The 57,785-nt window shown below is 51.0% G+C and overlaps 4 protein-coding genes across 13 annotated transcripts in view; 2 read left to right on the forward strand and 2 right to left on the reverse strand.

Annotated features, from left to right (window-relative positions):
• The window catches only part of TMEM161A (transmembrane protein 161A), a 7,617-nt gene extending 5,254 nt beyond the window's left edge, over positions 1 to 2,363 (forward strand). Inside the window, exons 10-12 of the mRNA XM_030966701.1 lie at positions 443 to 617; positions 1,398 to 1,494; positions 2,068 to 2,363. Coding sequence (XP_030822561.1) covers positions 443 to 617; positions 1,398 to 1,494; positions 2,068 to 2,321 — 526 coding nt within the window. The 3' untranslated portion in view covers positions 2,322 to 2,363. The remainder of the gene's footprint in view (positions 1 to 442; positions 618 to 1,397; positions 1,495 to 2,067) is intronic.
• Positions 2,364 to 8,573: 6,210 nt separating this feature from the next.
• Positions 8,574 to 27,179, reverse strand: SLC25A42 (solute carrier family 25 member 42). The gene is made up of 8 exons (XM_030966680.1): positions 27,132 to 27,179; positions 19,223 to 19,339; positions 17,222 to 17,333; positions 15,481 to 15,506; positions 13,658 to 13,824; positions 12,285 to 12,401; positions 11,811 to 11,962; positions 8,574 to 10,870 (listed from the first exon to the last, which is right to left on the reverse strand). Exons 2-8 carry the CDS (start codon positions 19,298 to 19,300, stop codon positions 10,545 to 10,547), a joined length of 978 nt encoding a protein of 325 aa, XP_030822540.1. The 5' UTR covers positions 19,301 to 19,339; positions 27,132 to 27,179; the 3' UTR covers positions 8,574 to 10,544.
• Positions 27,180 to 28,478: 1,299 nt separating this feature from the next.
• On the reverse strand, positions 28,479 to 35,683 carry ARMC6 (armadillo repeat containing 6). Of its 7 annotated transcripts, none has more exons than XM_030966877.1 (8): positions 35,583 to 35,683; positions 34,645 to 34,801; positions 34,136 to 34,218; positions 32,736 to 33,306; positions 32,064 to 32,209; positions 31,161 to 31,292; positions 30,362 to 30,499; positions 28,479 to 29,619 (listed from the first exon to the last, which is right to left on the reverse strand). In XM_030966877.1, exons 2-8 carry the CDS (start codon positions 34,763 to 34,765, stop codon positions 29,407 to 29,409), a joined length of 1,404 nt encoding a protein of 467 aa, XP_030822737.1. In that variant the 5' UTR covers positions 34,766 to 34,801; positions 35,583 to 35,683; the 3' UTR covers positions 28,479 to 29,406. The 7 variants fall into 7 exon arrangements, with proteins under 7 accessions (XP_030822737.1, XP_030822738.1, XP_030822732.1 ...); XM_030966878.1 differs by having other exon boundaries at positions 34,645 to 34,798; positions 35,583 to 35,619; XM_030966872.1 differs by lacking the exon at positions 35,583 to 35,683 and adding an exon at positions 35,308 to 35,440.
• Positions 35,684 to 35,907: 224 nt separating this feature from the next.
• On the forward strand, positions 35,908 to 56,548 carry SUGP2 (SURP and G-patch domain containing 2). 4 transcript variants are annotated; one of them, XM_030966869.1, is made up of 10 exons: positions 35,908 to 36,182; positions 37,201 to 38,847; positions 40,565 to 40,682; positions 42,627 to 43,852; positions 44,966 to 45,077; positions 46,310 to 46,800; positions 48,852 to 48,916; positions 49,875 to 50,011; positions 52,332 to 52,452; positions 56,454 to 56,548. In XM_030966869.1, exons 1-9 carry the CDS (start codon positions 36,077 to 36,079, stop codon positions 52,450 to 52,452), a joined length of 4,023 nt encoding a protein of 1,340 aa, XP_030822729.1. In that variant the 5' UTR covers positions 35,908 to 36,076; the 3' UTR covers positions 56,454 to 56,548. The 4 variants fall into 4 exon arrangements, 3 of the variants coding, with proteins under 3 accessions (XP_030822729.1, XP_030822727.1, XP_030822728.1); XM_030966867.1 differs by lacking the exon at positions 56,454 to 56,548 and adding an exon at positions 53,287 to 53,472; XR_004061422.1 differs by lacking the exons at positions 52,332 to 52,452; positions 56,454 to 56,548 and having other exon boundaries at positions 46,310 to 46,563; positions 46,683 to 46,800; positions 49,875 to 49,952.
• The last annotated feature ends 1,237 nt before the right edge of the window (positions 56,549 to 57,785 follow it).

Genomic DNA, 57,785 nt, shown 5'->3' on the forward strand with positions numbered 1-57,785 from the left:
ATCAGGGGTCGCTGTCCCCGTCCCGGTGCCATCCCTGGTGTCCCCTGTCCCCAGCCCGGTGCCATCCCCCGTGTCCCCTGTCCCTGTCCCCTGTGGATCAGGGGTCGCTGTCCCCGTCCCGGTGTCATCCCCGGTGTCCCCTGTCCCCATCCCGGTGCCGTGCCCCGTGTCCCTCTGTCCCGTGTCCCCTGTGGATCAGGGGTCGCTGTCCCCGTCCCGGTGCCATCCCTGGTGTCCCCTGTCCCCAGCCCGGTGCCATCCCCCGTGTGCCGGTGTCCCTGTCCCCTGTGGATCAGGGGTCGCTGTCCCCATCCCGGTGCCATGCCCGGTGCCATCCCCCGTGTGCCGGTGTCCCTGTCCCCTGTGGATCAGGGGTCGCTGTCCCCATCCCGGTGCCATGCCCGGTGCCATCCCTGGTGTCCCGGTGTCCCTGTCCCCGCAGCCTGTCGGACGCGTCCTTTGACACGCTGCGGCTCTGGGCCGTGGTGGCGCTGTCGCTGCTGCGGCTGCTGGGGACGCGCCACCACCTGCAGGCGTACCTGGCGCTGGCCGAGCGCTGGGTGCGCCGCATGCGGCGCCAGGCGGGGCGGATCCCGGCCCGCGACATCCAGCGGCAGGTCCGGGACGGGAGCGGGAGCGGAGCGGGAATGGGAGCGGGGATGGGAGTGGGGATGGGAACGGGAACGGGAACGGGGACTGGGACGGGGATGGGAACGGGAGCGGGAGCGGGGATGGGGACGGAACGGGGATGGGAATGGGATCAGGAATGGGATCGGGAACGGGGACTGGGACGGGGATGGGAACGGGAGCGGAGCGGGGATGGGGACGGGAGTGGGAATGGGAATGGGGATGGGATCGGAAATGGGAATGGGAATGGGAATGGGAATGGGGATGGGGATGGGGATGGGGATGGGGATGGGGATGGGGATGGGGATGCAAACGGGGATGGGAATAGGATTGGAGACGGGAACGGGAATGGGGATGGGAATGGGAACGGGAATGGGAGTGGGGATGCGAACAGCAATGGGAATGGGATTGGGGACAGGAACGGGAATGGGGATGGAAATGGGAATGGGAAAGGGAATGGGAACTGGAATGGGAATGGGAATGGGAGTGGGGACGGGAATGGGAACGGGGACAGGATTGGGAACGGGATCGGGACCGAGAATGGGACCGGGAACGGAATGGGGATTGGAGTCAGGGTTGGGATCAGAATTGGGATTGGTCAGGGTTGGGATGGCAATAGGGATGGGGACCAGGAGCAGGATTTGAGATTGGGATCAGCATCGGGATCAGGATTGGGATTGGGGCATGGCTCCCAGGATTCCCACTGGGGATTCCTGGAATTCCTGCTGAGCATTCCCAAATTCCCACTGGGGATTCCCGGGTTCCCGCAGATCTCGAGGATTTACTGCTACGTGTCCGTGGTGAGCCTGCAGTACCTGGGCCCCGTGATCCTCACGCTGCACTGCGCCCTGCTGCTCAAGACGCTGGGTGAGGAGGGGCTCGGGGCTCGGGGGCTCGGGGGTCGGCAGGAGGCCACCAGGACCCAAACTGTCCCCAGCTGTCACAGCCCCAGCTCAGGATGTCCCCGGTTGTGTCCCCTGGTTCTGTCTCCTGGTTTGCAGTGGGGACAAACTCAGTGCTGGGGCTGTGCCGCCAGCAGGACTGGGGCATGGGGACACGCCAGAGCTGTCCCCTGTGTCCCCCAGACCCCCAGAGCCGTCCCCTGTGTCCCTCAGACCCCCAGAGCCGTCCCCTGTGTCCCCCGACCCCAGAACTGTCCCCTGTGTCCCCAGAGCTGTCCCCTGTGTCCCCCGACCCCAGAGCTGTCCCCTGTGTCCCCAGAGCTGTCCCCTGTGTCCCCCGACCCCAGACCTGTCCCCTGTGTCCCCCAGACCCCAGACCTGTCCCCTGTGTCCCCAGAGCTGTCCCCTGTGTCCCTCAGACCCCCAGACCTGTCCCCTGTGTCCCCAGAGCTGTCCCCTGTGTCCCCCGACCCCAGAGCTGTCCCCTGTGTCCCCAGAGCTGTCCCCTGTGTCCCCAGAGCTGTCCCCTGTCCCGCAGGTCACCACTCCTGGGGGCTGTACCCCGCCGTGTCCCCAGCAGCGCCGGTGGCCCCGCCACGCCCCGAGGGTGGCGCTGGGGACCCTGGGGACGTGCAGGTGGCGGTGCAGGAGATCTCGGGGCTCCTGGGCTGCATCTTCACCCCCCCCTTGTTCCGAGGACTCTTCTCCTTCCTCACCTGGTGGGTGGCCGCCTGCCAGGTGATCACCAGCCTCTTCGGCCTCTACTTCCACCAGTACCTGGCAGCGTCCTGACTGGGGGGGACTGGGAGAGACTGGGAGAGACTGGGAGGGAACTGGGGGAGACTGGGAGGGGATTGGGAGGGAACTGGGGGAGACTGGGATGGACTGGGATGGACTGGGATGGACTGGGGGGACTGGGAGGGACTGGGAGGGACTGGGACGGACTGGGACGGACTGGGACGGACTGGGAGGAACTGGGTGCTGCCGGTCCTTTGCTGCTGCCCTGCCTGCTTGTGCCACTTTGAAGACACCTTTGGGGACATTGGTGCCACTTTGAGGACACCTTTGGGGACATCGGTGCCACCAGGACGGGTTTAGTGTCACCGCTGTGCCTGCCCCTCGTGGGGACACTCCAGTGCTGCCTTTTCCTGGAGGGCAGCGGCTCCTGGCACGCTGGGGACACGCTGGGGACATCCAGGAGTGGCACCTGGAGTGGCCAGCAGAGATTTTGGGGTTTTTTGGTGGGGTCTCTGCACCCCCGTGCTCCGTGTGACCCCAGCGGCCTGGGGGGTGGCTGCTCCGCACTAAACGAGTGACACCAGTGTCGTTGTCACCCAAAAGCTGCTCTCGGTGTCCCCCACCCCCCCAGCAGGTCCCACTGTGCTGCTTTAGGCACCACCCGGGAGGAGCAGACCTGTCCCTGTCCCTGGGGTCACCCGGGGCTGGTGGCACTGGGGTGGGGACAGGGCTGGGGTCCCTTCCCTGGGGTCACCCGGGGCTGGTGGCACTGGGAGGGGTGACAGGGTCCCTGCGAGCTGAGCTGTCCCTGGGGTCACCCAGGCTGGTGGCACTGGGGTGGGGACAGGGCTGGGGTCCTTTCCCTGTCCCTGGGGTCACCCGGGGCTGGTGACACTGTGGGGTGGGGACAGGGCTGGGGTCCCCTCCCTGTCCCTGGGGTCACCCGGGGCTGGTGGCACTGGGGTGGGGACAGGGCCCTGCGAGCCGAGCTGTCCCTGGGGCGGAGGTGCTGCAGCTGCGTGTAACGGGATTAGCAGGTCCGGGCTGCCGGGAGAAAGGGCCGGGGCTCTGATCCTGTTTGATGGCCTTGTAATGGTCTTAATTCCCTCTGCAGCGCTGGGCCGGGGTTAACTGGGCTAATCCAGCTCCTCCTCCTGCTGCTGCTGCTCTGCTCCCCGGGAATCCTCACCGCGGATGTTTGAGGGGAAAAAATAAGAAAAAAAAGAGGGAAATTCCTCGTTTTGCAAGCGAGGAATCCAAAACCCAGCCTAGTGAGAAATGGGGAGCCCAAAGCCCAGCCCAGCGGGAAATGGGGAGCCCAAAGCCCAGCCCAGAGGGAAATGGGAAGCCCAAAGCCCAGCCCCATAAGAGATGGGGAGCCCAAAGCTCAGCCCAGAGGGAAATGGGGAACCCAAAGCCCAGCCCCATAAGAGATGGGGAGCCCAAAGCTCAGCCCAGAGGGAAATGGGGAGCCCAAAGCTCAGCCCAGAGGGAAATGGGGAACCCAAAGCTCAGCCCCATAAGAGATGGGGAGCCCAAAGCCCAGCCCAGAGGGAAATGGGGAGCCCAAAGCCCAGCTCAGCCCAGTTCAGCGGGAAATGGGGAACACAAAGCCCAGCTCAGCAGGAGATTGAGAGCCCAAAGGGAAATGGGGAATCCAAAGCCCAGCTCAGTCCAGCCTAGCGGGAAATGGGGAGCCCAAAACCCGGCCCAGTGAGAGATGGGGACCCAAAACCCAGCCCAGTGGGAGATGGAGAATCCAAAGCTCAGCCCAGCCCAGCTCAGAGGGAAATGGGGAACACAAAGCCCTGCCTAGCAGGAACTGGGGAGGCCAAAGCCCAGCCCAGCCCGGCAGGTGGGGAAGGCGCCGTGCGGGGGGATTCGCGCAGGGTTTGGGGTTCCGGGGCTGTCCCCGCGGTGTCCCCGCGGTGTCCCCGCTCTGGTGGCGGTGCCGCTGCCCCGTTGTGTCCCCGCTCTGGTGCCGCTGTCCCGCCTGTCGCCTGTCGCGTTGCTAGGGCCGGTTGCGGCGGAGGCAGACACGCAGACGGAGCGTCCCGGGGGAGCTGCCCAGACGGGTGACCCTGCCCGGCGGCGACAGTGACAGATCGAGCAGCCGGCGGCGCGGACACGGCCGCGGGCACCGAGGGGCCGCTCCCGCCCCGCGGGCTCGGGGGCTGCGGCCCGGTGGGGCCGGGACGGGGTTGTGGGTTCGGGGGAGCCGGGTCGGGCCCGGGAGAGCCGGGGGGGATCCCACAGCTCGGGGGGGGCTCGATCTGTCAGGGAGGGATGTGGGGAATCCTTTTCCATCCCATTTTATCCCAAATGGGATCCCTGGCAGGGAGGGATGTGGGGAATCCATTTCCATCCCATTTTATCCCAAATGGGATCCCTGGCAGGGAGGGATGTGGGGAATCCTTTTCCATCCCATTTTATCCCAAATGGGATCCCTGGCAGGGAGGGATGTGGGGAATCCTTTTCCATCCCATTTTATCCCAAATGGGATCCCTGGCAGGGGAGGGATGTGGGGAATCCATTTCCACCCCAAATGGGATCCCTGGCAGGGAGGGATGAGAGGAGTCCATTTCCATCCCAAATGGAATCACTGGAAGGGGAGGATGGTGGGAGTCCTTTTCCGCCCCATTTCCACCCCAAATGGGATCCCTGACTGGGGGGGATGTGGTGAATCCATTTCCATTCCATTTTATCCCAAATGAGATCCCTGATAGGGAATTCTTTTCCCACCCCGTTTCCACCCCAAATGGGATCCCTGACAGGGGAGGGATGTGGGGAATCCATTTCCATCCCATTTTATCCCAAATGGGATCCCTGACAGGGAATTCTTTTCCACCCCATTTCCACCCCAAATGGGATCCCCAGCAGGGAATCCTTTCCCACCCCACTTTATCCCAAATGAGATCCCTGGCAGGGTTTGTGATGGGATTTTTGAGGGGTTTTGAGGGGTTTTTTTGGGAGGATTATGAAGGAGTTTTAAAGGGTTTTTTGGGGGGGTTATGAGGGTTCTTTTTTGAGAGTTTTTGGGGAGGTTGTGAGGAGATTTTGGGGAGAGGATGTGAGGGGTTTTTTTGGGGAGGTTATAAAGGTTTTCTTGGGGGGTTATAAAGGGTTTTGGGGGATTATAAAGGGGTTTTGGGGGGATTATAAAGGGTTTTTTGGGAGGGTTATAAAGGGTTTTTTGGGGGGGCTATAAAGGGTTATTTGGGGGGTTATAAAGGTTTTTTGGGGGGGTTATAGAGGGTTTTTTTGGGGGGTTGTGAGGGGTTTTTTGGGGGCGGTTATGAGGTTTCTTTGGGGGGGTTATAAAGGTTTTTTTGGGGGGAGGTTATAAAGGGTTATTTGAGGGGGTTATAAAGGCTTTTTTGGGGGGTTATAAAGGGTTTTCTTGGGGGGGTTATAAAGGGTTTTTTGGGTGTTTATAAAGGGTTTTTGGGGGGGGTTATAAAGGGTTTTTTGGGGGTTTATAAAGGTTTTTTTGGGGGTTATAAAGGTTTTTTGGGGGTTGTAAAGGTTTTTTGGGGGGGTTATAAAGGGTTTTTTGGGTGTTTATAAAGGGTTTTGGGGGGTTATAAAGGGGTTTTGGGGGGTTATAAAGGGTTTTTTGGGTGTTTATAAAGGGGTTTTTGGGGGGGTGTTTTGGGAGGGTTATAAAGGGTTTTTGGGGGGCTATAAAGGGTTTTTTTGGGGGGGTTATAAAGGGTTTTTTGGGTGTTTATAAAGGGTTTTTGGGGGTTATAAAGGGTTTTTGTGGGAGCGGTTATGAGGTTTTTTGGGGGGGTTGTAAAGGTTTTTTTGGAGGGGTTATAAAGGTTTTTTGGAGGGGTTATAAAGGGTTATTTGGGTGTTTATAAAGGGTTTTTGGGGGTTATAAAGGGTTTTTTTGGGGGCGGTTATGAGGTTTTTTTGGAGGGGTTGTAAAGGTTCTTTGGGGGGGTTATAAAGGGTTTTTGGGTGTTTATAAAGGGTTTTTTGGGGGTTATAAAGGGTTTTTGGGGGGGTTATAAAGGGTTTTTTGGGTGTTTATAAAGGGTTTTTTGGGTGTTTATAAAGGGTTTTTGGGGGGGTTATAAAGGGTTTTTGGGGGGGTTATAAAGGGTTTTGGGAGGGGTTATAAAGGGTTTTTTGGGTGTTTATAAAGGGTTTTTGGGGGGGTTATGAAGGTTTTTTGGGGAGTTCGGAGCGGTTTTTAGGCCGGGAGCCCCGAGCTGGGGAGGGCTCCAGGCCGTGCCTGAGCCGACAGTGCCACCTGCTGCCGCCGGGCTGGGGACGGCGACAGCGACAGCACCGGAGCTCCTTCGCTTCCTTTGGATGCTCCCGAACTCCCAGCAAAGCCCCGGCCCAAAGCAGGCAGGAGATCGGTGCGGTCAGGGGGGCAAAACCCTCAAAAACACCATAAAAAACCCCAAAAAATCCTCACAAAAACACCCCAAAAATCCTCACAAAAAACACCCCAAAAATCCTCACCAAAAACACCCCAAAAATCCTCACAAAAAAAAAAAAACAAACTCAAAAATCCTCACCAAAAAAAACCCTCAAAAATCCTCACAACCCCTTAAAAAAACTCTTTAAAAACTCCTCATAACCACCCAAAAATCCCTTAAAAACCATTCATAATCCCCCCCAAAAACTCCCTTCACAAACCCTCATAAGGCTGAAAAAACCCTCAGAAAAACCCTCACAACCCCCTGCCCCAAAAAATCTCCTCACAAACGCACATAATGCCCAAAAAACCCTCAAAAATAACTCTCAAAAAAAACCCCCCATCACAACCCCCTCAAAAATCTCCTCACAAACCCACAAAAATCGCCCAAAATCTCCTCACAACCACCAAAAAAACCCTGGAAATCCCCCCAAAACCCCTCAAAAATGCCCCAGAACGTTCCCAGCCTGAGAAGCAGAGAGAGCCCCGAAGTCAATCGTATTTTTTATTAAATATACATCCTCTCTTGGCACAAATCTTAAAATATATAAACATTATATAACAAAGTGTCTTCACTGCAATAAAATAGAATCCAGATCCAAGAAAAGCCGTCAAAATCCACACGCACACATGGATGGCGAGGGCACGGGAAAAGGCAATTAACAGTGTTTGTGCTAATTAGTTAATTAATAGATGCATAGACCACAACAGGCAGTGACCGGTGCTGGGACACCCTGCGGCTCGTGGTGATTTTGGGGGGAAATGGGGGGAAAAAATGAGGGAAAGAAAGGGGGGAAAAGGGTAAGGAAGGGGAGAGGGGGAAAGGGGGGGAAAGGAAAAAGGGCAAAAATGGGAGAAAGGGGGGGAAAATGGGGGAAAAAGGGGGAAAAGGGGGAAAGGGGGAAAGGGGAAAAGGGGGGAAAAGGGGGAAAAGGGGGAAAAGGGGAAAAAGGGGGAAAAAGGGAAAAAGGAAAAGGGGAAAAAGGGGAAAAAAGGGGGAAAAGGGGGGAAAAAGGGGAAAAAGGGGGGGAAAAGGGGGAAAAGGGGGAAAAGGGGGGGAAAGGGGAAAATGGGAGAAAAGGGGGGAAAAAGGGGAAAAAAGGGGGGAAAGGAGGGAAAAGGGGGGAAAAGGGGGAAAAGGGGAAAAGGAAAGGGGGAAAAAGAAAGGGGGGAAAGGGGAAAAGGGGAAAAAGAAAGGGGGGAAAAGAAAGGGGGGAAAGGGAAAAGAAGTGGGGAAAAAAGCAGAAAAAAAGGGGGGAAAAGGGGTGAACAAAAGGGGTGAACCAAAGGGGACAATCAGCCCCTAGAAGGTGTGAAGTGAAGATCCCAAACCAGCCCAGGAGCTCAGGAAGTTCCCCCAAACCATCCCATGGTGCCTGAAATTCCTGGAGCATCCAGGCTGTGAGGGGAAACACGTGCTTGGGCTGTTGGAAAAACGCTAAAAAGCTGCAATTTTGACGTTTTGGGTGCATTTTTTTTTTTTTTTTTTGGACCTGGTTTTCTCGAAGTGCCAGTGCGGGGCTCAAGGTGCAGGAAGAAGCAGGAGGAGGGAGAGGAAAAGGAAAAACACACACACAAAAAAAAAAAGCACAAATTTGGTGGTGACGCTTTAAGGATGCGCGAGAAAGGGGAGTGGGAAATTGAATTTGAGAGGAATAAAATGAAAAAATGGGGAATTGCAAGAAAGGAGAAAAGGAAAAAAAAAAAAAAAAAGGAAAAACTCCTGTTTTGTTTCCTTTCTCAGAGCTCTCCCTGGCCAGCACACCTCAGAAAAAATCTGGAACGTGTGTGAATCCATGCAGGGAAGAAGAGAAGGGAAGGGAACACTCTGTTTTCCCTTTTCTACATTCAAAAAAAAAAAAAAAGGAAAAAAAAAAAAGGGAAAAAAAAAGCTTTTTAAACCAACCCAAAGCAGCAACAGGCTCTGAGAAACAAAAGCACCAAAACCATCAGAGGCTGAACTCAAGGATCTGCCCCTGGACAAACACCCAGCCTGCAAAACTCGTGAGGAAATTGGCTGAAATTCCGAATTTCAATCAGGTGCAGCTGCTAATTAAAGGAGGACTTGTCAGCAGCCCCAGGCTCCCGGAATTCCTGCTTTTCCCAGCTGGGAGGGGACGAGAAGGGACAGGACATAAACACTGCTGGGAATTCCTCCCTCTGGATCAGGACTAGAGCAGGGTAAATTGGCTTCTCCATTGGAGAAAAGAAATGGGGGGTGCTGAGCAGAGCAAAGCAGAGCTGGGAGTTTTCCACCCCCAAAAACATGACACAGAATTGGTGGCCACCACCTCCCAAAAGCCCAGGGATCTTTAATTCCCGGGGAAATCGGAATTGCTGAGGATAAATCCCAGTTCCAGTCTGCCCCTTGCAGCGCTGGGAACACTCTGTGTGCCCACACTCCAGTGCCACTGCCACATCCCCTGATTCCTAAGGAAATATTTGGCATCAGGAGCAGCTCCGTGCTCCCAAGAAGTGCAAAGACAAAAAAAAGAAAGGAGAAGGCTGCTCCTGCCCCCTTGTGCAATTCCTTCCACTCCCACCCATCCCATCCAGCTACAACAGCTAAAGTACAGAACCACCCGGAAAGGACAGGTTTGAAGGTAAATCTTATCTTTTTCTTACATTATGGACTCTCTGGAAAGGGATTTTTCCCACCTTGGTTTGTGTAATCTTCCAGCAGAGGAGCCTGAAGTCTGCTCTGACCTCTGAATTTAACAGAGGGATGGATCACCCCACCAAAACAAAACAAAACAAAAAAATCTGCATTTCCCTGAAAACTGATTGGAAAGAGGAACACCGAGAGATTCTGGAACCCCAGCTGGAAGCGGTTGGCACTGCAGGGCCAACGCCGTGGCGCCCACAAGGGTTGAACTCCAAGGGGGATTTATTTTAGGGCTGAAGCAGCTGAGGGGACGAGTCAGTGAGCAGAGGGGCCAGGACCTACACAGCAGGTACCAGAAGGGACAACCAGGAGGCCCTGAGCGGGCCCAGCTTTGTTTGGGGACAGCCCAGGCTGCAGCAGGGTTTGTTCGATCACAAACATCCGGGGGGGTTTGGAGGATGGGACACCTCCTCCCTCGGTGCCTCTCTCCAGGGCAGGGCGGCACAGAAGGAAAACACAAATCAGCTGGAGCGCATCCAGTCTGGGAATGCAGGCACGGCGCTTGCTCGGCGACACCGACAGCACACAGAGGAAGACTTCCTTTGTGCAAGGGCTCAGAACTCCCCTCCTCTGCTGCCTCCAGTCTTTGGTAATCTCAGAGGGACACCACAAACGACGCAGCTCGACCCAAAAGCAAGGAAATCCACGGGGAAAGGGCAGCACTCCCAGCCAGAGGAAACATTCAGCTTTCAGAACAAGTGTAGCGTCCTGGGCCTGCTCTGCCCTGCTCTCACAGCTCGGGGAATCTGGAATTCCCTACGGACTACAGCGGGATATTGCACTTGGCAGAATGCAGGGAGCTACAAAACTGCCCCTTCCCAGATCCAGGGGTTCCTTCCCAACAGCTCCGAGCCCCCTGTGCCATCATCCACCGCCTCCATCTGCCCACGCAGAGCCAGGTGAGGAGCCAGGAGCAGCACAGGTGAGGGGGAGGCTCCACTCCTGGGGGCAGAGTCCATCAGAAGGCTGAGGCAGCTGCTTTGGAGCACTCAGCTCTGCAGGATGGGGAATTTTTCACTTAGGGAACGGTTAGGCTTCCAAATTAAAAAGGGAAAAAAAAACCAAAACAATCTGGGAACAACAGGAAGAAAAAAAACCCAACAAACGGGCGAGTTCCCAGCTGCAGGAGCACGTGGGAGGCCAGGGAAGAAAGAACTGCTCTCTCTACAGGAAGCCACTACCTCTCGAGGCCGGGGCCGTGCTGCAGCTTGCGGAGCAGGATCTGCGTCAGGTCGAAGGTGGTGAAGCTGATGCCCACGGCGATGGGGCCCTTCACCCAGTTCATGCTGAGCCCTTTGTACAGGCCCCTGACGAGTCCCTCCTCGCGGACGATGTCCTGCATGGTGAGCAGGATGGAGCTGTAGGTGTGGCCCAGCACGCCGGCCGTCTGCATGCGGCGCCGCACCACGTCCAGCGGGTACGAGGCCGACTGCCCGATGAGGCCGGCGCACGCCCCGAACAGCAGCCGCTCCGGGGGCGAGGGCTGCGCCTTCCCGCTGTGCTCTGGGGGGAAACACAGTCGGGGGTCCTTGGGATTCACTCACAATCAAAGGTTGTGCTCGTGACGGCTCGTTACCCAGGTCTGGTTTTCCCCAGGTTGCTCTCCCAAAGTTTTGCTCCCAAGGTTTTGCTCCCAAAGTTTTGCTCCCCAAGGTTTCGTTCCCCAGGTTTTGCTCCCAAAGTTTTGCTCCCCCAAGTTTTGTTCCCCAGGTTGCTTTCCTGAGGTTTTGTTCCCCAGGTTGCTCTCCCAAAGTTTTGCTCCCCAGGTTTTGTTCCCCAGGTTTTGTTCCCCAGGCTGCTCTCCCGAGGTTTTGCTCCCCATGTTTTGTTCCCAAAGTTTTGCTCCCAAAATTTTGTTCCCAAAGTTTTGCTCCCCAGGTTTTATTGCCCAAAGTTTTGCTCATCATGGTTTTGTTCCCCAGGGTGAGCTCCCAAAGTTTTGCTCCCAAAATTTTGTTCCCAAAGTTTTGTTCCCCAGGTTGCTCTCCCAAGGTTTTGTTCCCGAGGTTTTGCTCCCAAAGTTTTGCTTCCCAGGTTTTGTTCCCCAAGTTTTGTTCCCCAGCTTGAGCTCCCAAAGTTTTGTTGCCCAATTTTGCTCCCCAGGTTTTCTTCCCTAGGTTGCTCTCCCAAGCTTTTGTTCCCAAGCTTTTGTACCCCAAAAATTGAGCTCTCAAGCAAAATCTTTAGAAAGGGTCCCCAGATCACTAGAAAAGGACCCCAAAATATTAGAAATGGTCCCAAAACCAAAACCCCAAGTGATTTACTGACAGTCACAGGTACAACTCCCCAGGTTTTGCTCCCAACTTAGCGCACAACCAAGTCCTTCCCCACCTGGAAATTCCCTTTTTTCCCTGCACAATTCAGGCCCAGCTTTCCTTGTTCTCACCTGGAGCTGCTCAGACCCCTGCAGCACCCCAAACCCCGCAGCATTTCCCGGCTTTACCTGCGTGCACTTTCTTCAGCGTCTCGTAGGTGAAGAAGCTGAGGCCAGCGTAGGGGATGACGCCCAGGATGGTGGGTGTGAAGCCCCTGTACAAGGTTTTCAGCCCCTCCTCGCGGGATATCCGGATGAAGACGTGGACAATGCTGCTGTACCTGCCGTGGGGACACGGGGAGAGCAGACCTGCGCTGGTCAGGGCTCCCTGATGGATTAATTGGTAATTAATTTGGCTGCGAGCTCATTGGGCAGCTCGGAGGGGGTTTCAGCTCTCTTGGGTCTTCCTGGGTCCAGCTGGCCTCCTGAACTGGTGTCCCAGTACCCATCTCCTCCCACACCCACACCTCTGGACATTGAATTGCTGCTCAGACCCTGGGACTTTATCCCACCAAAGGCTCCCAGCAAGAATTGACCCAAAAAAGGGCAACAAAACCACGTGACCTTTAAAAAACCCCCAAAATATGTGTATGAGGCACTTACATCTCCTTGGGTGTGACAGCCATGCGGGCACGGACCATGTCCAGGGGGTAGGTGAGCATGGCGGCCGTGGTGCCAGCCAGGGAGCCGGCAATGAAGCGAGGGAAAGGCGTCAGTGCCCTGGAGTGGGGTGAGAGAGGAGAGCAAACGTCACCTGCAGATCCCACCTGGCTGCTGGGAACGGCCCTGCTCTGCCTGCTGGGCATTCCCAGCCACGCCACAGGGAAAATCCGCGGGGAGAGGAGGCTCAGGGCTTGGCCGGAGCATCCCCTCACAGCTTCCACCCCGGAGCTTCCTCCTCAAATGTTCCACCTTGGAGCATCCCCTCACAGCTTCTCTCTCGGAGCTTCCATCTTGGCGCTTCCTCCTCACAGTTTCCTTCCCCCTGGAGCTTCTCCCTCCAAGGTCCCACCTCACAGCTTCCCCTCAGGGCATCCTCTCGGAACTTCCCCCTCAGAGCTTCCTCCTCAGTTTCCTCTCAGAATTTCCACTCACAGCTTCCCCTCAGAACATCCCCCTCGGAATTTCCCCTCACAGCTTTTCCCCCGGAGCTTCCATCTCAAAGCTTCCTCACCAGAGCTTTCCCCTCAGAGCTTCCACCTTGGAACCTCCACCTCAGAGCTTCCCCCTCAGAACTTCCATCTTGGAGCTCCCCCCTCACAGCTTCGCTCTTGGAACCTTCCACCTCAGAGCTTCCATCTTGGAGCTCCCCCCTCACAGCTTCTCCCTTGGAACCTTCCACCTCAGAGCTTCCATCTTGGGAGTTTCCCCTCACAGCTTCCCCCTTGGAGTTTCCCCTCACAGCTTCCCCCTTGGAGTTTCCCCTCACAGCTTCCCCCTTGGAGTTTCCCCTCACAGCTTCCCCCTTGAAGCTTCTCCTCAGAGCTTCCTCCCTAGAACTTCCCCTCACAGCTTCCCCCTCAGAGGTTCCATCTTGGAGCTTTCCCTCACAGCTTCTCCCTTGGAACCTCCACCTCACAGCTTCCATCTTGGAGCTTCCCCTCACAGCTTCCCCCTCAGAGCTTTCCCCTCAGAACCTCCACCTCACAGCTTCCCCCTCAGAGGTTCCATCTTGGAGCTTCCCCTCACAGCTTCTCCCTTGGAACCTCCACCTCACAGCTTCCACCTTGGAGCTTCCCCTCATAGCTTCCCCCTTGGAATTTCCCCTCACAGCTTCCCCTCAGAATTTCCCCTCACAGCTTCCCCTTTGAAGCTTCTCCTCAGAGCTTTCCCCTCACAGCTTCCCCCTCAGACCTTCCATCTTGAAGCTTCCCCTCAGAGCTTTCCCCTCAGAACCTCCACCTCAGAGCCTTCCCCCTCAGAACTTCCATCTTGGAGCTCCCCCCCTCAGGACGCCGAGCCCTCCTGCCTCTTACTTTCCCTGGAATCCGTAGTAGTTGCCCAGGATCTGCTTGTACTCCTCGTGGGCGCAGAACTGGATGGCGGCGTAGGGGATCACCCGCACCATGGTGGCCGAGTTCCCTCTCCAGAGGCTCCAGAAGCCCTCGTTGAGGTAGGTGCGATAGATCAGCCTGTACGCTTCCTGAGGGGAAAAATCACCCGTGGGGAGCAGGCCGAGGGGATACGAGTGGATAAATCACCCGTGGGGAGCAGGGAGAGTGGATAAGAGTGGATAAATCACCCGTGGGGAGCAGGGAGAGTGGATAAGAGTGGATAAATCACCCGTGGGGAGCAGGGAGAGTGGATAAGAGTGGATAAATCACCCATGGGGAGCAGGCCGAGGGGATAAGAGTGGATAAATCACCTGTGGGGAGGAGAATGAGGGGATAAGAGTGGATAAATCACACGTGGGGAGCAGAATGAGGGATAAGAGTGGATAAATCACACGTGGGGAGGAGGCCGGGGGATAAGAGTGGATAAATCACCTGTGGGGAGGAGAATGAGGGGATAAGAGTGGATAAATCACACGTGGGGAGCAGCATGAGGGGATAAGAGTGGATAAATCACCCGTGGGGAGCAGAATGAGGGATAAGAGTGGATAAATCACCCATGGGGAGCAGCATGAGGGGATAAGAGTGGATAAATCACCCGTGGGGAGCAGAATGAGGGGATAAGAGTGGATAAATCACCCGTGGGGAGCAGCATGAGGGGATAAGAGTGGATAAATCATGCATGGGGAGCAGAACGAGGGGATAAGAGTGGATAAATCACCCATGGGGAGCAGCATGAGGGGATAAGAGTGGATAAATCACCCGTGGGGAGCAGAATGAGGGGATAAGAGTGGATAAATCACCCGTGGGGAGCAGAATGAGGGGCAGGGGCAGCAGGAATGCAGGCAGGGATTAATTAACCCACAGATTAACCCCTCCAATCCCCTGCCCACAGAGCTGCCATGGCCTCCCCGGCACATCCACGTGCTCTAAAACGCAGTTTGTGTGGAATAAATGGATAAATAAATAGAAATTAATCAAAGGAAAATATCAAAATTGCACTGCGCACTTGTTTTTCAGAGCATTTCCATGGCCAGATCTCGGAATCCAGCGAGGAGAGAGTGAAGCTCCATGCAAGAGCAAGGAAGGATTTTTAGATCCCAGCCTGACTCGTTTTCCCTCTCAGGGAAGGCACAATTTGCACAAAACCCCTTCCCAAACCCAAATTCATCTCCCTGGGGCCAGGCAGGAACATTTGGATCACACACAGCGCACATGGAAAAGCTGGAATGCACAGGGAAAAAGCACTCAGGAAGCCAGGAGAGGGATCAGATCCTGGATTTAATTCCCTAAAAATGCTGGAACAACTCCTGTGTGGTTGGGGAAGGGAATGAGCACTAGAAACAGTCCCAAAATCACCAGGAAAGGTCCCAAAATCACTACAAAATATCCCAAATCCCTACAAAATATCCCAAATCCCTACAAAATATCCCAAATCACTACAAAATATCCCATAAGCACAAGAAAAGGTCCTATAAACACAAAAAAAAAGGTCCCAAATCACCAGGAAAGGTCCCAAAAGCCAAAGGCCTGAGTGATGTCACATTTATTGTCACATCACAGGTACAACCCAGAGTTTGAATCCCCCAGCAATCACTGTCCTAATTAATCCTTAATTAAAAACACCATTCCCAGTCTTTCCCTTGATGTTTTCATGGAATGCTGCTGATAAATCCCCAAAAAAAGTGAAATATCAACAAAAGATTAATTAAACACTTCAGAGCAACAGCAGGCAGACGTCGCCTTACCTTGGCAGAAAATCTTTTTGAAGACACTAAAAATAAAAACAACAACAACAACAAAAAAAAAAGAAGATTAGGGCTTGCAAGACATAAAAATAAATATTGATCCATGAATCCCTAAATAAGGGATAAATAATCAGGTGCTTTGGCTAAAGGGATAAAAATAGAAGGAAAAGAATGAATGCAAGAGGAAACAGAGATTCTTTGTCTCGTAAATGCTCCCATAATTTAGCACAAAAGCCCATTTTTTTCCCCCTGCTGCATGTTAGGAAAATTCAGTTTGTGCAGAATAAATGAAAACAATTAATGGAAGAAAAAACCCATCAAAACTGCACTGCTCACTTATTTTTCAGAGCATTTCCAGCCTAATTGCAGAACCCAGTGAGGGCAGAGCGAAGCTCCACGCAAGAGCAGCTCCATCCCAGCCGAACTCAAATGAACTCCCTGATTTTTCTATTTTTTTCCCCCCCCTTTCCCTTGCACCCATCCAAAGTGACAGCACCTCCTCATCTGTGGCAGGGTTTGGGAGGCAGGATTTGTTTGGCAGGAAGGGAAAAGCCCTGGCTGGAAAGCTTTAATGAAACGTGGCTCCAATTAAGGGGCTGCCTGGCTCATCTGAGGCTCTGGGAGCCTCTCGAGTGCATCCAACAATTCCATGCAAATCCATTTTTCCCCACCGCTGCTCCTCCGTGCAATTCAATGTTTTATTTGGATTTTTTCTTTTTTATTTTTTTATTTTTTTTTAAGGAATAAAAACGACCTCGATGAACAGTGATGGTTGTCAAGGGGGTTTTGTTCCTTTAAAAAAATTATTCGAAATAATAAAATGATTGAGTTGTGGGAAATTTTTGAGTTTGGGATGGGAAAGCTCATCCACCCCTCTGCCACGGACACTCTCCCCTATCCCAAGCCCCAATCTTAACTCAAGGCATCACTTTGATGATCCAAAGATATTTTCCTTCCTCACAGACAGGGAACAAAACCCTTTAGGGCAGCAAGAACCTAAAAAAAACCCCCATGAGATCCCAAAAAATTGCTCCAATTGGAAGATTTTAATGCCATCCTGGGATGGGCTGAAGCACACAGGGATTTTTAGGAATGCCCAAATTCCAGGTGATCCCCTGGCTCAGCCCAGCTCTGTGCTCCTGATGTTTCCACCCTAAAATGACCCTGGGTGTGTGGTTTGGGTGGGAAAACCCCAAAATTCAGGTGCCAATCCCAGCCCCCCCTGATGCACATCCCAGCCATTCCAGAGCTCCTTGCTCTGCCCAGAATGAAAATCATGTGAGTAGAAATCAATTCGAAATTAAACGTCAGCCAGGGATTAGGCTGAGCCCAACTCACTTAATCCGGGACGTCACCAGGCTTAAAATTCTTGGCTTTCCCAAATGCCCACTGAATTAAAGGCCTGTGCTGTTCCCTTGGGGATAATTGGAGGAGTTGCACTGCAACAGATCCCACAATCCCCAAATCCTGCTAAACGCAGGGAAATTCTCTGTTCCACTCACAGGAATGTCATTTTCTGTGACAATTCAGGGGTGCCAGAGCACACAGACCCAGGCGTGCAGCACCCCCAGTGCCTGCTGCCTCTCATTTTGGGGAGAGCTGACACGATTTGGGCAGCCAGCCCTCAGCAGGGAACTCCCACAGCCCAATTCCTCCTTCCACACCTCCAGGGGAAGGAGCTGGGTGAGCACAAAGGGCTCAAAATTAAAAACAATTTGGGAAAAAAGCCCAGAGGAGTCACCTTGGAACATGATTTTTGTCCTGTCCAGAGGAGCCACTGCAGTTTTAGCCACAGCCCCAGCCAGAGCCCCGGACATCAGCGAGTTCAGCACTTTCTTCTTCTCCTGGTTATCCTGGCAAAAAAAAAAACCAAAAAATTGGATAGAGGGAAAAAAAAAATAAAATCAATGCCACAAGGAATAATATTTCACCTTTTGTGCAGCATTCACCCCAGGGCCAGGATTTGGGTCAGAATGTTTCACTGAGCTTCCAGCACAGTGAATTGCTGGTTGGACTGGCAGGCAGAATTCCAAGCATTCCTCCTGCATGTGTTGTTTGCTCCTTGTTATTTCTCTTTTTTTTTCCCCTCCCCACGATTTTTAGGCACGGGCAGAGGGGAAGTTTCTGGAACAGAAGCACCCCAGCCCTGTTCTCACACCATTCCCAAGCTCCTGAGGGTCAATCCAGGCAGTTTTCCCCCTCTGATGGGTGGAATGAGAGGGATTTTGCTGCTGGAATTCCTGCCACAGCTCACAGTTATAAAATCAGCATTTTTCTCCCACAGAGAACAACAACAACAACAAAAAAAAAAAGCCACAAAATCCAACCCAGTGGAGGTTGTGGAGTGAGAACAAGCCCAGGCTTGATGTGTGAACTTTTGACACTTTGTGGAGGAGAGGAGTTAACATTTTCCTTGTGTTTCCCAACCCCAAAGTTAATGTTTATGACCCAAAACCCCTGGGTCAGCTCAATTCCCCCTCCCCGGCCGTGCAAAGGTGAACTTCAGCCCCAGATCTGAGTTAAAGCCAGCAAGGCCGGGAGGAACCTCCCTTCTCCTGAGCTTCCAGGAGCAGGGAAAGCACAGAGTGGTGCAGCCTGGACTGGGAACGGTCCTGTGTGTCACTGGGAATGGTCCTGTGTGTCACTGGGAATGGTCCTGTGTGTCACTGGGAACTGTGTCCTGTCACTGGGAATGGTCCTGTGTGTCACTGGGAATGGTGTCCTGTCACTGGGAATGGTCCTGTGTGTCACTGGGAATGGTGTCCTGTGTGTCACTGGGAATGGTCCTGTGTGTCACTGGGAATGGTCCTGTGTGTCACTGGGAACTGTGTCCTGTGTGTCACTGGGAATGGTCCTGTGTGTCACTGGGAATGGTCCTGTGTGTCACTGGGAATGGTGTCCTGTGTGTCACTGGGAATGGTCCTGTGTGTCACTGGGACCTGTCCTGTGTGTCACTGGGAATGGTCCTGTGTGTCACTGGGAACGGTCCTGTGTGTCACTGGGAATGGTCCTGTGTGTCACTGGGAATGGTCCTGTGTGTCACTGGGAACTGTGTCCTGTCACTGGGAATGGTCCTGTGTGTCACTGGGAACTGTGTCCTGTGTGTCACTGGGAATGGTGTCCTGTCACTGGGAACGGTCCTGTGTGTCACTGGGAACTGTCCTGTGTGTCACTGGGAACTGTGTCCTGTCACTGGGAATGGTCCTGTGTGTCACTGGGAATGGTGTCCTGTGTGTCACTGGGAATGGTGTCCTGTCACTGGGAACTGTGTCCTGTGTCCTGTGTGTCACTGGGAATGGTCCTGTGTGTCACTGGGACCTGTCCTGTGTGTCACTGGGACCTGTCCTGTGTGTCACTGGGAATGGTCCTGTGTGTCACTGGGACCTGTCCTGTGTGTCACTGGGAACTGTGTCCTGTCACTGGGAATGGTCCCGTGTGTCACTGGGAATGGTCCAGTCTGTCACTGGGAATCGACCTGTTACTGGAAATTGTCCTGTGTGTTACTGGGAATTGTCCCGTGTGTCACTGGGACCTGTCCTGTGTGTCACAGGAGCTGGGATCTCACCTGAGATGGGCAATTCCCTCCTGGAGCTGGGATCTCACCTGAGATGGGCAATTCCCTCCTGGAGCTGGGATCTCACCTGAGATGGGGGAATTCCCTCCCTGGAGCTGGGATCTCACCTGAGAGGGGGAATTCCCTCCCTGCAGCTCCCAGCACGCCCAGCCCAGCCCCTGCTCTCACCTCTGCAGGAATTCGGGCTGGGACGGGCTCCACATCCCTCTGGAATTCCACTGGACCTTCTCTCACACCATTACCCATACCAGGCACACTGCCACGGGGCCAGCAGAGCTCCAGCTCCTAAATGCAACCCAAAAAACCAAAGGAAAAACGTCAAAAATGGGAAACACCCCGGTGATACGGCACAGGGATGGGCAGTGGCCCGCCCCCAGCTGAAATTTCCATTTCCAGCAGGAAATTCCTCTCCCATTTCCCACAAAAAGGGCATTTCCAGGATCCTTTTCCTGGTGTAAATGGATTTTTAGGGGGTGCCAGATAAAACCTGTGCCATTCATATCAACCCTTCTCACCCCGCAAAGAACTCAGCTGCAATAAAACACCAAAATATCCACAATTTCCAGGGAAAAGGGGCAGATCCTGCCCTCTCCCAACGAGCATTTTTGGCTCCTTGGGACTGCTGAACAAGGAGACACCGGAGAAGGAAAATGGAAATTTAAAACCCTCTGGAAAAACGGGAAAAAAATAGTCCCAGGAATGATTTCTGCCAGGAGCAAGGGGAGGATATTTTTGGGCAGAGAGGGATCCAGTGCCTCACACGTGCCACAAAGGCCATTGTGGATTTGATCTGCCGCCTTCCAGCACTCCCTTTCCTCCCAGGCGTGTTTGCTCCCAGGTTTTTCCTGCTCTGAGATGTTCCCCAAACCCAACCTACAAGAGGAAAGGTCAGCCTGACCTCGGCTGCAGAGCGTGGATGAAGGAATAATTCTATTTAAATGGAATAATTCGCTTTTTTTTTTTTGCTCTGACTTTCTGATATTTCTGCCTTTTCTGCTGCGGCCTGTTCAGCCTGGGGTCTCCAGGGCTGGAATTGCTGCTGTGCAGACCCTGGAGCTGCTCACACAGGGGCTCTGCAAGCACCAAATTCCCTTTTTTCTAAGCCACAGAGCCTCTCCAACAGCCCCACTTTGGAGGGTGAAACCCCCCAAGGAATGTCTGATGAGGAAATGAGAATTCCTGAATTCAGGCACTTCCCTCCCTCTGATGCCTGCAAAACCTCAGGCACAATATTTTGCTTACGTGGGGATAAAAAAACCATTTCCAGCCTCTTTTTCTCCCTTTTTTTTTTGACAATCTCAGGTACTTTATGCTTGTCAGCACCTTTCAGACGTGCTGACCTGCTTTTTCCCCCTGATAAATGAACGCCGGCCCTCATTTCCCAGGCCTGGCAGCAGATCTCAAACACAAAGCTCAGCCTTGCCTGAACCCGGCCGTGACCAATTTGGGATGAAGGAGCCTCATCCTCGCTCCAAAGTGGGGAAAACACACCTGGAGGCCTTGAATTACCCCCAAATTAACGGTGTTTGGGGTCAGGGAGGACTTTTAGGATCATCTCGTCCCACCTCAAACCTTCCATCATCTCGAGTTGTTCCAACCCAGCCTTGGGATGGGGCGGCCACGGCTCCTCTGGGAATTCCCTCACTCCCAAAATTCCCTCACCAAAATTCCTTCCCACAGCCAAAATTCCTCCCCAATTAATTATCCCACAATTAACAATGAGGATTTTTAGGATCATCTCATCCCACCACCTTGAGTTGTTCCAACTCAGCCTTGGGCGCTTCCAAGGATGGAGCGACCACAGCTCCTCTGGGAATTCCCTCACTCCCAAAATTCCTTCCCACAGCCAGAATTCCTAAAATTCCTGCCCAATTAATTATCCCAGAATTAATGATGAGGGCTTTTAGGACCATCTCATCCCACCCCACACCTTTCCACCACCTTGAGTTGTTCCAACTCAGCCTTGGGATGGGGTGGCCAAGGCTCCTCTGGGAATTCCCTCACTCCCAAAATTCCTTCACACAGCCAAAATTCCTAAAACCCCTTCCCAATTAATTATCCCACAATTAACGATGAGGACTTTTAGGATCATCTCATCCCAGCATCTCGAGTTGCTCCAACTCAGCCTTGGGCACTTCCAGGGATGAGGTGGCCATGGTTGCTCTGGGAAATTCCCCAAAATTCCTCACCCCCAAAATTCCCTCCCCAAAATTCCCTCCCCCAGCCAGAATTCCTCCCCAATTTCCCAATTCCACGTTCCCCTTTCCCTGTGTGAAGCCATTCCCCCTTTCCAGCCCCTGGAATCACCTCCCTCCCTCCGTTCTTCGTCCCTCTCAAGGCCACAGTTCGGTGCCCCCAAAGCTTCTCCTCGCTTCCCAAAACTCTGGGAAATTTGGGAAACCCCAAATCCAGGGATTCCCAAGCCCTGGGGGTGTTTTGGGAACTCAGGGAGGGATAAATGCAGATTTTAGTGGGATACAACACCCCACACGACCTGAGCAGCGCCGCTGCAAAAGTTCCCTCACCTCACCCCGAGGCAACAAAAACCCCGCGAGCATCAGGAGCAGACATCATCCACAATTATTATAATTAATTATTTCTAATTATTTCCAATTAATTCTAATTCTTTCTAATGGCCTGCAGTCATTTCCTTCCCTTCTCACTCCTCCTTATCTCTCCTTTGTTTTACACCTTTAAATTTTACGCCTTTTTGTTGTAAAATTCCCTTTTTTGGGGTTTTTTGGGGGACAAAGCGTGAAGGAAATCACAGGTGCAGATTTTATCCCCGCGCTGCCTGCAAGAAATGTAGGTCACAATATCAGATTTATCCCTGCCAAAAATAAAAATAACCCTCCTTCCCCCCCCAGCCCTCCTCAAAAATAGAAACGGCGCTGAAGGGCTTAGGAATGCAAAATGCAACTTTCCTTTCAAATATAACAAGGAAATTTGCCAGATTGAAATGGTGGGTTTATTTTTGCATCATTTACTCCCTTTTATCCTGTTTAGCCACGTTCCTTTTCCATTTTCAGTGCCCGAGCCCACAAGCACCTGTTGATGTGCTCCATTTTACACACCAGCACGCACGGGCTCCCAGTGCAAAAACAGATTTTATTCATTTATTATTTTTATTCCCTTCTGCTGGCCCCAAAGCTGGATTTCATTTATGCACTCGGGCTGCATTCTGAGGTCGGGGGATTATTCCGACCAAGAATCCACACTGGAGGCACAAAACCCAAAAATTAACTTCAAATTCGGTGTGAATTTAAAAGTTTTGGTGTCAATTTGTAGTGCCTGGGAATAATCAGAATAATGGGAATAATGACAACAATGGGAATAATCACAACAATGGGAATAATCAGAATAATGGGAATAATCACAATAATGGGAATAATCACAATAATTGCTCATTCCCACAGCCCAAAATTCCTTCACACAGCCACAGAGCGATTATTCAGATTATTCTGATTACTCCCATTATTCTGATTATTCCCAGTGATTTAGGAGCCGACAGAGGGAACCCTGGCAAGGGAACACAGAGCAATTATTCTGATTATTCCCATTATTCCAATTATTCCCATTATCCCCATTATTCTGATTATTCCCATTATTAGATTACTCCAATTATTCAGATTATTCAGATTATTTCCATTAATCCCAGGAATTTGGGAGCCAGCAGAGGGAACCCTGGCAAGGGAACACAGAGCAATTATTCAGACTATTCCCATTATTCTGATTATTCCCATTATTAGATTACTCCCATTATTCAGATTATTCCCATTATTCTGATTATTCCCATTATTAGATTACTCCCATTATTCAGATTATTCCCATTATTCTGATTATTCCCATTATTAGATTATTCCCATTATTCAGATTATTCAGATTATTCCCATTTTTCCCATTTTTCCCAGGGATTTGGGAGCCAGCAGAGGGAACTCTGGCAAGGGCACAAAGAGGGATTATTCAGATTATTCCCATTATTCCCATTATTGCCATTATCCCCATAATTCTGATTATTCCCATTATTCAGATTATTGCCATTATCCCCATTTTTCCCATTTTTCTCAGGGATTTTGGAGCCAGCAGAGGGAACTCTGGCAATGACAACCAGAGCAATTATTCAGATTATTCCCATTATTAGATTACTTCCATTATTCAGATTATTCAGATTATTCCCATTATTCCCATTATTCAGATTATTCCCATTATCCCCATTATTCAGATTATTCCCATTATTAGGTTACTCCCATTATTCAGATTATTCCCATTATTCCCATTATTGCCATTATCCCCATAATTCTGATTATTCCCATTATTCAGATTATTCAGATTATCCCCATTTTTCCCATTTTTCTCAGGGATTTTGGAGCCAGCAGAGGGAACTCTGGCAATGACAAACAGAGCAATTATTCAGATTATTCCCATTATTCCGATTATTCCCATTATTCCGATTATCCCCATTATTAGATGACTCCCATTATTCAGATTTTTCCCATTTTCCCATTTTTCCCATTTTCCCCAGGGATTTGGAGCCAGCAGAGGGAACCCAGAGCTCTGCCCTCCATCCCCCCACAGGAGCAGCCCTTATCAGCAGCAGCTTTATCTCAGCTCCTCCAAAAACAACAATTCTTCTTTTTCCAAGAAAAAAAAAACCCAACTCCAACCCCTCCCCGACCTCCAAAAATTTGGGTTTTTTTTCTTTTTTTCCCCCAAGGTAATATCCTAAAGATATGGTGAAAAAATACGATTAAATCAGGGTTTTCCCATGGGTGAATTTCAATTTTTTTTTCCAGAAAATAATCAAATTTCTGTGTTCCCACCCAAGCACAGAAATCTGCAGCATTCTGGCAAATAAATAAATAAAAATAAAACAAATTAAAAAAAAAAAAAAATTTCCCAAAGCAACACCGGAGGTCCCCAAAGGGAGAAACGCCAGCAGAAAGGGGTGTGAAAAAAATTAAATTTCAATTTGATTATTTTCTGGAAAAAAAATTTAAATTTCTATTTGATTATTTTCTGGGAAGTTTTAAACGAAATTTGATTATTTTCTGGAAAATCAGGCAGCACAATTGCTGTTATTCATAATAAACATAAAACAAAATTCATTCACAAAAAATTAAAAAAATTTTTCGATTCACTTTTTGAAGTGGAAAAAAAGGGGAAAATCAGAATAAATACATAAATTAAAAAGACTCCTGAGGGTTTTATTTTTTATTTTCCTGACAGAAACCTGTCTGACCTGCCCCAAACCCATCCCAGCTCAGGGCTCTGCTCTGAACTTTGTGCAACCTCCTGAAGCCAAATCTGTCACACCAAAACCACCTGAAACTGGGCAGGGCAGAAACCAAATCAAATCAAATCAAATTTTTAAAAATTTAAATTAAATACAAAATGAAATTTTGGGGTTGCCAAATTCCCTTGTCAGAGGATTCCTGCTGAAATCCAACCCCAACCCCTCTTTCCTCAGGTGCCAATTTGGGGAAAATAAAAATAAAAGAAATGAAAAATAAGTAAAAATATAAAGAAATAAAAATTAAAAATAAAATAAAAAAAAAATAAAATAAAAATAAAAAAAATAAAATAAAATTAAGTTAAAATAAAATAAAAATAAAATTAAAATAAAATAAAAATAAAAATAAAATAAAAATAAAATAACGATAAATTAAAATAAAATTAAGTTAAAATAAGAAAAAGTAAATTAAAATAAAATTAAGTTAAAATAAAATATTAAAAAGTAAATAAAAATAAAAATAAAAATAAAAAATAGATTAAAAATAAAATAAAAATAAAAAGAAATTAAAATAAAATTAAAAATAAATAAAAATATAAAAATAAATTAAAATAAAAATAAAATAAAAATAAAATAAAATAAAAATAAAATAAAATATAATTCAGAACTAAACAGGATATGCACAGCAGACTGGAACCCAGCCATGGTTATTAAAAATCCATAAAGGCACAGAAGAAAGGGGGGGAAATCCATTTTAAAAGGGGAAAAATCCATCAGGACACACAAAAAAGGGGGAAAAGTCCATCAAGAAACAGGGGAAAAAAAGGGGAAAAGTCCATCAAGAAACAGGGGGAAAAAAGGGGGGAAAATCCATAAAGATGCAGAAAAAATGGTGAAAAAAGTCCATAAAGATACACAAAAAGTGGGGAATAAAGTCCATAAAGGCACAGAAAAAAAAAGGGGGGAATTCCGTTTTAAAAGGGGAAAAATCCATCAGGACACAGGAAAAAAAAAGGGGAAAAGTCCATTGAGACACTGGGGAAAAAAAGGGAAAAAAGTCCATAAAGAAATACAAAAAGTGGGGGAAAAAAAGTCCATAAAGACACAGGAAAAAATGGTGAAAAAACCCATAAAGACACACAAAAAGTAGGGAAAAATCCATAAAGACACAGAAAAAAGGGGGGGAAATCTGTTTTAAAAGGGGAAAAATCCATCAGGAGACACAAGAAAAGGGGAAAGTCCATCAGGACCCCAAGCACATCCGCGGCACCGCAGGGCTTGGGTGGAATTCGCCCAGTTCCCCTCGCCACGGGCTCTGGCTGACCCTGCTGGGGCATTTCCAGCATTTCCCGGCTCTCCTTGTGCAGGGACAGCTCCAAACGGAGCCAGGAGCTCCTCGGAAGGCAGAGCGGGGAGCTGCGCAAAGTTCTCGGTGTTTTTAATTGCGAATAATCTCGTTCTCACAGCGAGCTCCCTGCCCTGCGCCGCAGCACAGAAACTTCCCCGGGCGGGAATTTCAGCTTCAGGAGATTGGAATGAACAACAACAACAACAACAAAAATAATCCTCTTTATGGTCTGGGGTGGGAGGGGGACAGAGGCGGGCACAGGGCGGGGGTGGCTGGGCAGGGAGAGGGACAGTGGGACAGACTGGGGAGGAAAAGGGACACTGGGACAGACTGGGGAGGAAAAGGGACACTGGGACAGGTTGGGAAAGTGGCAGGGCACAGAGAGGGACACTGGGACAGGGTGGGAAGGAAAAAGGACACTGGGACACAGTGGGACACACTGGGAAGGTGGCAGGGCAGGAGAAGGGACACGGGGGGTGGCAGGGCACAGAGAGGGACACTGGGGGTGGCAGGGCAGGAAAAGGGACAGTGGGACAGGTTGGGAAGGTGGCAGGGCACAAAAAGGGACAGCGGGACAGGTTGGGAAGGAAAAGGGACAGTGGGACACGCTGGGAAGATGGCAGGGCACAAAAAGGGACAGTGGGACAGGTTGGGAAGGAAAAGGGACAGTGGGACACGCTGGGAAGATGGCAGGGCACAAAAAGGGACAGTGGGACAGGTTGGGAAAGTGGCAGGGTATGGACAGGGACACTGGGACAGGTTGGGAAGAAAAAGGGACACTGGGACAGGCTGGGAAGGTGGCAGGGCACAGAGAGGGACACTGGGACAGGCTGGGAAGGTTTCCGGGCACAAAAAGGGACAGTGGGACAGGACAGGCTGGAAAGCGGCAGGGCACGGAGAGGGGATGGCAGGGCGGGAGCAGGGCAGGTTGGGGCCAGGAGAGTTGGGAAACAGGGAAAGCAGGGGCTGGGAAGGCAGGGAAACAGGCTGGGAAAAGGGCAAGGAAACAGGGAACAGGTGGGGAAAGCAGGGGGAGAGCAGGGAAAAGGAGCAGGGAAAGGAGCAAGGAAGAAGGCAGGGAAAAGGAGCAGGGGGGGAAAAGGAGCAGGAGAACAGGGAGCAAGGGGGAACAACGAGCGGGGGGAAGCGCAGCCCGCACTCAGCCCTCACAGAACCCGCCCGGAGCGCTCCGCAGCCCGGGCAGCGCGGGCCGGGCCTCCCGCGCCGTGCCGCAGCCAAGGCCGGCGCCGCTGCCCCGCAGCTCAGCCCGGCCCCGCTGTCCCGAGCGCACCGAGGCGGCCCCCGCCGCAGCCCCGCGGGCCCGGCCGGCACGGGGTGACCCCGCGGGAGGCCGCGCCAATGTCACCCGGAGCCTCGCGCCGCCGCGACGCGCGGGCCGGCCGGGCCTCGGCAGCCAGGCCGCGGCGCTGGGGCCGCGGGGCCGCGTCACTGCCCGCGGCGGGGCCGGCCCGGCCCGGCCCGGCCCGTCCCGCACTCACCGGCTCCGCTGCGCGTCCGCCCCGGCCGCGTCCGCCGCCGCCAGGCCGCCCCCGCTGCGCCGCGGGAGGCGGGGCCCGCCCCGGGGCGCGGCCAATCGGCGCGGCGGGGGGCAGAGCCTCCTCCACGGAGATTGGCTGTGCGGTAGGATTGACAGATGAGCTGGCCAATGGGATGAGGGAGGGGCGCGGCAAGAGGAGGGGCGTCGGTAGCGGCACGGGGCGGGCGGGGAGCGCTCGGTGCGGGGGCGGGGAGCGCGGCCGGCCCCGGGGGAGCGCCCGGGACACCGAGCGGCCCCGCCGGGACACCGAACGGACCCACGGCGCCCCGAACTGCCCCGTCGGGACTGCCCGGGACACCGAACAGACCCAGGGGGAGCTCAAAGAGCCCGACCGGGACCCCGGCGAGTGGCCGGCTCGAGCAGCGACAATCCCGCCCGGTTCCACCGGGCAGCAGCGGTGCGGCGAGCGGAGATGCCGCCCGTTCACAGCGGGGAGCGCCCGGGGATCGCATCCCGGAGATCCGGTGTCCTGCAGGCCCGGTGCCCCCGGCAGTGGCGGTGGGAGCTCAGCTCCAGCAGCTCTCGGTCAAAGGGGATGGAAATGAAACCCCGCGGGTTCGATTCTCCCGCAGCCTCCGGGGCTGCTCCCCGCACCCCAAACCCGCCGGGAAACAAAGCTCGGGAGCGCCAGGCTGCACCGACCCCGCTGCCCCCAGTGCTGCTCATTCTGCACCTTCTCCCCAGCTCCTGCTCCCTCTGAGAGCCCCTCCAGCCAGGCTGGGTCAGGGCAGTGCCCAAAGCCCTGCGGCCTCTCGGGGCAGTGCCCAAAGCCCTGCGGCCTCTCAGGGCAGTGCCCAAAGCCCTGCGGCCTCTCAGAGCAGTGCCCAAAGCCCTGCGGCCTCTCAGAGCAGTGCCCAAAGCCCTGCGGCCTCTCGGGGCAGTGCCCAAAGCCCCGCGGAGTCTCAGAGCAGTGCCCAAAGCCCCGCGGAGTCTCAGAGCAGTGCCCAAAGCCCCGCGGAGTCTCAGAGCAGTGCCCAAAGCCCTGCGGAGTCTCAGAGCAGTGCCCAAAGCCCTGTGGCCTCTCAGGGCAGTGCCCAAAGCCCTGCGGCCTCTCAGGGCAGTGCCCAAAGCCCTGCAGAGTCTCAGAGCAGTGCCCAAAGCCCTGCGGCCTCTCAGGGCAGTGCCCAAAGCCCTGCGGAGTCTCAGAGCAGTGCCCAAAGCCCTGCGGAGTCTCGGGGCAGTGCCCAAAGCCCTGCGGAGTCTCACTCCCCGCTCAGCTCTGACGCTTCTCCCCGCACCTCGCTCCTCCCGCCACACAAAAAAGGCCCCACACAGAGCCACGCAGCCGCGGAAGGTTTGTGTGTTTTATAAGGTCGCCGTTTTTACAGAGAGTATCACATGAAACACATCCACTCACAAAAGCGGCAGCGGCGCAGGACGAGGGCGCAGCACCGGAGCCTTGAGCTGAGACTCCAGAGCATTTCTGGCCCACAAACCCACAGCTGTGCCTCAGTCCCTGAGGGGCTCGGCCCGCTCACTGCAATGAAAGCATTCCTGGGTCCAGGGCAGTGCCAGGAGGGGACAAAGCCTGGCATTCCCAGTGGCACCAGCGCCTGCTTGGTCACGCGCTGGAACTCCCACCCCACTGCCAGTCCCTGCCCTGCTCCTCTCACTGAGGGAGAACGTGAACTTTCCTCCTGGATGCCAACAGTTCCTTTGGGTGTTATCCCAAATCCTTACTTTGCCTTTTTTTTCTTTTTTTTTTTTTTTTTTTTTTTGTTTGTTTTTTTTGGTGTTTTTTTTTTGTTTTTGTTTAAAACGTTACGCTGGCGGAAAAATCCCAAACAAAGCAGCGACACAAGAGTGGGGTCAGCAGTAAAAGAACAGGGCGACGGGACAGAGAGAGCACATTCACAAATGCTGGGCGTCCTCCTCAGGCAGCCCCCGAGCAGGGGCACAAATGGGAACCAGCAGCCAAACCGGGCAGGACAGAGCCAGCCCTGCTGTCAGCAGGGCATCAGAGCAGTGACAACAGCCCCGTGCTGCTCGCTGCGGGGAGCAGATCATCCTCAGCCATGAGATGATCCAGGCAATGATCACTACACAGAGCTGTGAATGCAGAAAGCCATTTCAGCTGCAGCTCCCCGGGTCACAGTTCCCTGCAGCCTCCCCAGGCTGGGTTTGCTCCGCCGGGCAGAACCATCCAACGCCGCCTCCCGCCAGGCTCCAGGGGCTCAGACACTCTGCACCTTTCCCTGCTGGGCTGGCAGGAGGCTTCACTGAGCCAGGCTGCCCTTCTGGCCCGTCCAGAGCTCCCGCAGCTCCACCTTGCAGCCCAGGTCCCTGAGCGCGGCCCTGGCCACGTCGTCGCAGTCGCGGTGGGCGGCGCGCGCCTCGGCGATCAGCACCTCGGCGCCCAGGGCCAGGATGGGCCCGCAGAGCTCCCGGCTGCGCGACACCAGGTTCCGGATCAGCATGCACGCCTGCTTCTGGGGACGGACAGACAGACAGACAGACAGACAGACAGGGTCACTGGGAGCCATGGGGGTCACAGCTCCTGGCTGCGCGACACCAGGTTCCGGATCAGCATGCACGCCTGCTTCTGGGGACGGACAGACAGACAGACAGACAGACAGGGTCACTGGGGGCTGCAGGGAGCCATGGGGGTCACAGCTCCCGGCTGCGCGACACCAGGTTCCTGATCAGCATGCACGCCTGCTTCTGGGGACGGACAGACAGACAGACAGACAGACAGACAGGGTCACTGGGAGCCATGGGGGTCACAGCTCCCGGCTGCGCGACACCAGGTTCCGGATCAGCATGCACGCCTGCTTCTGGGGACAGATAGACAGACAGACAGGGGTCACCAGGGGGTGCAGGGGGTCACTGGGGTTGGTAGGGAAGCCACAGGGGTCTGCAGGGAGCCATGGGGGTCTGCAGAGAACCACAGGGGTCAGTGGGGCTGGTAGGGAAGCCATGGGGTCAGTGGGATCTGTGAGGAACCACGGGGGTCAGTGGGGTTTGCAGGGAACACTAGGAGTCAGTGGGGTTGGTAGGGAAGCCATGGGGTCAGTGGGGTTGGTAGAGAAGCCATGGGGTCAGTGGGGTTGGTAGGGAAGCCCAAGGATCACTGGGCTTTGCAGGCAAGCCCAGGGCTCAGAGGATTTCTGGGGAAGCCCAGGGCTCAGAGAGCAGCCCCGCCTGCCCCAGCAGGTGCTGTGAGGGACCCACCTGCACAGCCACCTCCCGTGGGTGAGCCTTCATGGCCTGCAGGGCTGCCAGGGCCCCGCCGCCCTCCATGATGACGCTGCAGTTCTCGGGCTTGCGCAGGGCCAGCATGCACAGGGCTGCGCAGCCCTGCTCACAGATCTGCAACACACAGGGAGCACTGCCTGCTAACCTGCCCTGCAGCAAAGCACTGCCTGCTAACCTGCCCTGCAGCCAAAGCACTGCCTGCTAACCTGCCCTGCAGCCAAAGCAAAGTGGCCTTTCTTTCCTGTTATGGCACTTTTGGAGGTGTTTTTATTGTTTTGAAGTTTCTCCCGCTGCGGCGTCCTGCTGCCCTGGCCCACAAAAGCAAGGGGAGGGTTGGAATTATGATCTTAGAGATATTTCCAACCTTCATAATTATGTGTTTTGCACACCAGAGGTGTAAACCACCATCCATCTGGTCCGGGAATAAGAAAAATAAAACACTACAAGGTGGAAAACCCCTAAATTCACACAAATATTGGATACTACAGCCGAGCTCAAGGTTTATGCACTGCTTGGTTGTACATCCTGCAGCTCTGGCCCATAAAGCAAGGGGAGAGTTGGAACTATGATCTTAGAAATATTTCCAACCTTCACAATTATGTGCTTTGCACACTAGAGGTGCTGATTCGGGAATAAGAAAAATAAAACACTACAAGGTGGAAAACCCCTAAATTCACACAAATGTTGGACGCTACAGCCGAGCTCAAGGTTTATGCACTGCTCGGCTGCACATCCTGCAGCTCCAGCTGAGCTCCATGCCCACCCCTGGGGGTACCTGAGGGTTGCCCAGGTGGTGGCTGATGGCCAGCACGATGAGCTCGGTGGCCCCGGCGTCCACGATGGCGTCCTTGACGTCGTCGTTGCCGGCCACGGCGCGGATGGCGCTGAGCACCTGCTTCACCACGTCCTGCCCCGGGGGGAAACAGCGGCTCAGAAAGCAGCACGGAGAGCTGGGCAGCTCAGAAAGCAAAGCACGGCACCCCCCCGTTCCATGCAAATGGCTGTGGTAATTATCAGTTACAAAAACTCTACCCTCAGTCGCTCCCTTGCTGCACGAGGGACCTTGGAAACGTCTGCCAGACCATCAGCAAGGCTTAAACAAATCAGAGATCAACCTCTGGGACTTGAGCATCTAAATGCTTTGTTTAAAATCTCTTTTTGGTGGAAAAGCAACCATTCAGCTTTTCTGGGAGCAGGCAGAGTGTCACTGTCATATTTTCTGGAAAAATCCCCTTTGCCAGGATTTCTTCTCCTGGGAAGCTGAGAAGCCTCAGAGAAAAAAGAAACAATAATTATCTGATTTGCTTCTCCGGTGTTTTGCTGCTTTGGAATGTGGCTGGAGATTGTTTAATCCAACATGTGAATTGTTTTAACCTAATGACCAATCACGGTCAGGCTGTGTCGGACTCTGGAAGGAATTTTCATCATCATTCTTTGTAGCCTTCTGTCTGTGTAATTTAGCATAGTTTTAATATAGCATTCTTTAATATAATATAGATCATAATATCATAAAATAATAAATTAGCCTTCTAAGAACAGGGAGTCAGATTCCTTTTTTCCTCCTCCACCTGTGGCACTCAGAAAACACCACGGGCTGAGGCTCACCCATTAACGTGAACTCCACTGCTGAGGATGAGCCGTCCCCCCAGCCCACCCCCAAACACTCCCCACTGCTCACAGGGTGCTCCATGCAGTCAGCCAGCAGAGTCACCATGAAATTTAAGCCCCCCAGGTCCACGATTTCCTGGCAGAACTCATTCCTGACGGAGAGGCGAGAGAGGGTGGCACAGAGCTCGCTGAGAACGCCGGAGTTATCTGTGAAGGCTGCAGAGGGGAGAGCAGGGATGGAGCAATTACTGCACAATTAACAGGGTTTACTTTGGTTAATTACACAGGGAACAGTGCATTTCCTTTCATGTGTTAAAGCAGGGGAGATGACACCTGCTCTCTCTGTTCCTAGCCAGAGTCACAATGTCCTCTCTGGACAAGAGGGCCCTAAACCTGTCAAACACTTCCTAAACACAGAGAAAAACTGCTCTGATCATCTGACTGCTCCACAGGCTATCAGCAGCACCACAGTGGCACTTTTTGGCTCTCTCAGGGCACATTTCATGGATAGAACTAAACCCCATTTGAGTGACAAATTCTTGAATCACCTGCAAGGAGCTTCAAGTTATGACAATGAGAGAAGAAATCAGACAATGGGAGAAATCACAAGGGATTCCTGAGATAACGGGAGAAGAAATCACGAGTGATTCCTGAGAAGAAACCACAACTGATTCCAGAGACAGTGAGAAGAAACCCCAGGCGCTTCCCCATCAGGATCAACACCCCCAGGGGTCCCTTTTACCTTTTGCAGCCTCGATGAGGACTCTCAAGCCATCGTTCTCCAGCACGATCATCTTGGCGTGGTCGTGGGCGTGACCGAAGGGCACGCGGATGTCATCGTCGAACGTCATGACCCTGAGGGCCGAGGCCGCCATCCTGACCAGCTCGGCAGCGCTGCCGTGCTGCGTGATGGCCCCGGTGAGCACAGGGAGGACGCCCCCCTTGACGAAGGCCTGCCTGTTGTGCTCGTGCTTGAGGCAGGCGTGGCGCACGCAGCGGATCCCGGCCAGCGTCACCTCGGCGTCCTCGCGCCGCTCCCGCAGGCTGCGCAGCAGCAGCTCCCGCCCCGCCGCGTCCAGCAGGTCCGGCTGTCCGTCCAGCAGGGCGGCCAGCGTGCAGAGGGCCTGCAGCAGCAGCTCCCTGTCCCCCGCAGCCAGCTGGCAGGCCGAGAGCACGGCGGGGTAGGCGCCGTTGCGGCCGGCCAGGCAGCGGAAGGCGAGCTGCTCCTTGCACTGCGCCGCCAGGGACAGGAGCTGCTGGGGCAGCTGGGCCACGTCCTGCTCTGCCACGGCCCTGGCCAGGCTCTCCAGGGTCTGAGGGACACACCAAGGGTTAGTGCTGCACATGAAGGGCGCAGGAGGAACAGCAGGGTGGGTGTTCTGAGGCTGGAAATTGGGTTGGGGAAATGGGAGAGGTGGTATATGGTGACCGGGATTTGTGCACACAGCCCCTGCAGGGACAGGGGCTCGCTGTGCCCAGGGGCTGAGGGACACACCAAGGGTTAGTGCTGCACATGAAGGGCGCAGGAGGAACAGCAGGGTGGGTGTTTTGAGGCTGGAAATTGGTTTGGGGAAATGGGAGAGGTGGTTTCGCCATTTACGGTGATTGGGATTCGGGCACACAGCCCCTGCAGGGACAGGGGCTCCCACAGCTCCACTGGGCACCAGTACCAGCTGAAGTGGGCCCAACCAGCTCATCCCAGCTCTGCAAGTGTCCACAGCCAGGCTGGACACAGCTTGGAGCAGCCTGGGCAGAGTGGGGCTGATCCCCACCCTGTCCCCAGCCCAGAGCCACCTCCTGTCACCCACAGGACACCTCCCAAACCTCCCAGGGCAGCCCTGAGCACCCTCCCCACGAGGAAATCCCTCCTGATGTCCCACCTGAGCCCCCCCGGCACACCTTGAGGCTGTTCCCTCCTGTCCTGCCCCGCGAGCAGAGCCTGACCCCAGCTCACCTACACAGAGCCTTCCCTGCAAAGCACAAGGAGCTCCTGGAATGTTTTATATTTGCAGAATAAATAGGATTAACTGCCTCAAGAGCTCCCAGAGAAATGGGGCAGAGGCAGAAGTTGGCCTAGTATTTATATTATTATTATTATTATTATATAACCCTGAGAGAGAGAGCAGCAATTTGTGCTCCTACCAGCAGGATCTGATGCTTTTGCCTCTGCCCGTTCTCAGAGGCAGGAGGTCTCACAGCTTTCACAATATTGCTCAGGTCCACACCTAAAAGGGGAAATAAAACCAAGTTTAATATTGGTTCCAGGATAATTAGAGTCAAATAAACAGTATTAGTTACATTCTAGGGAAAAGCTGCCAAGGTAACCACAGAGAACAAAGATGAGCTTGTAAAGATGCTGAAATGTTCAGTTCTGACTGTAAGGTCAGATTCTGCCTGGAACAAAGCTACATGTCAGCTGAGGGGGGGCAAAAAGAAGGAATTTAATTTCACTGACCAAATTTTGCCCTCCAGCTTTCCTCTAAGCAGTCTTGCAGTCATAATTAATCCACAAAAGCAGGTCAGCATTAATGGTGTCTCTGTTCCACTTCACAAAGGCTCCTTTCCAAGGCTGCACGACCCACCTCTGCCTGCAGGACTCCTTTAAACCCTGAGGGTTTGCAAAAGAGCCCAGCCTGCAGAGTGCACGGTACCTTGGGACTCGAACTGCAGCACGGCTTCTCTCACAGCCTCCTCGGGCTCCATCTCGAACTCGGTGATGTTCTCCTGCACCGCCTCGTCGAACGTCTCCTGGGCGATCTGCTTGGAGCCCATGGCGCCGGGACGGGCTGGGTCCGCCTCCGTGTCCTGCTGCAGACAGAGGGCACAGCTCGTGTTGGTGTAAAACCTCCCTAATGCCCGGCAGAGCCCGAGCAACGGGCTGGTTCCGCGTTGTGGTGTAAAACCTCCCTAATGCCCGGCAGAGCCCGAGCAAGGCGCTGGTTCCTCCCTCAGACAAAGGCTCACAACTCTGATTAAAAGATACCCGCTCAAAGGCACGGCCGCTGTTGTATTTAATGGGGAAAGCACGGCAGGGAAGAGGGACAAGGAGACATTTCGGCAGCATTTCTGGATTTCCATGGGGTTTCAGAGCTGTCACCCTGACGGGGCTCTCGCTGCAGCACTGAGGGCACCGCGCTCGCTCACGGCCCCGGCCCTCAGCCCGCCCTGCCCCGCTTCCCCCCGGCCCCGGCGCATCCCACACCCCTCAGCGGGTCCCGCAGCTCCCAGCGACGCGGAGAGAGCCCCGAAGGGAGGCGGCGGTGCCGGGGGAGCTCCGGGGCGCACCCGCGGCCCCGCCGCCCCTCACGACCCACCTGGGCTCCCGCCGGCCGCCCCCGCCGCACAAAAGGCGAGGGCGGGACGGCCCCACTCGGCCACCGTACGGGATCTCTGCGCATGCGCCCCGGCCCCAATTCGCACCGCTCGCCCTCACGCCGAGCGAAAAAAATCGCAGGGGCGGCAACGCGCATGCGTGCCACTCCCACGCACGCGCTGTAGGCGCAGCGTGCCCGGGCGCGCCCGCAGGGCAGTGGCGGCCCCCTCAGAGCGGGAGGCCACGGGCCGCTCCCCTCGCTCCCGTCCCGCTTACCGGCCGCGCGCCCGCACCGTTAGTACCGCCCTGCGCCCGCCCGCAGGGGATGAGGCGGCTCCGCGCAGCGCAGGCGCGGCGGGAGGGGGCGGGACGCGGGGGCGTGGTTAACGCGTGAGGAGGCGTGGCCCGTGTGGCGGAAAGGCGTGGTTATACCGGTGTGGGGGCGTGGCCTAAAAGGGGCGTGACCACCCGCGGTCTCCGTGAGCCCCGGGAGCGGCGGGAGGGGCGTGGCCATCAACGGGAGGGGCGTGTCTACCGGCGGAGGGGGCGTGGCCACCGTGAGGCCCCGGTGTGGCGGGAGGAGGCGGCGGCGGCGCCGGGGCCGCCTCGGTGAGGGCGGGCCGGGCTCGGGCTCCAGCTCCGGTTCCTCCTCCCGGCGCTGCGCGGGGGGCGGCGGGGAAACGTGAGGCTCCCCTCAGGCTGCGCCTCCCCTCAGGCCGCGGCGGGAGCCCGGGCCCGCGGCAGGCCGTGCCCGGTACCGTGAGGGGAAGATGGCCTCTCGGAGGATCACCCGCGACACGTTCGAGGCCGTGGTGCAGGACAAGGTGAAGCGGTACCGGAGCGGTGCCGCGGGAGACCCCGGCCATCGTTTCCCAGGTAGGAGAGCCGGGATGGCGGGAGCTGCGCCTGCCATTTATTGATTCATTCATTCATTTATTTATTTATTTATTGGCCTGGCGCCGGTGTTTTTCCACAATCCGTTTTTATGGAAGAGGCAGGAGAACAGCTGGGCAAGGACTGGCACCGTAACGGGGATAAAAAAATGGGAATTGAGACAAAGGAATTGTCTTCAGCATGGCAGAGCGGGTCCGGTTCCAGGCGGGTCTCCAGGGCTGCAGGATGGAATTCTGGTGATGGCCGAGAAGTTAAATAAACGCAGGAGTGCCCTGGAAGCCTTTGGGTCGTTGTGCTCGGTGTTATTTTTGGGGGAAAAAAAGCTCAAAGCAGGGCATTGACCTCATGAACATAATGCAAAATGTGGCCCCCAAAAACACGTTTTACCTCCTAAATTTGGGATTGTGTTACCTCCTAAATTTGAGATGTAAAATATCCAGCAAGACACTTGGGTTGTATTCACGGGGATGGACATTCACAGGAGAGCTTTAAAATGAAGTCTGGTTATTTTTAGAGTTGTATGAACGCTGAAGAAATCATTCATATTAAACAGTTCTATTTTTTTTTTTCAAGTATTCTTTACTTTTTAAATTGAACTTCTGGGATTGGGGAACAAGGGTCTTGGATAATGAGAATTTCCTGCAATAATGAGAGAATTGTGGTTGAGTTTGTAGAAAATCCGAGTTCCTGTCCAGCTGTGGAATGGGAATTCTGGGCTGGGTGATTGGCCAAAGCTTGGACTTGCTGGTCTTGGAGGTGTTTGACAATTTATAAATTCTGGGAAAGCTGAAAGTTCAGAGTTCTGATGGTTTTTGTGCCTCAGGTAAGAGCCCAACACTTGAGACAGTGACGAGCACAGAAAAATTTGATTTGGAGGAGAACTTGAGCTCTTGAACTTAGGGATTGGAATACGGGAATGAGAATATGCTGATGTGGGTTTCCTTCAGAAATCTCCCCATTTTGACTCTTTTCCACCCTCCAATTTAATTTCTCTGCCCAGCTCCCTCCCGGCTGCCCCGGCCCCGCTACAACGAGAGCTTCCAGCACGACGGGCGCTTCCCTCACTCCAACTGCCAGCACCAGGACTGGAGCCAGGAGCCCGGGGAGGATTACCCTGGGGAAAACTACCCCGGGGAGGATTACCCTGGTGACAACTACCCCGGGGACAACTACCCCGGGGAGGATTACCCCGGGGAGAATTACCCAGGGGAGAATTACCCAGGGGAGAATTACCCCGGCCCTTCCTACCGCGCCGCCAGCCCCCCGCCCCGCAAGGAGAATTATTTCCACGGACGTTTCTCCCGCCCTGCGCCCCGGGAGCGGGAGTTTGGCCAGGATTACAGGAAATTTGGCCGTGCAGCTGCCCCCAGCAGGGAGTTTGGGCACCACCCTGCTCCCCACGGCCGGGAGTACGGGCAGCGGGACCGGGAGTACCGGGATTACGGAGCCTCAGATTGCTGGGAGGCTGGCGGGCAGCACGGAGCGGGGTTTGGCTCCCCGGAGCTTTTGGGGGATTTCAGGTCCCCTGGGCTGATGGAGGAGGAGGAGTATGGCAGCGTGGAGGATCAGGAGTACGAGGCAGAGGACGGCGAGTTCCGGGCGCCGCGCAGGGGAGGCGTGGGCAGGGCGAGGGTGCTCAGGGGGAAACGCCTCGCCAGGGGCGTGCTGAAAGCCAAGGTGTTCAAAGGAGACCTCAAAAGCCCCCTCAAGAAGTGGAGTGTGAAGAAGGCACAGCCAGGCCTGGAGCCCAAAGCTCTGGAGCAGCCTCTGGAAGTTGGTGCCCACCCCGAGCAGAGGCCGGTGCCGCTCCAGCAGCACCCCAAGCTGCCCCCGCACCCTGCGGCAGCCCAGAGAGCCGTCCTGAGGCTGCCCAAGCCCGCCCACGTCTTCAGGAACCTCAACTTCGACCTGGTGGACAAATCGGACATCTTCTCCACCTTCGGCATGGAGATCATCAAGTGGGCCGGGTTCCACGCCATCAGGAACGACGCCGAGTTCTCGCGGCTCTTCGGGGCCCTCTTCGAGCTGGAGACCGAGACCTGTGCCAAGATGCTGGCCTCCTTCAAGTGCTCCCTGAGGCCAGAGCACAGAGATTATTGCTTCTTCACCATCAAGAGCCTGCAGCACGCCGCCCTGAAAACCCCCAAGGTGGACAACGAGTTCTTGAACATGCTGCTGGACAAGGGGGCCGTGAAAACCAAGAACTGCTTCTTTGAGATCATCAAACCTTTTGATAAGTACATCATGAGGCTGCAGGACCGCCTCCTCAAGGGGGTGACCCCTCTGCTGATGGCCTGCAACGCCTACGAGCTGAGCCTCAAAACCAGCGGCCTCGGCAACCCCCGGGACATGGCCAACGCCTTCGAGACCACCGTGTCCCTGTGCAGGAAATCCCTGGCCCTGCTGGGCCAGACCTTCGCCCTGGCCTCTGTCTTCAGGCAGGAGAAAATCCTGGAGGCCGTGGGGCTGCAGGAGATGGCGCCAGCGCCCACAGCCTTCCCCAATTTCGATGACTCCACGCTCTTTGGGAGGGAGTACATCGAGAACTTGAAGGCCTGGCTGGAGAAGAGCGGGTATCCCATCCAGATGAAAAAGGCAGAGGCGGGATCCGTGGAGCAGCTCCAAACAGCCTCCCCCGAGGCCAGAGGTAACGGGGAGGGAGGTGCCCTGCAGGGCGGGCTTCATTCTGTGCTTTGGTTAGGGAGGGAGTTCCTGACTGCGGGAGTTCCAGGTGAGTCCCACTCAGGGCTGGAATTCCAGGTGAATTCAGGTGAATCCCACTCAGGGCGGTTAGTGGACCGGTTCAGGTGAGGTGGTACTAGGGCGGTAGGTGGCCCACTCGGGGATCCAGGTGAATTCCAGGTGAGTCCCACTCAGGGCTGGAATTCCAGGTGGGTCCCACTCAGGGAGGGAATTCCAGGTGAATTCCAGGTGAATCCCACTCAGGGCTGGAGCAGGGGTGGAATTCCAGTTTAGTCCCACTCAGGGCTGGAATTCCAGGTGAATCCTACTCAGGGAGGGAATTCCAGGTGAGTCCCACTCAGGGAGGGAATTCCAGGTGAATTCCAGGTGAATCCCACTCAGGGCTCGAGCAGATAGGGAATTCCAGGTAAATTGCAGTCAGAACTGGAGCAGGAATGGAATTCCAGTTTAGTCCCACTCAGGGAGGGAATTCCAGGTGAATTCCAGGTGAATCCCAGTCAGGGCTGGGACAGGCAGGGAATTCTGAGTAGATCCCAGTCAAGGTCGGGGCAGGGATGGAATTCCCAGGTAAATCCCAGTCAAGGCTGGAGCAAGAAGGGAATTCCAAGTGAATCCCACTCAGGGCTGGAATTCCAGGTGAATCCAAATTAGAGCTGGGGCAGGGAGGGAATTCCAGGTGAATCCCAATCAGGGATGGAATTCCAGGTAAATTCCAGTCAGGGCTTGGGCAGGAAAGGAATTCCAGGTGAATCCCACTCAGAGCTGGGGCAGGGAGGGAATTCCAGGTGAATTTCAATCAGGGCAGGAATTCCAGGTGAATCCCAATCAGGGATGGAATTCCAGGTGAATTTCAATCAGGGCAGGAATTCCAGGTGAATCCCAATCAGGGCAGGAATTCCAGGTAAATCTCAGTCAGGGCAGGAATTCCAGGTAAATCCAAATCAGGGATGGAATTCCAGGTAAATCTCAATCAGGGCAGGAATTCCAGGTGAATCCCAATCAGGGCAGGAATTCCAGGTGAATCCCATCAGGGAGTCTGTGGGACTCTCTGTGGTGAAATCGTGTCCTTCCTTCTCTTTCTCTCTTAAATCCGAGATTTTCACCCCAATTTCACCACCTCAAGGCAGGGAAAGCAGAACCAACCCGTAACTGCCTTAATTGCAGAGTAAATATTTGCATGTATGCAAATCAGGGGATGTCACCATCACCACTTGAATCAGATCCAGGTGCATTCCCTTGGAAATGTTCAAATCCCTCAGCTGGGCCAGTGCTTCCTCCTGCCTAAAACATTCTCCATTCATCTTGCTTTTTTTCTTAATTCATCCTGGTTTTTTTCCTAAAAACCTGGTTTTTCTGGAGCCTCAGATCCTTTCTCAGGGAGGTTTTGCAGCACTGGCACCAAATGGTTGAAAATTTGTCACCCAGCCCTTCAGAGCAGCGTTCCAATAAACTGATTTTCCACAAAAACCCCTTTTGCTGCATTAAGAAATTGCTTTTTTTAAGGATGATTCCACTCGCCTCAGATGGCTGTGGATGTGTTTTTAAACCTTTATTATTAATAAATAATAAAATTTTGCTTTTTTGGGGGGATTTATAGATATATTTATTATATATTTCTTTATTTTGGGGGAATTTTTAATGGGATTTCTTTCTCCCCACAGCCCCCCAACGAGCTGACAGGAAGGTTCTGGACACAATTGAGCAGCTGGTGAGCAGCATCGTGGCAGGAACTTTGTCTGCCAAGGACAGGAATGCCCAGAAAAACTCTCCTGAATATTGGTGGGTGTGTGGCAACTGGCTGGCAAATTTGGGTTAAATTAATTAAAACTTCAGCCCTTCACTCCATGGGAATGATCAAAGCATGTCGTAGATTTTTTAGGTTTTTTGGGGGTTTTTTGGGGGGTTTAATTTTAGGTTTTTTTAGGGTTGTTTTTTATTTATTTTTAGGGGGTTTTTAAAAAATTTTGTAGGGTTTTTTAAATTTTTATTTTTTAGGTTTTTTTAATTATTTTTTTAGGTTTTTTAAAAATGTTTGTAGGTTTTTTTTAGGGAGGAAGCATTTTCCTGGTGTTAATTATCCCTGGAAACAATCCTGGTGTTTGTGTCTTGCTTTTGATGTGTCAACAATGGCTCTTTGTGAATCCAAATCCAAAGGAATTTGCATTTTAGGAGCAAATCCAGGTGATGGAGACACCCAGCAAGGCACCAGGGTTCAGAATTGCAGGGAAAATGTTGGAAAAGGAGGGGCTGAGACTCCTCCAGGTGTGTGAGCTGATGAATTCCTGACAATTATTTCTTCCCTTGATCCCAGAAAATCCTGCTCAGTCTCATGCTGAACACCTGGAAAAATCAACAGACTGGAATGCTGAGGGGGTTTGACTTCAAAAAAAAGGAGATTTTCAGCAGATTTCTCCTTTTTCTGTGTTTCTCAGGTTCCTGTGTGATGAGGAGTACAAACATCACAGTAAAAAAAGGAGATTTTTCAGCTGATCTCTCCTTTTTCTGCGTTTCTCTGCTTCCTGTCTGATGAGGAATACAAATATCACAGGCTGAGGCTGTAAAAATTGAGATTTTGAGCTGATTTTTCCTTTTTTCCCTGTGTTTCTCAGGTTCCTGTCTTAAGAGGAGTACAAATCTTAGGCTGAGGATGTAAAAATGGAGATTTTGAGCTGATTTTTCCTTTTTTTCCTGTGTTTCTCAGGTTCCTGTCTGAGGAGGAGAGCCTGGAGTACAAATACCACAGTAAAAATGGAGATTTTGAGCTGATTTTTCCTTTTTTCCTGTGTTTCTCAGGTTCTTTTCCGACGAGGAGAGCCTGGAGTACAAATATCACAGGCTGAGGCTGTAAATATTGAGATTTTAATCAAGTTTCTCCTTTGTTTTCTGTTTCTCAGGTTCCTGTGTGACGAGAAGTACAAATCTTACAGACTGAGGCTGTAAAAATGGAGATTTTTCTGCTGATTTTTTCTATTTCTGTGTTTCTCAGGTTCCTTTCCGACGAGGAGAGCCTGGAGTACAAATACCACAGTAAAAATGAAGATTTTGAGCTGATTTTCCCTTTTTTCCTGTGTTTCTCAGGTTCCTGTCTGAGGAGGAGAGCCTGGAGTACAAATACCACAGTAAAAAATGGAGATTTTGAGCTGATTTTTCCTTTTTTCCTGTGTTTCTCAGGTTCCTTTCCGAGGGCTGGAGTACAAATATCACAGTAAAAATGGAGATTTTGAGCTGATTTTTCCTTTTTCTGTGTTTCTCAGTTCTTTTTCGCACGAGAGCCTGGAGTACAAATATCACAGGCTGAGGCTGTAAATATTGAGATTTTAATCAAGTTTCTCCTTTGTTTTCTGTTTCTCAGGTTCCTGTGTGACGAGAAGTACAAATCTTACAGACTGAGGCTGTAAAAATGGAGATTTTTCTGCTGATTTTTTCTATTTCTGTGTTTCTCAGGTTCCTTTCCGACGAGGAGAGCCTGGAGTACAAATACCACAGTAAAAATGAAGATTTTGAGCTGATTTTTCCTTTTTTCCTGTGTTTCTCAGGTTCCTGTCTGAGGAGGAGAGCCTGGAGTACAAATACCACAGTAAAAAATGGAGATTTTGAGCTGATTTTTCCTTTTTTTCCTGTGTTTCTCAGGTTCCTTTCCGACGAGGAGAGCCTGGAGTACAAATACCACAGTAAAAATTGGAGATTTTGAGCTGATTTTTCCTTTTTTCCTGTGTTTCTCAGGTTCCTTTCCGACGAGGAGAGCCTGGAGTACAAGTACTACAGGCTGAGGCTGTCGGAGGTGCAGAGGAGCAGCCTGGCAGGGGACACAGCAGCCCCAGAGTCCCTGAGGGCCATGCTCTATGCCAGGAGGGTGGCCAGCATCAAAAGGAGACTTTTCAAGAGGAAAAAAAAGCCTGGCCTTGTCCCTGCCCGTGCCAGGAAGGTGAGGAGGGCAAGCAGTGGCACGCAGACCCTGCTGTCAGCCGGCACAGGAGTGAATCAGCCAGACAGAAATCTGTCAGCCGGCACAGGAGTGAAACAGCCAGAACAAAATCTGTCAGGTGGTACAGGAGTGAAACAGCCAGACAGAAATCTGTCAGGTGGTACAGGAGTGAAACAGCCAGACAGAAATCTGTCAGCTGGCACAGGAGTGAAACAGCCAGAACAAAATCTGTCAGGTGGTACAGGAGTGAAACAGCCAGACAGAAATGTTCCAGCTGGCACAGGGATGAAACAGCCAGACAGAAATCTGTCAGCTGGCACAGAAGTGAAACACCCAGACAAAAATGTTCCAGCTGGCACAGGAGTGAAACAGCCAGAGCAAAATCTCCCAGCTGGCACAGGAATGAAACAGCCAGACAGAAACCTTACAGCTGGTACAAGGCTGGAGCCACCAGAGCAAAATGTGTCAGCTGCCACAGGAATGAAACAGCCAGAGCAAAATCTGTCAGCTGGCACAGGAATGAAACACCCTGAGCAAAACCTCCCAGCTGGGACAGGAATGAAACACCCTGAGCAAAACCTCCCAGCTGGGACAGGAATGAAACACCCTGAGCAAAACCTCCCAGCTGGCACAGGAATGAAACACCCTGAGCAAAACCTCCCAGCTGGCACAGGAATGAAGCACCCTGAGCAAAACCTCCCAGCTGGCACAGGAATGAAGCACCCTAAGCAAAACCTCCCAGCTGGCACAGGAATGAAACAGCCAAACCAAAACCTCCCAGCTGGCACAGGAATGAAACACCCAGACCAAAACCTCCCAGCTGGCACAGGGCTGGAGCAGCCAGACCAAAACGTTCCAGGTGCGCAGGTTGGCCTGGCCCAGCCTGGCCCAGGTGCCAACTGTGCCCCCCAAGGTGCCAGCAGCAGCTGCCAGGTGCCCGTGGCAGCAGAGGGAAGGGCAGAGGCCGAGGGTTTGGCAGCAGATCCTGAGCTCCTCCCAGCACTGGGATCGCAGTTTGCTGATGGTGAGTGGGGCCTTGGGGTTGGGTTTGGGGTTTTAATTACAGCAGGGGGAAACAAAATGGGGTTAGATTGGGAATTTAAATTATAGCAGGAAAAAACGAACTGACATGGGGTCAGATTGGGAATTTGAAATGATATCCAGGAAAAGCAAACAGGGATTAGATTGGGAATTTTGAATTATAGCAGGGAAAAAAGTAACTGACATGGGGTCAGATTGGGAATTTGAAATTATATCCAGGAAAAGCAAACAGGGATTAGATTGGGAATTTAAATTATAGCAGGGAAAAAATGAACTAACATGGGGTCAGATTGGGAATTTGAAATGATATCCAGGAAAAGTAAACAGGGATTAGATTGGGAATTTAAATTATAGCAGGGAAAAAATGAACTAACATGGGGTCAGATTGGGAATTTGAAATTATATCCAGGAAAAACAAACAGGGATTGGATTGGGAATTTTGAATTATAGCAGGGGAAACAAGCAGGAATTTTGGGATTGTTAAATTGTGTCCAGGAAAACAAACGGGTTGGATTGGGAATTTAAATTATAGCATGGGAAAAAAAGTAATAACATGGGGTTGGATTGGGAATTTTGAATTATAGCAGGGGAAAACAAACAGGAATTTTGGGAATATTAAATTGTGTCCAGGAAAAACTAACATGGGGTTGGTTAGATTGGGAATTTTGAATTATATCCAGGAAAACCAAACAGGGGTTTGATTTGGGAATGTTAAATTGTGTCCAGAACTCCAAACTTCTGCAAATTCACAAAAAGAATTCCTGTTAGAAACCCCAAATATAATTTCTTTTATATTGTATTTATGCAGTTGTCAGCTGCACTGATTTGGTGTTAGAATTGAAATTTGAAATTATAGCAGAAAAAAAAAAAAAAAACTAAAGAGGGGTTAGATTTGGAATTTTTAATGATAAGAGAAAAAAAAACCTAACACGGAGTTAGAGCTGGGATTTTAAATTACAGCAGGAAAAACCAACAGGGGTTAGATTGGGAATTTTAAAATTCTATCCAGGAATCCACAAAAAGGAAATTCCTGCTGGAATCCCCAGAGCCCATTTCTGGGATCCTTTTCTCACCAGAACATTTTGCTCCTTTGCAGTGGATGCCAAAACCATGGAAACTGCAGAGAAGCTGGCCAGGTTTGTGGCTCAGGTAGGGCCGGAGATTGAGCAGTTCAGCATTGACAACAGTGCAGATAACCCCGAGCTCTGGTGAGTCCCAGCTCCTCCCTCCCCTCCCGTTCCTGCTCAAATCCCTGCAGCTGGGGATTTAGGAGCGCAGGATTTTGGGGCAATTCTCCGGCACCTGCGTTAATGGTGAATATCTGAAATAGCTCAGAAAAAAAAAAATATTTCTGCATAAATATATTGATTTCTGATCATCAGCTTGAGTTATCTTTGAGCCTAATCACCAACCTGAACCCTGAAACTGGGAATTTCCAAGATGATTCCAATGAATTAATTTGACTTTCATTTCCTTGGATTTTTGACCTTATTTCTGTGGATTTTTGATCTTATTTCCCCTGGACTTTTGACCTTAGTTTCCTTGAATTTTGACCTTATATCCCCTGGCTTTTTGGCCTTGTTTCCCTTGGATTTTGACCTTATTACCCCTGGACTTTTGACCTTAATTTCCTTGCATTTTTGACCATATTACCCCTGGACTTTGACCATATTTCCCTGCATTTTTACCCTTATTTCCCCTGCATATTTGACCTTGTTTTCCCTGAATTTTTCACCTTATTACTCCGCGATTTTTTACCATATCTTCCCTGGCTTTTTGATATTGTTTCTCTGGCTTTTTGACCTTATTCCCCCTGCATTTTTGACTTTATTTCCTTGCATTTTTCCCCTTATCCCCCACTCATTTTTCACCTTTTCCCCCCCTCATTTTCCCCCTTTTTCCCCCCTCATTTTCCCCTTTTCCACCCCTCATTTTCCCCCTTTTTCCCCCCTCATTTTCCCCCCTTTTCCACCCCTCATTTTCCCCCCTTTTCCACCCCTCATTTTTCCCCTTTTCTCCCCTCATTTTCCCCTTTTCCACCCCTCATTTTCCCCCTTTTCCCCCCCTCATTTTCCCCCTTTTCCCCCTCATTTTCCCCTTTTCCCCCCCTCATTTTCCCCATTTTCCCCCCTCATTTTCCCCCTTCCCCCCCCCATTTTCCCCCTTTTCCCCCCTCATTTTCCCCCCTGCATTTTTCCCTTCCCCCCCCTTATTTTTCCCCTTTTCCCCCTCATTTCCCCTCTTTTTCCCCCCTCATTTTCCCCCCTTTCTCCCCCCTCATTTTCCCCCTTTTTCCCCCCTCATTTTCCCCCTTTTCCCCCCCTCATTTTCCCCCCTCATTTTCCCCTTTTCCACCCCTCATTTTCCCCCTTTTTCCCCCCTCATTTTTCCCCTTTTCCCCCCTCATTTTCATTGCTCACCTCCCCTTTCCTCACCCCAGGTTCCTGCAGGACCAAACCAGCCCTGCCTTCAAATTCTACCGCATGAAAGTTCTGGAGCTGTGTCCCTCCATCACCTTCAGCCCCGAGGCTGCAGAAGCTGCCAGAGCTGCAGGGACAGCCCTGGACACCGAGGAGGATGAGGAGGAAGAGGAGGAAGAAGAAGAAGAAGAAGAGGAAGAAGAAGAAGAAGCTGAGTTTGAACCCTCCCAAGCTGATGAGGAGGATGAGGATGATGAGGAGGCCGTGGCAGCAGGTAGAAGGGTGACAAAGCTAGAGGAAGATGTGGTGTCCCTGGCAGGAGAGGAGGTGTCAGGAGGTGACGTGCAGCTCTCCAGCCCCTCTGACGGCGCTGTCCCAACTCTGTCGACACAGGCACCCCCCGGCCCGGGCCCCGGCGCGCGCTTCCCCCGCAAACGGGTCAGCTCCAAGTCGCTGAGGGTGGGCCTGATCCCGGCCCCCAAAAGGATCTGCCTCATCCAGGAGCCCAAAGGTCAGTGGGCACTAAAAGGGTTAAATTTCATAGTAAAATAAATGAGGATTTGGGCAAAAATCCCCATTCTTTAGGTGTTGTTGCTTTCAAACGGGTCAGCTCCAAGTCGCTGAGGGTGGGCCTGATCCCGGCCCCCAAAAGGATCTGCCTCATCCAGGAGCCCAAAGGTCAGTGGGCACTGAAAGGGTTAAATTCTCTATGGAATTTGGGCAAAAATCCCCATTTTTTGGGTGTATTGTCACTTAAGAATTCACATTTCTTCAATGCAAAGTTCAGCTCCAAGTTGCTGAGGGCGGGCCTGATCCCAGCCCCCAAAAGGATCTGCCTTATCCAGGAGCCCAAAGGTGGGTTGGCAGTGAAATGGTTAAATTTTATAGTAAAATAGGGGAGGATTTGGGAAAAAAATCCTGATTTTTTAGTTGTTGTTGCTTAAAAAACCATGATTTCTCCAATACGAAATTCAGCTCCAAGTCCCTGAGGGTGGGCCTGATCCCGGCCCCCAAAAGGATCTGCCTCATCCAGGTGCCCAAAGGTGGGTTGGCAGTGAAATGGTTAAATTTTATACAGAAATAAAAGAGGATTTGGGAAAAATCCCCATTTTTAGGTGTTTTGCTGCTGCAGATTGCTTTAAAAAATGACATTTCTTTAATGCAAGCGGATCAGCTCCAAGTTGCTGAGGGTGGGCCTGATCCCGGCCCTCAAAAAAATCTGCCTCATCCAGGAGCCCAAAGATCAGTGGGCAGTGGAATAGTTCACTTTTATATTAAAAAATAAGAGAATTTAGGAAAATATCCCCATTTTTAGGTGTTGTCACGTTAAAAATGACATTTCTTTAATGCAAAGTTCAGCAGCAAGTCCCTGAGGGTGGGCATGGTCCTGGTTCCCGAATGCATAGGCCTCATCCAGGAGCCCAAAGGTCAGTGGGCAGTGAAATGGTTAAATTTTATACAGAAATAAAAGAGGATTTGGGCAAAAATCCCCATTTTTAGGTGTTTTTCTGCTGCAGATTGCTTTAAAAAATGGCATTTCTTTAATGCAAGCGGGTCAGCTCCAGGTCTCTGAGGGTGGGCCTGATCCCGGCCCTCAAAAGGATCTGCCTCATCCAGGAGCCCAAAGATCAGTGGGCAGTGGAATAGTTCACTTTTATATTAAAATATAAGAGAATTTAGGAAAAGATCCCCATTTTTTAGGTGTTTTGCTGCTGCAGATTGCTTTAAAAAATGGCATTTCTTTAATGCAAGTGGGTCAGCTCCAAGTCGCTGAGGGTGGGCCTGATCCCAGCCCTCAAAAGGATCTGCCTCATCCAGGAGCCCAAAGGTGGGTTGGCACTGAAAGGGTTAAATTTTATTGTAAAATAAATAGGATTTGGGCAAAAATCCCCATTTTTTGGGTGTATTGTCACATAAAAATTCACATTTCTTCAATGCAAAGTTCAGCTCCAGGTTGCTGAGGGTGGGCCTGGTCCCGGCCCTCAAAAGGAACTGCCTGATCCAGGAGCCCAGAGGTCGGTGGGCACTGAAATGGTTAAATTGTATACTGAAATAAATGAGGATTTGAGCAAAAATCTCCATTTTTAGGTGTATTGTCACTTAAAAATTGCATTTTTCATACAAAAATGAGCACAAAATTCACTTTAAGTCTTCATCAAAGTGGCAAAGGAGAAGCTGAAGAGAAAAACCCAAAGGTCAGTGGGCATCAAAATATTTCAGAAGAGAATTTGGGCAAAAATCTGCATTTTTTAGGTGTTTTGTCACTAAAAAATTGTATTTTTTGATACAAAAATGAGCACAAAATACACTTTAAAAGGCGAGGCTGAAGAAATCATTTGTTATAGGCCAATATATTTTTATTAAATTGAGAATATATTGAATTTTTTCATTAATTCTGGTCTTTTTTATTGCTCTAATTTTTCTTATTGCTTCTGTTTTAGGTCCAGGCTTGAAATGGAATTTTTTGGAGGATTTTTAGCTGTGGTTTGGAGGAAAAAATTGGTTTTTTTACTAAAATAATTTGAATTTCCAACTGAATTTTGTGGTTTTTTTGCCTTGCAGTGCATGAACCTGTCAGGATTGCTTATGACAGACCCCGGGGCTGCCCTGTCACAAAGAAAAAAAAGGTAAAAAATTCACATTTCTGCCACCAAATCCAACCAAAAATGAGAAATGGTTTGGGAAGAAACAAATCTGGAAAGAAGGAAAATAATTTTTAAAAATTTATTTTAAAATTCCTTTTAAAGAAGGAAATTACTGTGAGAAAATTCCTTTAAAAATTCCTTTAAAAAATGGGAAAACTCCTTTTAAAAAACTACTTTAAAAGAACTAAATTCCTTTTTGGAAATTCCTTTTAAAAACTTCTTGAAAATAAGGAAATTCCTTTATAAATCTCCTTTAAAAGAAAGAAATTACTTTAAAAAATCCTTTAAGAACTCTTTGAAAAGAAGGGAATTCCTTTGAAAATTCCTTTTAAAAAATCCTTTAAAAATTAAGGAAAATTCCTTTTAAAAAATCATTTGAAAATTTCTTTAAACGAACGAAAATTCCTTGAAAATCTCATTGAAAAGAAGGAATTGCCTTTAAAAAAAATCCAATTTACACTGGTCCGGATGGGAATTTCACCCGAATAAATTTTGAATTTTTTCACCCATTTCACTCGAATAAATTTTGAGTTTTTTCACCCATTTCACCCGAATAAATTTTAATAATTTTTTCCTGTTTTTCCCATATTTTTTGTAGAAGCCCAGGGCGCTGGAGGTGCCCCAGGAACGTGGGGTTCCAGATGTTGGCAGGAAATTCCTTTTAAAAAATCCTTTAAAAATTCCTTTAAATGAAGGAAACTCTTTTAAGAAAACTACATTAAAATTTTCTTTAAAACAAGGAAATTCCTTTAAGAAATGCCTTTAAATGAATGAAAATTCCTTTAAAATCTCATTTAAAAGAATGAAATCCCATTGAAAAAAATTCAATTTACACCGGTCCGGATGGGAATTTCACCCGAATAAATTTTGAAATTTTTTCACCCATTTCACCCGAATGAATTTGAATAATTTTTTCCTGTTTTTCCCATATTTTCTGTAGAAGCCCAGGGTGCTGGAGGTGCCCCAGAAGAGGCTGAGCCCCAGGAACGTGGGGTTCCAGATGCTGCAGAGGATGGGCTGGCAGGAGGGGCACGGGCTGGGCACGCGCGGCCGCGGCATCCGGGAGCCCCTGCACCTGTAAGGGGGGAAATGGGGTTTGGATGGGGGATTTATGGGGAAAACATGGGGTTTGGATGGGGGATTTATAGGGGAAAAAATGGGGTTTGGATGGGGGATTTATGGGGGAAAAATGGGGTTTGAATGGGGGATTTATAGGGGAAAAAATGGGGTTTTGAATGGGGGATTTATAGGGGAAAAAATGGGGTTTGGATGGGGAAAAATGGGGTTTGAATGGGGGATTTATGGGGGAAAAAATGGGGTTTGAATGGGGAAAAAATGGGGTTTGAATGGGGGATTTATAGGGGAAAAATGGGGTTTGGATGGGGATTTATGGGGAAAAAATGGGGTTTGAATGGGGAAAAATGGGGTTTGGATGGGGAAAATGGGGTTTGAATGGGGGATTTATGGGGGGAAAAATGGGGTTTGGATGGGGGATTTATGGGGGAAAAAATGGGGTTTGAATGGGGAAAAATGGGGTTTGGATGGGGGATTTATAGGGGAAAAATGGGGTTTGGATGGGGGATTTATAGGGGAAAAAATGGGGTTTGGATGGGGAAAAATGGGGTTTGAATGGGGGATTTATAGGGGAAAAAATGGGGTTTGGATGGGGGATTTATGGGGAAAAAATGGGGTTTGAATGGGGGAAAAATGGGGTTTGGATGGGGGATTTATAGGGGGAAAAATGGGGTTTGGATGGGGGATTTATGGGGGAAAAATGGGGTTTGGATGGGGGATTTATAGGGGGAAAAATGGGGTTTGGATGGGGGATTTATAGGGGAAAAATGGGGTTTGGATGGGGGGAAAAATGGGGTTTGAATGGGGGATTTATAGGGGAAACAATGGGGTTTGGATGGGGGGAAAAATGGGGTTTGGATGGGGGATTTATAGGGGAAAAAAGGGGTTTGAATGGGGGAAAAATGGGGTTTGGATGGGGGATTTATGGGGGAAAAAATGGGGTTTGAATGGGGAAAAATGGGGTTTGGATGGGGGATTTATAGGGGAAAAAATGGGGTTTGAATGGGGGATTTATGGGGGAAAAAATGGGGTTTGAATGGGGGAAAAATGGGGTTTGGATGGGGGATTTATGGGGGAAAAATGGGGTTTGGATGGGGGATTTATAGGGGAAAAAATGGGGTTTGGATGGGGGAAAATGGGGTTTTAATGGGGGATTTATGGGGGGAAAAAAAGGGTTTGAATGGGGGATTTATGGGGGGAAAAATGGGGTTTGGATGGGGGATTTATGGGGGAAAAAATGGGGTTTGGATGGGGGATTTATAGGGGAAAAATGGGGTTTGGATGGGGAAAAATGGGGTTTGAATGGGGGATTTATAGGGGAAAAAATGGGGTTTGAATGGGGGATTTATGGGGGGAAAAATGGGGTTTAAATGGGGGATTTATGGGGGGAAAAATGGGGTTTGGATGGGGGATTTATAGGTGGAAAATGAGGTTTTGATGGGGGAAAAAATGGGGTTTTGATGGGGGATTTATAGGGGAAAAAAAGGATTTTAATGGGGAAAAATGGGGTTTGAATGGGGGATTTATGGGGGGAAAATGGGGTTTGAATGGGGGATTTATAGGGGAAAAAAAAGGGGTTTTAGTGGTGGATTTATAGGGGAAAAAATGGGGTTTGGATGGGGTTTTAATGGGGGGGAAATGGGGTTTGAATGGGGGATTTATAGGGGAAAAAATGGGGTTATAAGGGGGAAAATAGGGGGATAAATTGGGGGATTTATGGGAGAAAATAGGGGGAGGTTTAATGGGGAAATAGGAGATTTTAATGGGGAAAAATAAGAGTTTTAGTGTGGGAAATTTTGAGGTTTTAATAGGGGAAAATAAAGGGTTTAAATGGGGGGAAATAGAGGTTTTTGTATGGGAAATAAGGGTTTTTAATAGGGGAAATTCATTATTTTAATGAGGGAATTAAGAGTGTTTAATAGGGGAAAATCCCTAAATTCCCATAAAATTCCCTTTTATCCAGAATTCTTTGCCATTTCCTGCTCCCTCCTCAAATCCTCTGGGCTTTAACTCCTGAAATCCCAAAATAAAGATATTTCCACCAGAAAACCAAACCTAAACTTAAAACTTACTCCACAATTCCCTCTCCCACCTGATTTGGGTTTTTTTTTTCCCCACAAAATCCCATTTTTTTTCAACTGGGAATTCCCCTTCTAATGGGAATTGGTGGGAGAAAATCAAAATAATTCAGAATAATTCAAAATAAAATTCAGAATAATTCAAAATAATTCAAATTAATTGGCTGCACCAGGCACCGAATGATGCAAAATTGATTGGAAAAATCGGATTTTTTTGGTTCTAATTGTGAAATTTTCTTCCCCAGGGGTGCAACCTCAGCTGGGGAGGGTTTGGGAGTGGCAGGGGAAGAAAACCAAGAAGATGCTTTTGACATTTTCCGCCAGAGGATGATCCAGATGTACAGACAGAAAAGGGCAAACAAATAGGTGAGTGCCAAAGCAGCCCAAAAATTCAATTCCACCCCCAAATTCTTCCTTTTCCTGCAATTCTGGGGCAGGTTTGGTGGGTTCTGAGCGTCCTGAGTGACCCCAACATTTTCATTTCTGGAGGTTTTTTGTTTTGAGATTCTGGAGGTGCTGAGAGACCCCAAAATCTTCATTTGTTGAAGTTTTTCGGATTTCTGAGAATCTCTTCTTCTCTTTTTTCCCCTCTTTTCCCTCCTTTTTTTTTCTCTTTATTTCTCTTTTTCCCTCTCTTTTCCCCTCCCTTTTTCCCTCCTTTTTTCCTCTTTTCTCTCCTTTTTTTTTCTTTTTCCCTCTCTTTTTTCCCTCTCTTTTCCCTCCCCTTTCTCTCCATTTTTTCTGTTTTCCCTCCTTTTTTCTCTCCTTTTTTCTTCTTTTTTTCTTTTTTTTCCCTCTTTTTTTTCCCTCCTTTTTTTTTCTCCTTTTTTTCCTCTTTTCCCCTCTCTTTTTCCCTCCCTTTTCTCTCCTTTTTTTTTCCTTTTCCCTCCTTTTTTTCTCTTTATTTCTCTTTTTCCATCTTTTTTCCCCTCTCCTTTTCCCTCCCTTTTCTCTCATTTATTTCTCTTTTCTCTCCTTTTTTCCCTCTTTTTTTCCTTTTTTCCCTCCCTTTTCTCTCCTTTTTTCCCCTCTCCTTTTTTTTTTTTTTTTTTTTCCTTTTCCCTCCTTTTTTTCTCTTTTTTCTCCTTTTCCCTCCCTTTTCCCTCCCTTTTTCCTCTTTTCTCTCATTTTTTTTCTCTTTATTTCTGCTTTGTCCCATTTCCCTTTTTCCCCTTTTCCTCTCTGTTTCTCTCATTCCAGCTCCAGCTCTCTTCCATGAAGACCCCAGGGCCCCTCCCCTCCCTCCCGCGCTCTCTCTGCTGCGTTCGCTCGGATTTGCCCTGGGATCCCAAAATTCACAGTTTCCACCCCAAATTCTGCATCTTCCATCCCCAAATCTCAGATTTTCCACCCCAAATTCGGGATTTTCCACCCCAAATCTCAGATTTTCCCTGGAATTCCACCCCAAATTCCAGATTTTCCACCCCAAATTCCAGATTTTCCATCCCAAATTTCAGATTTTTCCCTGGAATTCCATCCCAAATTCGGGATTTTCCACCCCAAATTTCAGATTTTTCCCTGGAATTCCATCCCAAGTTCCAGATTTTCCATCCCAAATTTTGGATTTTCCCTGCAATTCCATCCCAAACTCTCCGTTTTCCCTGAAATTCCATCGCCAATTTTGGATTTTCCACTCCAAACTCTGGAGTTCCCCTGGGATCCACCCCAAGTTCGGGATCTTCCACTCCAAATTCTGGAGTTCCCCTGGAATTCCACCCAAACTTTGGATTTTCCCTGGAATTCCCTCCCAAATTCCGGATTTTCCCTCCCAAATTCCGGATTTTCCCTCCCAAATTTTGGATTTTCCCTGGAATTCCCTCCCAAATTCCGGATTTTCCTCCCCAAATTCGATTTCCCTGGAATTCCCTCCCAAATTCCGGATTTTCCCTCCCAAATTCCGGATTTTCCCTCCCAAATTTTGGATTTTCCCTCCCAAATTCTGGATTTTCCCTGGAATTCCCTCCCAAATTCCGGATTTTCCCTCCCAAATTCTGGATTTTCCCTCCCAAATTTTGGATTTTCCTCCCTCCCAAATTTTGGATTTCCCCTCCCAAATTCCGGATTTTCCCTCCCAAATTTCGGATTTTCCCTCCCAAATTTTGGATTTTCCCTCCCAAATTCCAGATTTTCCCTGGAATCCCACCCCAGATTCCCTCCTTTCCCTGCAGTTTCCATCCCAAGAGAGGGAAAATGAGGATTTTCCCCCCATTTTGGTGTCAGTTTCCCTTTGGTGGAATAAATGTAGAGCTGGACCATTCCTGCTGCCTGTGCTGCTGAATTTGGATTTTTGTTGTGGCTTTGGCCCTTTGGAGGAGATACGCATTTTTATTTTCATCGAATCCATTTGGTTTTTGCTGGAATTTGGAATTCCTCTGGGGTGCAGAGCAGGATTTTTGGGGTCAAAATCCATTTTTGGGATGGGATTCCTCACCAAAAACTGGAATTATTTCCCAAAAATCAATCTACAAATTTTTGGTTTTTTCCTCTTGACCTCCCACTCTATTTCCAACTTTTATTTTACCCAAATAAAACCCTCAAAAAAATCCAAATATTCTCCTTTTGGCTTCTTCCTACCCTAATTAAAACAACATTTTAAATTAAATTAAATTTTGAATCCTGCATATCTCAGAGCTGAGTGGCCAAGCACAACCCAAGGTGGGTTTGAGCAATAAAACACCTGGAAAATCAGAATATGCTGAAACCACCACGGGGTTTTTCTGGGGAAAAAAAATCCAATTTTGGGCTTTTTTTGGTGACCAATTTTGGCCTTTTTGGTGACCAGTTTTGGGGTTTTTGGTGACCAGTTTTGGGGTTTTTGTTCAGTTTGGGGCTGGGACTGTTGGAGTTCTCTGTGCCAATAAAGTTCTGGTGTTGGAATTTTGGTGTTCGGGATTTTGGTGTTTGTTTGAGATTTGGGGTTTTGGGATGTTTGGGATTTGGGATTTTGGTATTGGGGTTTGGGGACTTGGGGTTTGGGGATTTGGGGGTTTTGGGGTTTAGGGATTGGAATTTTGGGGGTGGAATTTTGGTGTTTGGGATTTTGGTGTTTGTTTGAGATTTGGGAGTTTGGGGTTTGGGATGTTTGGGATTTGGGATTTTGGTATTGGGGTTTGGAATTTGGGGTTTGGGATTTTGGGATTTCTTGTGGTTCTGTGGGGTCAGGGAGGAGTTGGGGTGGGAGGGACCTCAAAGCCCATCTGGGGACACTTTGGGGGACAGCCTGGGGACACTTTCTGCCGTCCCAGGTGGCTCCAGCCGTGTCCCTGCCTGGTGTCCCTGTCCTGTCCCTGTCCCTTTCCTGTCCCCATCCCTGTCTCCATTCCGTCCCCTCTGTCCTGTCCCTGTCCCCTCCCCAGCAGTGACAAAGTCACTCCCTGTGGCCCCTGTCCCCTCTGTCCCTGTGGCCCCTGTCCCCTCTGTCCCCTGTCCCTGTCCCCTCTGGCCCATCCCCATCCCTGTCCCCTCTGTCCCTGTCCCTGTCTCTGTCCCTGTCCCCATCCCCATCCCTGTCCTTTTCCTGTCCCCTCTCTCTCTGTCCCTGTCCCTCTGTCCCATCCCCGTCCCTCTCCTGTCCCCATCCTGTCCCCTCTGTCTGTGCTGCAGCCCCTGTCCCTGTCCCTCTCCTGTCCCTGTCCCCATCCCTGTCCCCTCTCTCCCTGTCTGTGTCCCCTCTGTCCCTGTCCCCTGTCCCCGTCCCTGTCCTGTGTCCCTGTCCCCATCCCTGTCCCCTCTCCCTGTCTGTGTCCCCCTGTCCCTGTCCCCTGTCCCCGTCCCTGTCCTGTGTCCCTGTCCCCATCCCTGTCCCCTCTCTCCCTGTCTGTGTCCCCTCTGTCTCTGTCCCTGTCCCTGTCCCCTCTGTCCCCCCAAGTAGGGCAGACCCTCCTGCCCCCCCTTGCTCAGAGCTCTCATTAATGACCTGCCCCAATTAAGCCGGGCTAATTGCCTGGGCTGGGCTGGAACTGGGGGAGGAGCTGCAGCAAACGGGGCTGGAGGCTCAGCCCGCCAGAAATTCGGAATATTGCTCTGAAATTGCAAATATTGCCTCTGAAATTCGAATATTGCCTCTGAAATTGCAAATATTGCCTCTGAAATTCGGAATGTTGTCTCTGAAATTCCAAATATTGCTCTGAAATTCCAAATGTTGCCTCTCAAATTCCAAATGTTGCCTCTCAAATTCCAAATATTGCCTCTGAAATTCCAAATGCTGCCTCTGACATTCCAAACATTTCATGTCAAACTGCCGGTTTGGCAGCAATTACTGATCAAAAATACAAATATCCTCATTAGCAGCGTCGTTAACACAAATTCAGCGTGGATGCATTCGTGTGTTCAACATTAACAGACACAGCGATATTTTGTATTAACAGGATTGATCAAGAACTCCTCAAAACCTGGTGGAATTAAAGGTTTTGTAACTTGCAGACCGTCCCAGGGTAACAGCGGGATCGCAGCGGCCCCAGGGGCACCGGGAGCCTTTAATGAGCTGCTTTAAACAGAACGTTCAAGGGGAATTTGGGTCTTTTCAGTGCTCAAGGATGAATTTCTGTCCTTGGGAACAGGAAAGTGGCTCAGGGGCCGCTCTGCAGGGGAATTCTGAGCAGGTGTGGGGGGAAAAAGAGGAATTTTGGGGTTAAAAGCAGCAGATTTGGGGGTTTTTGGAGTTTTGTGCTCTAGGAGGAGATGGGGATCCCTGCAGGAAGGTGAATTTCAGTGGTTTACATTGAAATGCTCGGATTTTTTAAATTTAAATACTAAAATAATACTAAATGCTATTTCTGTTCAATGTTGGCAGTGTTTAACTCAGGCGAAGCGAGAGAGGGGGAGAGGAAATCCAGCATCGAGTGGGGATTTTCTGTGGGGTTTTAAACAAACACAGAGTGGGAGGGGACAGGGAGGGGGACAGGGCTGGGGACAAGGGAGAGGGCCAGGGACACGGATGGGGACAGGGGACAAGGGACACGGATGGGGACAGGGGACAAGGGGCAGGGATGGGGACAGGGATGGGGAGACGAACAAGGGACAAGGACGGGGATGGGGACAGCAGATGGGGACAAGGACAGGGATGGGGACAGGGGTGACACCTGGCACAGGGAAAACAGCGCAGGACGGGGAGGAGAGGAAAGGCTGAGTGTGAGCAGGGGGGGTTATCACACTGGGTTATCACATCTGTGTTATCACACCCTGTTATCACACTGGGTTATCACACCCTGTTATCACACTGAGGTTATCATATCTGTGTTATCACACCTGTGTTATCACATCCGTATTATCACACCTGGGTTATCACACTGGGTTATCACACTGGGTTATCACACCTGGGTTATCACACCTGGGTTATCACACCTGTGTTATCACACTGGGTTATCACACTGGGTTATCACACCTGGGTTATCACACCTGGGTTATCACACCTGTGTTATCACACTGGGTTATCACACCCGGGTTATCACACTGGGTTATCACACCCGGGTTATCACACTGGGTTATCACACCTGGGTTATCACACCTGGGTTATCACACCTTGGTTATCACACCTGTGTTATCACACTGGGTTATCACACTGGGTTATCATATCTGTGTTATCACACCTGGGTTATCACACCCGGGTTATCTCACTCAGGTTATCCCACCAGGGGTGAGGGCGTTTGGGGGCACAGAGGGGATTTGGGGCACAGGGGGCTCCGGGGCACGGAGAACCC

Source organism: Camarhynchus parvulus, chromosome 28 (assembly GCF_901933205.1).
Source record: "Camarhynchus parvulus chromosome 28, STF_HiC, whole genome shotgun sequence".
NCBI lineage: Eukaryota > Metazoa > Chordata > Aves > Passeriformes > Thraupidae > Camarhynchus > Camarhynchus parvulus.

Bases quoted from the DNA above. Each gene is read 5' to 3' on its own strand.
- SUGP2 (XM_030966869.1), top strand. From the start codon at position 36,077: ATGGCCTCTCGGAGGATCACCCGCGACACGTTCGAGGCCGTGGTGCAG. The intron at 48,917-49,874 runs GTAAAAAATTCA...TATTTTCTGTAG, and splicing joins CTGTCACAAAGAAAAAAAAG to AAGCCCAGGGTGCTGGAGGT. The intron at 50,012-52,331 runs GTAAGGGGGGAA...TTTCTTCCCCAG, and splicing joins ATCCGGGAGCCCCTGCACCT to GGGTGCAACCTCAGCTGGGG.
- ARMC6 (XM_030966872.1), bottom strand. From the start codon at position 35,391: ATGCGCAGAGATCCCGTACGGTGGCCGAGTGGGGCCGTCCCGCCCTCG. The intron at 32,210-32,735 runs GTAAAAGGGACC...TCCCCTCTGCAG, and splicing joins CCTCATCGAGGCTGCAAAAG to CCTTCACAGATAACTCCGGC. The intron at 31,293-32,063 runs GTGAGCAGTGGG...CCCCCGGGGCAG, and splicing joins CTGACTGCATGGAGCACCCT to GACGTGGTGAAGCAGGTGCT.
- SLC25A42 (XM_030966680.1), bottom strand. From the start codon at position 19,300: ATGGGTAATGGTGTGAGAGAAGGTCCAGTGGAATTCCAGAGGGATGTG. The intron at 15,507-17,221 runs GTGACTCCTCTG...TTTTATTTTTAG, and splicing joins GACAAAAATCATGTTCCAAG to TGTCTTCAAAAAGATTTTCT. The intron at 12,402-13,657 runs GTAAGAGGCAGG...ACCCCACTCCAG, and splicing joins TACTACGGATTCCAGGGAAA to GGCACTGACGCCTTTCCCTC.